The sequence below is a fragment of the Protopterus annectens genome, chromosome 9.part0 (genome assembly GCF_019279795.1).
Source record: "Protopterus annectens isolate FY-2018-M chromosome 9.part0, PAN1.0, whole genome shotgun sequence".
NCBI lineage: Eukaryota > Metazoa > Chordata > Ceratodontiformes > Protopteridae > Protopterus > Protopterus annectens.
Window position 1 is genome coordinate 1,281,470,981 of NC_056743.1, and position 72,089 is coordinate 1,281,543,069.

Below are 72,089 nucleotides of genomic sequence, written 5' to 3' on the forward strand. Positions count from 1 at the left end.
TAGCAGGGTAATAGTGATGTACAGGGTATATATCAATAAAAGTGTTAGTACCTGTCAATAAAACTCAAAACCCCGGACTGGTTGTGTTTACTTTGGTATGTGGTGGTATGAACTGAAATGTGTACAGTTTCTGCACAGCAACTATAGCTCTGAAAGCATTAAATAATCAAGGCTCATCTGACAAAGATTGTGGATTTGTAAAACAGGAGAATACCTATATAAAAAGTTCCATGCACCAAGATCTGATACCTGAATAATGTGTTAACCAGTGTTTTCCAGACTGTGCTATGTCAAAGCATTAATACACAGTATAGGAAATATCTGCCATGCACTAATGTCAGAATCACAAGGTCAGATTATACAACCAAGGGAGTATTAGGCAGAAAACAGTCAAATGAGCCACGGCAGTTTCACAATAGCTCATTCTGATGAAACACAAACTTTGTTCTATTTTATGCACAAACAGGCACGGTTTGAATCCCGAGAGTGGTAATAAGCTGTATGCAAATTTTCACTCAGGAATATGTGAATATGTGTAGAAACAGTCAGGTAGTGTTAACAGAAATTTCCTCCACAGGTCTGCCAGGTAAAAAAAGGTATAAATTAGGCAGAAGAAAGCTGTAATTATACACTGTGTACAACACCCACTGACCAACCCCAAGACTGCAAATGACAGCAAGACAAGTACACACACCAAGTAGTCTTCTCCAAAAAATGTCCCTTAAGTGTCACACTGTCACAGCTAGTGGTCACTGCTGCCCACACTCAGAGTGACCGATATAAATCATGGCAGAGTATGACAGTAGCACACACACACACACACACACACACACACACACACACACACACACACACACACACACACACACACACACAGTATGAGTGCACATGTGTAACCCTGACAATGTGAATATGGGTAGAAATAGTCAGGTAGTGTTAACAGAAATTTCTTTCACAGGTCTTCCAGGTAAGAAACGGCATAAAGTAGCTGTAAGAAGGCTGTAATTAAACACTGTGTACAACACTCACTGTCCAGCCCCAAGGCTGCAAATGACAGCAAAATAAGTACATACACCAAGTAGTCTTCTCCAAGAAATGTCCCTCAAGTGTCACGCTGTCACAGCTAGTGGTCACTGCTGCCCACACTCAGGGTGACCGATATAAATCATGGCAGAGTATGGCAGTAGCACACACACACACACACACACACACACACACACACACACACACACACACACACACACACACACACACACACACACACACACACACACACACACACACACACACACACACACACACACACACACACACACACACACACACACACACACTATGAGTGCACATGTGGAACCCTGACAATATGAATATGGGTAGAAACAGTCAGGTAGTGTTAACAGAAATTTCCTTCACAGGTCTGCCAGGTAAGAAAAGATATAAAGTAGCTGTAAGAAGGCTGTAATTATACACTGTGTATAAACATACCACACCCAACCCAAGGTCATAGAGTGATGTAAAGTGAGCTAATACCTGGAGAGTAACGATTAGAGCAGTGATCATTAAAATTATGAGCAATTGAAGCCTATACAGTTGTTAATTGACATCTCTCTCTCCCCCACCCTATCTGTATCAATAATCTAAACACATAAATCAATGGGTATGTTTTTCACCAAGCCTACTGTTGGGACATGTGTCCTATTGTTCCACAAGTATTGAAATGTTTGACTATTAATGTTCCCTGTGCAAATACTATCATTGTTGACCTGTTGCTATCACTGTAATCTGCATGCCATAATAATGCCCACTGTGGTTCCATATATGCATGTGTTCTGTTTGCTATGCAACTGTTGCAAATCTGGCATTTTGGGTTAATGGGAATACCTATGCATGCTGTTATAACTAACCCTGGAATGTGTTTATTATGACTAACCAACATACGTTATAAAACTGCAACACCATAGCACGTCTGGGAATGCCGATCCCAGTGGATCTGCCTGTCCTGCCTCAACTGGCCACGTCACTGGGCCCCAGCACATCTGGTACCCAACCCGGGACCTCCTTGTCCACTGGTCTTGCACCACCTTTGGGTGGAACTGCCTCAGGGGATTGAGCCCATTCCCCCCCTGGGAGTGGGCACGGAAGGGCCACTGTCACCCATTGTCACATCCAGGTATTGGTGCGTAGCAAGCTTTGAAAGGAGTTCAGAGAGCTGCTATGCCAACTTGAGGGCTACATGACGCATCTTGAGGGTCAGCCTGCCCCTCCTGCTCAGCCCCCAGCACAGCCATCTTTGGGGTCATGAAGATGCAGTGCTGACTGCCCATGGGTGGAGACCCCAGTCCCATTGTATCCATATGCGGGCTCATGGGCATCTGATTCCCAACCACCCTCCCCGTCCAAGGTGTTTACCCCCCACGTGTCATACCTCCCCTGTCTGCTGTCTTGTCTGTCGTCCTACCCAACCTACCTCCCCAAATATACCTACAATCCTTCCCCAACATCCCACTATCACCTTATTAAAAAAGTGCACTCTGTTCCCACAAAAAAATGTTGCCCCATACATAGCTGTACATTTCAAACACGTGTTCACTGGATACATGTAATCTGGGCTAATTGGTCTAACAATACATTACTGTCGCTCTCACCCATCTCTCAGGGGTTTGAGTGTCCAAATTCACCTCCAAATTCTGTACAAATGCACAGCTGTTGCTGTAGAAGAAATAGACAGCTATGGACCTTCCCTACACCTGTCCTGCACATCCTTAGCTATCTTTTATATTATTTTTCCCTCTGCAGGCCCTCTTTTTCACCACTTTCCTATCACCCATTTTTTTCTTTTCTTTTAAAGAAATTAGCACAGGGGTAAGTGAGAGTAAGCAGTAGTAAGAGGAGAAAGCGTGTTCATAGGTTCATAGGTAGGTACTAGGCTATTGGCCCTAGGGCCTATATAAGCCTAGCCAAAAAGGTAACCTGGCTTTCTCCACCCAAGAAAATTATTTTCCTGTGCACCTGTCGAGCAGAGCCACAGAGATGATCCCTGGGGTAAATTTCCTATTTCCCATCTAATCATCAAGATTTTTCTTGATGAGTGCTAATGAGAAGCTTTGTTTGATATAGATAAGTAGTTTGTTCCAGAGTATGGAAAGTCTCTGGGACAGGAATCTATCCCTCCAGCATGTTCTGTTTATTGTAGTGACAAGGTTTAGGTCCCTAGAGCGTGTAGCTCAGAGGGATTGGGATTTCTTTAAGTGGAGCATGTCCAACAGCTCTGGGTTTGACATAGCTTTGTATGTTAGGCAGAGATCGCCTCTGAGTAGGCGATATGTGACAGAGTAAAGCTGGAGTTTTGCCTCTGAGTAGGCGATATGTGGTGGAGTAAAGCTGAAGTTTTTTGAGAAGATCTGCATAGGGCATCTGTTTGAGGCCAGTAATCCTCTTTGTATTTCTGCAGCCTTTCCAGTTGCTGTAGATGTCTTGTGAGGTGCATACCAAAAGGGGTGTTGTACTCTATAATGGGTCTAATGAGTGATGAGTAGAGAGGAAAAATTACCTCTTTTTTCCTGGATGAGAAACCTTTTGTGATGAGGTGTGCCAAGTCGAAGGATTTCCTGACTACTGTGGTGATGTGATTATCAAAGGAGAGACTACTGTCCACCTGTGTCTCAAGGTCTCTTATCACACTTTCAGTGTTAAGTAGACTATCACCTATGTGGTAGCTCATGGGTACAGAGTTTTTACCAAAGGGGATGACAATGCACTTTTTGGCATTGAGCTTGAGGCCATGGCTTTCACACCAGGCATCTGCCTCCGTTAGGCCCTTTTGTATGATGTCCACATCATTAGGAGTTTCAATTATGGCTCCTAGTTTGCAGTCATCTGCGAACTTCATTAGCCAAAGATCTTCTGTGTTAGCCTATACTTCAGAAAAGTAGATACCAAACAGGAGAGGACCTAGGACTGAACCCTGTGGTACTCCACTTGTCACTGGTCTGAAGTCGGATTTGGAATCTGCTACTTTCACAGTGTGGGTTCTGTCAGTGAGCCGATTGGCAACCCATCTTGTGACATAGGGGTTTATACCTAGTTTAGTGAGTTTATCTATAATTCCAGAGTGCAGGATGGTGTCAAAAGCCTTGGCAAGATCCAGATAGGCTGTGTGAATCACCTTATCCTCATCTATGGCTTTCGTGACTGCTTCAAAGAAGTCTATCAGGTTTAGGAGACATGATCTGACTTTTACAAACCTGAACTGGGTGGGGTCCAGAGTTTGGTGATTACCAATGTCTTTGTGTATAAGATCCGTGATGATACGTTCCATGGTCTTGCAGACCAGGCTCATTAGGCTAATGGGGTGGTAGTTCCCGGGGTCCGTGGTGGCTCCCCCTTTGTGGAGTGGGATAACCATCACTGTGTGTCATTCAGTGGGCACAAAGCCTGAGGTGAGGCTATGATTGAACATGGTGCTTAGGTGGGGTGCCAATTCATTCTGCAGTTCATGTAGAACACAGCCTGGGATGTTGTCAGGTCCCATGGATGCTGTGTTCTTGGCTTTGGAGAGTATGGTTTTTACCTGTGCAGCCATGATTACAGGAACTTTTCATTCTTCCAGTATAGAGTTGGGCCCTTTGGTGGGTGAGGGGTAAAGTTAGCACTGACCTATCTGCCAGGATGTTGGCAATATCAGTTGGTTCTGTATATTTCGTGCCATTGTGCTGTAATGCAGAGCAGATCTGAGTATTGCCATTGAAATTCTTGACATAGCTATAGAAAGACAGATACCTGGTGTTAAAACCATGGCCTCAAGCTGAATGCCAAAAAGTGCATAGTCATCCCCTATGGAAAAAAAAAACTACCCACAAATTACCACATAGGTGGTAGCCCCCTAAATACGGAAGACAAAATAAGGGATCTGGGGACCCAAGTAGATAGTAATCTCTCCTTTGATAATCACATTACCAAAATGGTTAGAAAATCCTTCTATGTGGCCCACCTAATCACAAAAGATCAAAAGAGGTCATTGTGCCCCTCTATGCATCACTCATCAGACCCATCCTAGAGTACAATGCCCCATTTGGGATGTACCTTACAAGACACCTGCAACAGCTGGAAAGACCACAGAAGTACCTCACCAAGAGGATCACTGGCCTCAAACAGATGCCCTATGCAGCTTGACTGAAACTCCAGCTGTACTCGGTTGCATACCGCCTACTCAGAGGTGATCTCTGCCTGACATACAAGGCCATGTCCAACCCAGAATTGATGGACATGCTCCACATAAAGAAAACCATATCTCCTCGAGCCACATTCTCTAGGGAGCTAAACCTCACCACAACAATAAATAGGACATGCTGGAGGGATAGATTCCTGTCCCAGAGACTTCTCATGCTCTGGAACAAGATTCCAATCTACATTAGGCAGATCTCCTCACTAACACTCTTCAAGAGAAAACTTGATGATTGGATGGGAAACAGGAAGTTTACCCTTGGGATCACTTCAGTGGCTCTGCTGGACAGAGGCACAGGGAACTAATCTAAGGGGGAGGCAAAAGCCAACACATTCCGGCTAGGCTTATAAATGCCTCTGGGCAGATAGCCTAGTACCTACCTATGAACCTATGAACCTATGAATGCTTTGTAGTTGTCTTTATAATAAGTGTTGATTTTGTTTTCGTAACTAGCTTTGGAGGATTTTATGAGGGATCTCAGCTTCTTACTGAGGCTGACCAGGGAGTTCCTCCAATCATGGAATTTTACTCTTTTTTGCAACAGTTTCTTTCTTCTGTTGTAGAGTTTGTTTATGGCAGGGGACAAATAGATTGGCTTCCTTTTTTTGGAGGATAGCATCTTGGTTCTGTTAGGGATAGCACGATCCATGCACTTGTGTAAGTGCTTATAAAGTGCATTTCTGTAGGATTCGGCAGTCGTACCTCTATTGCCTGTCTGCATGGGTGTCGTGAAGTTTGCCACTTCTGTCTTAAGAAGCGTGAAGTTAGCTTTGGAGAAATTTTTTATGGTGGTTTCCCTAATGGGGGGTGGGGTGGGGTGTGTGGGTGTCTAAAGTGATTAGCTTGTGGTCGGATCTGACCAACGAGGAATTGACCTCTGGTGTGGAACATCAGTCACCCATGTTGGTAATGACCAGGTCTAGGATATTGCTGCCCCTGGTGGGGGTGTGGATAAGTTGATCCAAGGCATTGGAATTTATGAATTCCAGAAAACGTTGAGCAAAAGAGTTGGTACATGAGTAGTTTTCCAAGTTGATGGAGGGGTAGTTGCAATCACCCATTATTAGGGTGTTGGGTTGTACCCTAATATTTTCCAGTGTCTCAAGAAATGAGGAGTGGGAATCTTGGGGCATGGTGGGGGATCTGTAGCAAGTTACAGTTTGGATTGTGGTCTTGCCCAGAGTTAGTTGCACTTGGATAATCTCGGATGCATTATGTTGAGCAACTAGCCTGGAGGTGTGGATATCCTTAATGAAGATGGACACGCCTCCGCATTTAGTGTTTTGGTCCAGGTTAGGTGGCCGAAAGGTGTGATATGAATTATAGCTTGGTAATGCAGGCGTGCTCTCTGGAGCCTTGAACCAGGTCTCTGTCACTGCACAGATGTCGATGTTCTCCATTTTCAGGAGTGCCTCGAGTGAATGCATTTTGAGGTTTAGACTTCTAGCATTGAGTAGCATTACCCTCAGATTTTGCTAGCTTGTACCTGTTAAGGTGGTGAATTTGTCATTTGAACCTTGCCTAAAAAAGGCACTATAGGGGTTGCAAGAGCCTATGCCAGTATCCGGAATCCCAAGGGTGACAGGTTCAGGCCATCTGTAGCAAAGCATCGTGGTCTGTCGATCATGTCATCCCAGGCAGACAGATACTGGATCCCCTTAGAATGACACCAGAAGCTTAGTCAATTGTTGAAGTCAATAATTTTGTCCTTGTACTGTGGTATCATTCTGGGTGATGGCAGGATGCTACTCAGGGCTAGGGTCATACCTGCCTGGGCTACAAGATCGGAGAGCTACTCCATGTCTCTTTTCATGTAATCCAGGGAGGTACGTCTCAGGTCATTCACACCAACATCGACAATGACAGAGTCATATTTGTACTTGATGTGTAGTGACCTTAGTGCATGCATTATGTGGCAGATCCTGGCACCCGACAAGCAGCTGACAGTAACTTTCTCCTTGTTTAGCCTGGTGAGTGGAACTTTAGTGTGCCTGACTATAGAGTCACCTATGACTAGAGTGTTGGGTACGTTGTTATGCCTTATGGGCTGTGGTTGAGTGGCACACTGAGTTTGTGGGCTATGTGTTATTTGGGTTGCATTGGGGGGGTGGAGGTTGCTTGCATTTCTGCTTTGGAGGTCTCTGTTGCTTGAGAAGATTTTTATTGAGAGTCTCTGGGAATGTAGGTGTGTGTTTCATGTTTCTATGTGTGTGTTTTGGTGGTGTAGGTTTTGAGGGGCTATGTGATGAGTGTGGTGTGGTGCAAGTTTTTACCTTCTCTTGAATGTCTAGTCCAGTCTTGGGTGAAGAGAGCTTTGCTTCCAGTTTGGTTTTATAAGTGCATCTCTCACAGGTTGTAGTGTTGGGTGGTAGGAGGAGAGGGTTGTCTGTATACATGAGGCAATTGCTGCATTGCCCCAAGATGCCCAGATTCATCAGGTAAACAGGAGAAAACACTGGAAGCTGACCCTTTGACATGCCTGGATAGGTGCTTATTTATTAAGTACTAAAAACTGTTTTCCTCTAGACAAGTGAGGAAAGTTGAGTACTGTAGTAATTTGTAGCTTATTTAGTGCTTACAACAAGTTCTGAACAAGTGCTGGGCTCAAAGAAACAGATTTTAGTGTTAAAACTAAAAAACTGGCTAGTTCTAAGGGAAAATTTGAAGAGCAGACATTATGGCTCCGGGAATAGTTTAACCCTAGCTAAGCATTGATGCATAAAGTGTATTTTTTTTAATATAACAGTAGCAAATGAGCAAACTGATTTAAACAAATTAACCAATTAAGCAATAAAAAGCTAAAAACTGAGCCCCATTCCAGCAGTCTTCGATCAGACAAGTTCTAACTGCACACTCCTGCCACTAGGGTGCAGGGGAACCTTCTCCAAAAAAGATGGTCTGGATTAGTCCTCAAATTATACAAGCAAAGCAAGATTCAGCAGGTCTGAATTTAGTCTATGCTACAGCAAACAAGCCGTACCAATTTCAGAAAGAAACAGTTCAAATAAGCAGACACAATAAGCCTTTAACCAGAAACTCCCAGCTCAGAAGGGCAGAATCTACCCTCTCCTCCCACAAGAGTGCAGACCACACCTTCTTAATGTAAAATAACTGGCCCAAATCCCAAGTGCTTAAACAGAACTAATACACTTTTAGAATAACAGACACTAAGCCTTCAATCAACAACTCCCAACTTAGAAGGATGGTAAGCTACCTGTCCTGCCACAACAGTGCAGGCCACAAATCTTCTTAATGTAAAACAACTGGTCTGAAGCCCAAGTGCTTAAACCAAAGGCTTAGAATAACAGTTACAATTTAATCAAGCTACTAACAAGCAGTAATAAATGCAGCAGAATAAATGCAATTAAGTACTTTTAAGAACAAGCAGCAAAAGCAAAATAAAGTAATAAAGTAGGAAGAAACACAAATACAGTAGAAACAGATGAATAAAGTGTAATTTTTTAATATAACAGTAGAAAACAAGCAAACTGATTTAAACAAATTACCAAATTAACCAGTACAAAAGCTCAAAACTGAGCCCTTTTCCAGCAGTCTTCAATCAGACAAGTTCTAACTGCACACTCCTGCCACTAGGGTGCAGGGGAACCTTCTCCAAAAGAGATGGCCTGGATTATACTCAAGTTATACAAAAAAACTAGATTCAGGATGCCTGAATCATGTCTATGCTACAGCAACCAAGGCGCACCAATTTCAGAAAGAAACAGTTCAAATAAGCAGGCACAATAAGCCTTTAACCAGAAATTCCCAGCTCAGAAGGGCGGAATCTAGCCTCTCCTCCCACAAGAGTGCAGACTGCAAACCTTCTTAATGAAAAATAACTGGCCTGAAGCCCAAGTGCTTTAACCAGAACTAATACACTTTTAGAATAAGACACTGAGCCTTCAATCAGCAATTCCCAACTTAGAAGGATGTAAGCTTCCTGTCCTGCCACAACAGTGCAGACCACAAACCTTCTTAATATAAAACAACTGGTCTGAAGCTCAAGTGCTTAAACCAAAAGGTGTAGAGTAACAGTTACAGTTTAATCAGGCTACTACCAAGCAGTAATAAATGGAGCAGAATAAGTACAACTGAGTACTTTTAAGAAGAGGCAAAAGCAAAATAAAGTGCAATTTGTTTTAGTAAAGTGCAAGGAGAGAGGAAGAAGGAGCAGAAGTAAAATTCAAGGTTAAGAACCTAAGTGGGTTGGCCTTCTCAAATGTTCTCTCTGTATTAAGTAGAGTGAACACCAGACTGGAAGGGGTGTCCCAGATCAAATTTACAGTAGGGGCGGGCAACTGCAAAGCCACCAACTATAACACTACTGCAAAACAGTTTCAGGACAGATGAGAAACAGAAAACAATGCAGTTTTAGGACAGATGAGAAACAGAAAACAATGCCAGAAAACATATAAAATAATTCAGTTAGGCAATGCAGAACTCAGAAAGGTTAAATGCCAAGAAATATACTTATCAGTCACCAATATATTTCCAGATTGTTTGAGAATCACACTGCAGACAGAACACCATGAGTTTCCAACAGTGTATACAGGAATTTACAAAGAGAAACTATTTTTAAATCAGCAAGCCTTGAAGCAATCAGATAACACAAAAGCTGTTAGACGAGTTTTATAAACTTTACCACAGGAATAGGGGGAGCAGTTTCAGGACAGATGAGAAACAGAAAACAATGCAGTTTCAGGATAGATGAGAAATAGAAAAGAATGACAGAAAATATATAAAATAATTCAGTCAGGCAAAATTAAGACAATAGAGAACTATGAAAGGTTAAAATGCCAAGAAATATACTTATCAATCAGCGATATATTTCCAGATTATTTTAGAATCACACCGCAGACAAAACACCAGGAGTTTCCAACAATGTATGCAGGAATTTACAAACAGAAACTATTTTTAAATCAGCAAGCCTTGAAGCAATCAGATAACACAAAAGCTATTAGACCAGTTTTATAAACTTCACCTCATCACAAAAAGTTTCTCATCCAGGAAAAAAGAGGTCATTGTTCCCCTCTACTCGTCACTCATTAAACCCTATTATAGAGTACAATGCCCCTTTTGGTATGTACCTCACAAGACATCTACAACAACTGGAAAGGCCACAGCAAAACCTCACAAAAAGGATTACTGGCCTCAAACAGATGCCCTATGCAGACCGTCTCAAAAAACTCCAGCTTTACTCCGTTGCATATCGCCTACTCAGAGGCGATCTCTGCCTTACATACAAAGCTATGTCAAAACCAGAGCTGTTGGACATGTTCCACTTAAAGAAATCCCAATCCATCTGAGCTACATGCTCTAAGGACTTAAACCTTGTCACCACAATAAACAGAACATGCTGGAGGTATAGATTCCTGTCCCTGAGACTTCCCATACTCTGGAACAAACTACCTATCTATATCAAACAAAACTTCTCATTAGCAGTCTTCAAGAAAAATCTTGATGATTGGATAGGAAATAGGAAATTCACCCCAGGGATCACCTCTGGTGCTCTGCTCAACAGTGGCACAGGAAAATAATTTTCTTGGGTGGCGAAAACCAGGTTACCTTTTTGGCTAGGCTTATATACACCCTAGGGCCAATAGCCTAGTACCTACCTATGAACCTATGAACCTGTGAACAGGAATAGGGGGAAGCAGTTTCAGGACAGATGAGAAATAGAAAACAATGCAGTTTGAGGACAGATGAGAAACAGAAAACAATGCCAGAAAACATATAAAATAATTCAGTCGGGCAAAATTAAGACAATGCAGAACTCTATAGACTGATAAAGTGACAAACCAGGTCACAATAAGAGCAACGCCTCTTCAATGATCAAATTTGCAGTTTATTATAACTAAAATAAAAAAGTGAGCGTTGTTCTTTTGTGGATTATCCTGTGGTTGTTCTCTTGTGGATTATACAATGCAGAACTCTGAAAGGTTAAAATGCCAAGAAATATACTAATCAATCAGCAAAATATTTCCAGATTGTTTGAGAATCACACTGCAGACAGAAACCAGGAGTTTGCAACAGTGCATGCAGGAATTTACAAACAGAAACTATTTTTAAATCAGCAAGCCTTGAAGCAATCAGATAACACAAAAGCTGTTAGACCAGTTTTATAAACTTCACCACAGGAATAGAGGAGAAGCAGTTTCAGGACAGATGAGAAACAGAAAACAATGCAGTTTCAGGACAGATGAGAAACAGAAAAAAATGCCAGAAAATATATAAAATAATTCAGTCAGGTAAAATTAAGACAATGTAGAACTCTGAAAGGTTAAAATGCCAAGAAATATACTTATCAATCAGCGATATATTTCCAGATTGTTTGAGAATTACACTGCAGACAGAACACCAAGAGTTTCCAAAGTGTATGCAGGAATTTAGCGGTGCTAAGTGAAGCTAACTCAGATTAACCACTTCTATGGCTAACTGTGTGTCAGCATAATTCATCATAACTTACCATTGCTTATGGCCATGCAAACCCACTTACAACTGCTTAAAAGTGCCTTAATCACTCTGTATCCAACAGCCCTTGTTTTGCCCAGGAACAAAATAATCAGTTGTTGCAGTCTTGAACCCAGGACCCTGCACACTATAGTCACATCAATCTACCACTAAGCCATATAAGCTGTAAAAACATCTGATGCTTTTTCAAACATATCATTCAATAGAGTCATTCAAAAGTAGGGAAAGGATTCTGTAGAATTAGTCAAGTTTTGTGTTTGTGTATATATATATATATATATATATATATATATATATATATATATATATATATATATATATATATATATATATATACATTTATATCTGTATGGAGATGCATATATATATTCAAAAAAAAATACATAATATGTGTAGAGATATACATATAAAATATATACATATATACATATAAATATATATACCCAGCCAATGGGGATGCACAAGCCAGTGCATTTCTTTGTGCCGGTCCCAAGCCCGGATAAATGGGGATGGTTGTGTCAGGAAGGGCATCCAGCATAAAACTTCGCCAAATCATTTTATGCAGACACCAGTAAATATTTCCATACCTGATTGGTCGAGGCCCGGGTTAACAAAGACTGCCACCAGTACTGTTAGCCAACAGGGTGCTGGCAGAAATTGGGCTACTGTTGGCCGAAGGAGGAGAAGAGGTAGAAGGCATGGCCAAAGGCAGGAAGAGAGGAGAAAGGCTAGGACTGTGGTAGTGAGGGTTGGAACTTTGAATGTTGGCAGTATGACTGGCATAGGGAGAGAGCTAGCTGATATGATGGACAGAAGGAAGGTTGGTATATTGTGTGTACAAGAGACCAGATGGAAGGGGAGTATTGCTAGGTGTATCAGAGGTGGGTTCAAATTGTTTTATAATGGTGTGGATGGGAGGAGAAATGTCATAGGAGTTATTCTGAAGGAACAGTATGCTAAGAGTGTTTTGGAGGTGAAAAGAATGTCGGATAGAGTGATGTTTATGAAGCTGGAAATTGATGGTGTAATGATGAATGTTGTTAGTGTATATGCTCCACAAGTTGGGTGTGCAATGGATGAGAAAGAAACATTTTGGAGTGAATTGGATGAAGTGGTGATGACTGCACCCAAGGGTGAGAGTGTGGTGATTGGAGCAGATTTCAATGGGCATGTTGGTGAAGGGAACAGAGGGAATGAGGAAGTGATGAGTAGGTATGGTGTTAAACAAAGGAATGCAGAAGGTCAGATGGTAGTGGATTTTGTGAAAAGGATGGACATGTCTGTGGTGAATATGTACTTTAACAAGAGGGAGGAGCATAGGGTGACATACAAGAGTGGAGGAAGATGCACACAGGTGGATTATATCTTATGTAGGGGGGCCAGTTTGAAGGAGATTGGAGACCTTAAAGTGGTGACTGGAGAAAGTGTAGTTAGGCAGCATAGGATGGTGGTTTGTAGGATGTCGTTGGTGATCAAGAAGAGGAGGAGGAGTGTGAGGGCAGCATCAAGGATCAAATGGTGGAAATTGAAAAGGGGTAATTGTGAGGTGGAGTTCATGGATGAGTTAAGACAGGCACTGGGTGGCAGTGAAGAGTTACCAAATAGCTGGGTAACTACAGCAGAGCTAGTAAGGGAGATGGCTAGAAAGGTGCTTGGCATCACATCTGGACAGAGGAAGGATGACAAGGAGACATGGTGGTGGAATGAGGAAGTACAGGAGAGTATACAGACAAAGAGGTTGGCAAAGAAGAAGTGGGATTGTCAGAGAGCTGAAGAAAGTAGACAGAAGTATAAGGAGATGAGGTGCATGGCAAAGAGAGAGGTGGCAAATGCTAAGGATAAGGCATATGAAGAGTTGTATGAAAGATTGGACACTAAGGAGGGAGAAAAGGACCTGTACCAATTGGCTAGACAGGGGGACCGAGCTAGAAAAGATGTGCAGCAGATAAAGGTGATAAAGGATAATGAGGGAAACATGCTCACAAGCAAGGAGAGTGTGTTGAGGAGATAGAAAGAGTACTTTGAGGGGTTGATGAATGAAGAAAATGAGAGGGAGAGAAGGTTGGATGATGTAGGGATAGTGAATCATGAAGTACAATGGATTAGCAAGGAAGAAGTAAGGATAGCTATGAAGAGAATGAAAAATGGAAAGGCTATTGGTCCAGATGACATACCTGTGGAAGCATGGAGGTGTTTAGGTAAAATGGCAGTGGAGTTTTTAACCAGATTGTTTAATGAAATCTTGGAAAGTGAGAGGATGCCTGAGGAATGGAGAAAAAGTGTTTTGGTAGAAGGAGTTGCATTATGTTTTTGTAGACTTACAGAAAGCATATGAAAGGGTGCCTAGAGAGGAGTTGTGGCATTGTATGAGGAAGTCAGGAGTGTCAGAGAAGTACGTAAGTGTGGTACAGGATATGTATGAGGGTAGTGTGACAGCGGTGAGGTCTGCGGTGGGAGTGACAGATGTGTTTAAGGTGGAGGTAGGGTTACATGAAGGATCAGCTCTGAGCCCTTTCTTATTTGCAATGGTGATGGACAGGTTGACAGACGAGATCAGACAGGAGTTCCCGTGGACTATGATGTTTGCAGATGACATTGTGATCTGTAGTGAGAGTAGGGAACAGGTGGAGGAGACCCTGAAGAGATGGAAATATGCTCTAGAGAGAAGAGGAATGAAGGTCAGCAGGACTAAGACAGAATATATGTGTGTGAATGAGAGGGAGGATAGAGGAATGGTGAGGATGCAAGGAGTAGAGGTGGCGAAGGAGGATGAGTTTAAATACTTGGGGTCAATAGTTCAGAGTAACAGTGAGTGTGGAAGAGAGGTGAAGAAGAGAGTACAGGCAGGATGGAGTTGGTGGAGAAGAGTGTCAAGAGTGAATTGTGACAGACGAGTACCTGTAAAAGTGAAAGGAAGGGTCTACAAGAGGGAAGTGAGACCAGCTATGTTATATGGGTTGGAGACAGTGGCATTGACAAAAAGGCAGGAGTTTGAGCTGGATGTGGCAAAGTTAAAGATGTTAAGATTTGCACTGGATGTGAGGAGGGTGGACAGGATTAGGAATAAGTATATTAGAGGGTCAGCCCAGGTTGGAAGGTTTGGAGACAAAGCCAGAGAGGCAAGATTACATTGGTTTGGCCATGTGCTGAGGAGGGATGCTGAGTATATTGGGAAAATGATGCTAAGGATGAAGCTACCAGGTAACAGGAAAAGAGGAAGGCCTAAGATAAGGTTTATGGATGTGGTGAGAGAGGACATGCAGGTGGTTGGTGTGACAGAGCAAGATGCAGAGGACAGGAAGAAATGGAAACAGGTGATCCTCTGTGGCGACCCCTAATGGGAACAGCCGAAAGAAGATAATGATATATATATATATATATATATATATATATATATATATATATATATATATATATATATATATATATATATATATATATATATATATATATATATATGTAAATAAATACATACATGGGTCTATGTCTTATGATGGAAATTACAAAATATCGAACATAAGACATAGAAACAGGAACACACCAAATCCACTGGATAAAGTACATAACATCAATGGTGGAAAACTTTTAATGAGTTCTCTGAACTGCATTACAGTGGGGATAAGGAATTACATCCTTTTCAGGTGTAGTAAAATCTCAAAGTTAGCAGCCTTTTATATTTAAAACTGGCTAATCAGAACACTGTGGCTTGCCCCCTTGCAAAAGAGTATTTTGTGCAGTTTTTAATTTCAATTTTAAACATAGACAAAAAAGAGAATAAAGGGTAGAAACTCACTTACACAAAAGTACATAACATCAATGGTGGACTTATGTACTAGGAAGGTAGATCCACTTACACAAAAGTACATCTTCAATGTTATGTACTTTCGTGTAAGTGAGTTTCTATGTCTTATGTTCGATATTCTGTAATTTCGATCATAAGACATAGACCCATATATATATATATATATATATATATATATATATATATATATATATATACACACATACATAAAAAAAAATATATATATATATATATATATATATATATATATATATATATATATACATATATATAAATATATACATATATATATATATCTATGTATTGGAGTTGTAACTCAGATACATACTCCGAACATCATCTTACTGCAACAAATCTGTCCAAAGGCTGTCAAAATGGGGGTTAATGGGCCCAAACTAGGCACCTCTTTTAAATATTGCCCTCATCCCTCTCTCGCCGGCAGCAACTGCTCTGTCTTCCCACAAACTAATCAATCCTGCCAAGACTTGAACCCTGGGCCCTGCAAACTGCAGTGAAAGTAATGTACTGCTACACCATGTGAGCTCCAGGAAAAAGTGATGAGTTTTCAAACATATCAGTTAGTAGAATTATTCAACAGTAGGGAAAGAATTCTGTAAAACCAGTCAGGGTTTCTATATATACACGTATATATATATATATATATATATATATATATATGGAGATGCATATATGTGGACAAATCTATACATAATATATATATATATATATATATATATATATATATATATATATATATATATATATATATATATATATATATATATATATATATATAGAGAGAGAGAGAGAGGAAGAGAGAGAGAGAGAGGTCTAAATATACCTACATATAGGCATACACATATATATATATATATATAGAAAGGTAAATAAATATATATATATATATATATATATATATATATATATATATATATATATATATATATATATATATATATATATATATATATATATATATATATATATATATATATATATATATATGTATACATAAATATAAAACAGCTACAAACACATGCAATCTGAGGGTCATGCTGCTGAACACTAGAAGTCTAAATCTCAAAATGCACTCACTCAAAGCACTCCTTAAAATAGAGATCATTGACGTTTGTGCTGTAACAGAGACCTGGTTAAAGGCAGCAGAAAGCGCCTTTGCACTACCAGCCTATGACTCATTCCACACCTTTTATCCCCCGAACTTAGACTGAAGCTCCAAAGGTGGTGGTATTTCCATAGTCATAAAGGATGTGCACACCTCCAGACTAGTAGCCCAAAATAACACATCACAGATACTGCAGGTGTAGCTAACATTGGGTAAGACAGTGATTCAGGTCATAGCCTGCTATAGGTCCCCAACCATGTCCCAAGACTCACACTCCATGTTCCTAATCACTCTGGAGAATATTAGTGTCCACCTAGCAATGGTTGACTGCAACTTCCCCATCATTAACTAGGAAAGCTACTCATGTACCAATGCACTTGCCCAACGTTTCCTGGAATTCATTAATTCCAATGGCATGGACCATCTTGTTCATACACCCACTACAGGTAGCAACATCATTGACCTGGTCATTACTAACATGGGTGACTGTTGCTGTACACCAATAGTCAACTCCTCCATTGTTAGATCTGACCACAAAGTAATCACCTTGGAAATCCACATCCCTCCCATCCCCCCTGCAAAGGTAACCAGCATGAAAAGCCTTTCCAAAACTAACTTTGGCCTCTTAAAGACAGAGGTGGCTAACCTCATGCCAGCCATGCAAATGGAGACTAGTTTCATGACTGCTGATGTAAACACCAATGCACTATGAACACATACACAAATGCATGGTTTCTGCCATACCCAATAGAACCAAGACAGTCTCTTCCAAAAAAGGAAGCCAATCTGGTGGTCCTCTGCCATAAAGAAACTCTACAAAAGAAGGAGGAAACAGATATGGAATAAGGTGAAGTTCCAAGACTAGAAAAAAACCCTTATCAGTCGCAAGAAAAAGTTGAGATCCCTCATCAAATACTCTAAAGCTAGCTGTGAAAACAGAATTGCAGCACATAGTAAAGACAACCACAAGGCCTTCTATAGTTATGTAAAGAATCTTCATGGCAATACCAAGATTTGCTCTGAGCTACTGTACAATGTTACCTCCTATACTGAGCCAAAAGATATTGCCAATATACTGGCTGACAGATTCAGTGCCGACTTCCCCCTTCCCCCCAAAGGACCAATCACAATACCAGTACACTGCTAGGCACCCAGTATTACTGCTGCACAGGTTAAAAGACCACTGTCCAAGGCCAACAGTACAGTTTCTATGGGACCTGACAATATCCCTAGCTGTGTTCTACATGAACTACAGAGTGAACTGGCATCTCACCTGTGTGCCCTGTTAATCACAGCCTCACCTCAGGCTTTGTCCCTACCAAGTTGTGCACCACTACAGTCATCCCTCCCCACAAAGGAGGAGTGACTACAGACCCTGAGAACTATCACCCCATTAGCCTGACAAGTCTGTTATGTAAAGCTATGGATGGATCATCATGGACCTAACAAAATAGGATATGGGAATCTCCAGATTCGGGATCCCACATGGTTTGGTTTTGTGAAGGGTAGGTCATGCTTGCTCAATCAACCTGGTCAACTTCTTTGAGTCAGTCACCCGAGTTGTGGATGAGGGCAAGGTGGTTCATACAGCCTACCTTGATCTGGCCAAAGCCTTTAATAACATTCCCCAGTCAGGAATCATGCAAAAACTCACTAAGCTAGGCATCAACCCCTATATCACTAGGTGGGTTGCAAACTGCCTTACAGATAGAACTCACAGTGTGAAAGTAGCTAACTCCAAGTCAGACTGCTGACCAGTCACAAGTGGAGTCCCACAGGGTTCGGTCCTGAGTCCTCTCCTGTTTGGTATCTACTTTTCTGAACTCCATGCTGACACAAAGGGACTCTGGCTGACAAATTTCTCAGACAATTGCAAGTTGGGAGCTATTATTAACTACCCAAGTGATGTTGGCAACCTACAGAAAGGCCTCACTGAGATCAACGACTGGTGTCAGAGCCTTGGCCTCCAGAGACATGAGACTAATCAAAAAATGTGTTGTCATCCCCTTTGAGAAAAACCCTGTTCCCATAAATTACCACATTGATGGTAGTCCCCTGAACACAGAAGGCATTATAAGAGATCTGGGAACACTGGTTGACAGCAACCTCTCTTTGGAACACTACATTGCCACTGTGGTCAGAAAGCCCTTCGATGTGGCACACCTCATTACTCAAGCCTTTACATCCAGGAAAGAAGAGGTCATTGTCCCCCTGTACTCATCTTGACAGAGTGACACAGTTTGTTTCAGCATATATAATATGATGGATGTAGGTCTGAAAATGAAATTTATGTCATCATTTACTGGCAAAAATCATCATATCATCACAGTGATTTACCAGAGACATGAGACTAATCTGTAAAACAGACCAGAAATATGAGCAATAAACCTGGACATCCGGAAACAATCCAGCCAGTTGAAAGGTATGCTTAGAACCCCTTACTGCAATGAATCTGGACCAAGGCTGACAAAGTGGTGGGTGGGAGCCATGAAAATGGGGATGTATCTGAAATACTGGCATAGATAAGCTGACACAGTTGCTACAGTAACACCCTCCTGTCTGCTCTAACATATATTTAGTGAAATAGCAAAGTAATTAAAATAGAAAATCTGCTATGGGTAATTACACATGTATTTGCAAATGTACTACAGGGATGTAACATTACTGAAAAACAGACACCATTGTGAAAGTGCATACCCACAACAAATATCAACACAGTCACAGTCACATACCGGTGAGTCAAGAGTATACGGACTGTGAGAACAAATACATCATTGTTTGCCACTCACACACTAGCCCTACATATACTGGCCCAATTCTCAGTGTAGTCTGAAGCCTGACCATGGTACAGGACATATCTCAGTCTGCTCCTACAAATATATACAACCAACAGACTAGCAGAAACTGGAGCAGCATGCACAGTCAGATAAAAAAGGAGCCATAACACTTACATCTACCCCCCTCCATACACAGCCCAAATGACACATTCACATGACATGCGTACACAATCCTGACAGTCTGTTAATAATGGCCAGACATACACAGACCTCTCAAATGTGCAGTTTACCTCAGAATGTACAGGCTCAGGACTCATATATATGGCCTCCTCCCTGACATGTGTGTGGGTGTACTACATCACTGGGATGGTAGCAGCAATGAAGGCAAGAAATAATGATACTAAATACATCTGTGCCTCATTTGGACAAAGCCTGGCATCATTTGGAGACAGAGGCACAAACACAGGGGTATATTGGAAATAGTGCTCTCATAAATTGCGACAGTTGCTGATGTTACTGGGTTTGTTGTAACATATCCTTTATGAGGAATATGAAGTCAGTAATACCAATGGTTGTGAGTATTCACTGACTGCATTCCCCAGAGTCTCCAACTGGTTTTCCAAGGACAACAACTGTCTGGGGAACAGACAAAACATAGCAGGCAAACATGTGGTCAGTCTGTGGAAAGCATGTCAGTGGAGAGGTATGTCAGAGACATATCACTGTTTGACATGCAGTCATTCACTAAATGCATGTCCCCACAAACCCTGTCAATCTATCAACCCACCATGTGTATAACAGCACTGATGGCATAGAATCTGTTCACAATTCTGGGGATATGTCCCCCATGTTATTGGGCTGTCCCGAAATGTCCTGTCCTGCGAAGTATTCCCACCAACTGTCTGTGAATCTTTAGCCCACCACCTCTGTACTGTCCCTCACACAGGCAAGGAAAAGGGGCAAGGCCCACATGAAGGATGTCCCATATGTTGGACCTAGCTGCAGTGGACACCTACATAGTTGTATGGCCTTAGCAATACTTGACATCTGCACATCTGCACAAAGGACTGACAGAAAGTAGATAGCAAACAGGTCATGCATTAGGATGAATGTTTTGAAGGATAGAAGTCTGAAACTGAAATGTATGCCATTACTACATTACAGTAGTATTCAATGATATAGCCAAAAAACATAGTACTCTACAGTTAATATAATAATATCATATTAATATACAATAGGAAATACATAAAAATATACAGCTCAAACACCAAGAACAAGATAGTGTGGTACTCAAGAGTCCCAACTTTGCATGCAGGGGTGCACGGTTCAAGTACTACAATCTGCAATCTACTTTTACATGGAAACACACTGTTGAAAGTACTAATTTAATAACACTATATGTGTTAAATTATTTTTTTCAACCAGTGCACTGTAGCTGGTGTAACATGCAAGTGTGAGTGCATATAACATGTGATACTACCCATGTATAAAAAAAAAAAACAAAAAAAAAAAGTGATACTACCCATGTATACGCAAGTGTCCCATGCAGTATAGTCACTCCCTTTACTACTGTAATGACAGCACGTAGATGTTATATACAGGAAATGAAATACTCATTTAATTATATCATTACTCTATTTTATAAGACTACAATGTGAGCAATGGTTACAAGGGCTGGGCTATGCTTAGCAGGTTTAAGCATTGCTTAAATGTGAATGCTAAGCAGATTTGCGCACTGGTAAGTGAAGCCTATACATTGTAAACACGTATTCATTTAAATGTGTCTTAGCATCACTTACTGTCATACAGATCCATGAAAACCCACTTAAAGCCACTCAAAATTGCCTTAATCACTCTGTATCCAACAGCCCTTTTTCTGCCTAGCAGAAAAATAAACAGCCCTTGCAGGACTTGAACCCAAGATCCTGCACACCATAGTCACAGCAATTTACCACTAAGCCGTAGGCTTTTTGGATGTTTTTTCAAACATACCATGCATTACAGCCAATTTACAATAGGGAAGAGACACTGTTCAATCAGGAAGGATTGGTATCTACAAATATATATATATATATATATATATATATATATATATATATATATATATATATACATACATGTCTCAAAATGCCCATACAAACATATGCTGATAGACCACCCATAATTGGGGCAGCATGCACAGTTGGATACAAAAGGACCCATGACACTCATATCTGCCCCCCCCCTACAGTCCAAATAGTAAGTAAACAGTATGCTGCTGCAAAATCATGATAGGCCATACACAATGGCCAGACATACAATGACCTCTTAGCAAAACAACTAAAATGATTGAAGATAGTAAAAAGAAATACATCCAGCCAGTAAATCACACACATTTATTATACTCTGATGAATTAGCCAAAGCCTTCAAGGAATAAAATATTACAAGAAATACTTGCCTTAAATACAAGAAGCAATTAACACTTAATTATATTTAAATACACAGCCTCCAACTACACTCTTCATGTAACCCCCTAGGGTATAATGTATCACATTTAAAAATATAAATTATGTACATAACAATTGTTCTTTTATGACTATTTGATCAAACTGAGAAACAGACTTTTCCCAAAACAGTACCTTGTAACCCACTACTGTCCCCATGGTGAGATTTATTAAAATGTGCAGCTATAGAAATGTCTTTTTTCTCATCAGTAATATGTCTCACATGTTCTAACAGCCTATTTTTAAAAAACTTGTTACTCTCCCCAACATAAAATATGTTACAAGGGCATCGAAGATCGTTCTCTATACACTGACCTTTTGAATGTACAGAGTTCCACATGTTATCCAGCCTTTCCCCTCAGCAGGAAGGACAGCGTTAAATAATGATAGACCATACCTATCAACCTTTTACTGTATGACATCTGGACAATGCCTGACATAATTGGGGGACAGAGGCCCGAATACATAGCCATACTTGAAATATTGCTGTTATACACTGAGAAAGTTGCTGATGTTACAGGGTTTGTTGTAACATATCTTTTCTGAGGGATATAAAGTCAGAAACACAAATGGATGTTAGCATTTACTGATTGCAATCATCAGAGTATGCTACTGATTTGCCAAGGACAACACCTGTCTGGGTAACAGGCTAAACATAACAGGCAAACCTCTAGCCATTATGTGGATAGCCTTACAGTTGAGAGCTATGCACACCCAGAACTTTGTCAGACTGAAACCCATGCAGAAGTAGCATGTTCAGACAAACCCTGTTAAACTAGCAGTATTCAAAACATATAACAGCAATACTTACATTCTGCCCTAAGTCTTGAACTTTCTCAACCATTTAGTTGGCTTGTCTCCACAAGTCTTGTAAGAGGTATTAGCTCACACACCTCCAGGATGTCTTCCTCACAGGTAAGGGAAAGGGCCAATGCCCACATGCAGCACTCAATTATAGGTGTGTGTTGCCATGATATTGGCTATTGGAATAACTACACAGCTGCTTTGCATGCAATTAGCAACTGGGGAACACCAATTGGTGTACAGGCCATCACATGGTCATGAGCATTGCCTACAAAAGACAAACTGCCATCTATTCAAACCACCTCTGTCATAGACAGTGATCTCCATAACAACAGAAGAACTCAGAAGATATATCTAACAAAATCCACTTTAAAAAAAGGTATGTGAAACAAGTAAGCATGTAATTGAATGCAGTAGGTGGTCTGTAATAATGGAAAATAGGGGTTTGAAATAATATGTCTCAACAAGACTTGCTGTACTGATGTACTGCTAAACAGCACTGATGGCCATAGCATGTGGCTCTGTTTGCAGTGACATAGATCACATCTCAGGCCCCTGACTCACCCCAGGAAAGGACTGCTGGCATTTGGCAACTACTGGAGTGTCTGTCAAACATCACTGACTGTGCCACTGCTAGGCCAGCTACTAGGATGTTGTACATATCCATATGTTACCTATGCATATAACTATGATGCACAATTTGTCTTGTAAATATAAAAGAGCTATACAGAGCATGTGCAGAGTAAAGTACTGCTGCAGAAGTGTGTATTGAAATGCAAGTGATATAGTGAGTTTATACCATTCAACTGTATAGTCTTATAAACACGTGTGCCCCACTGCCCGATATTTGTAGTCACTTATACAGAGCTGTGTTATGTTAGGCATACAATTGTCAAGTCTGTTAACAATGACACCATCACAGAATAGCCTAGATATTAATGTGGGACATCCTCCAGGTTAGCACTGTGATAGCAAAGCCTACTGTGCAATCAACTTACTTATCTATATATGTAAAGAGGTTGTGCATGTTCTACTTGTGTGCAATATCAGTTTCATTGAATACAACATACATAAATACTTACAGGTACTGGTTGTTGCATTGCCATGACAATGATATAGGTAGTAGAATAGGCATGATTATCAGGCTGTAATCAGAGAAGTGTACAACTGTGTTATGACCCCTGTCCATGCCTACCACAAACAGCTATCTGAACACCTGCATACAGTAGATATCAAGAGTGTATACACCCCTGTTGAAATTCCAGGTTTGTGTACTATGCACAAATGAGACCACAGAAAATCTTTCCAAAATGTTACCCACCTTGAATGTGACCCATAACCTGTACAATTCTATTGACAAACAAACAAATCTGTTAAGGATGAAAATATAAAACATTAAAAACGTACTATAAGCTGGCTGCATACATGTGCACACACATAAACCACTACTTGGTTGACGCACCTCCTGCATTAATCACACCATTCTCTTTCTGGTTACACACATGCCATCAATTAACAAGACTCTGATTAACCCCAAATAATGTTCAACTGTCCTAGTAGGATATATATTGACATTCACCCAGTTGCCTGCTACAGCAATAGACATGTTTGGCAGAGAACTTAGAAAGCACTGAAGGGATCTCATTGTGGAAATGTATCAGTCAGGACAAGAGTAGAAAAAGTGTCCACAACGTTGGATATACCATGGAATACAGTGCAGGCAGTCATCAGACAGTGGAGAAGATATGGGACAACAGTGACACTGCAAACACCTGGATGTCCATCCAAAATTGATGACATGACAAGATGACAACTGTACATGGAAGCTGCCAGGGGACCTACAGCAACACTGAACAAGCTGCAGGAATGCCTGCCAAGTACTGGGTATGCACCACATGTGACAACAATCGTCTGTATTCCCCATATGTCTGCCCAATGGGGTAGGGTTGCTAGATGGAAGCCTTTTCCTACACAGAAAAATGTCCAGGGCTGGACAAACATTGCCAAAGAGTACATCAAGTCTCCAAAAAGCATGTTGGACAATGTGTCATGGTCTGATGACACCAAGGTTGAACCTGTGGTCCACAATTCCAAGAAGTATGTTTGGCCCAACACAACACTTTGCATTACCAGAAGAACACTATCCCCCTGGTGAAGCATGGTAGTGGCAGTATCATGCTGTGGGGTTGCTTTTCAAAAGCTGTAACTAGGTCTCTACTCAAGATGGAGGTAATTATGAACAGTTGAAAATACCAACCATTTTCATCCCCAAACCTTCAGTCATCTGCTAGAAAGCAAAAGATGAAGAGAGATTTTTATCTGTCAACATGACAATGACCCCAAGCATACATCCAAATCGACAAAGGAATGGCTTCACCAGATGGAAATTACAGTTTAGTAATGTGCCTGCCAGTGGCCATACCTACATCCAACAGAAAATCTGTGGGCTGCCCTAAATAGAACTGTGCACAAGTGATGCCCTCACAAATTGACATATTTGTAGCACTGTTGCAAGGAAGACTGGGCAACTATTACCAAGTAAAGATGTGTCATGATGATAGACTCTGACGTAAGATGACTGAATGCTGTCATTATCTCAACAGGTGCTTCCACAAAGTATCTGTTTAAGGGTGTGCACACTCATCCAACCAGCTTATTGTACTGATTTCAATTTGCATATGTTTTCCCATAACGGATTGTTATGTTTTCAATGGAACTGTACAGGCTATAAGTCACATTAAAGGTGGTAATTGGTTTGAAATTAGTTATTGTGGTGTCAAGTTACAATAGCACAAAGACTAGGCATTGTAACAGGGGTGTGTATACTTATATATATCCACTGTAACTGTATGGACTCAGCAATACCTGACCTGCAAAACCCACCTCCACCAGGGTAGAGTACTCTCCTTTGGTGGACAGCAGCAATACACAAACCACATAATAGGTTGAAATATTGTTGTACAGGGCCACATATTGCAGACAACAACTTGGAAGCATGTCCACCTCTATCTGAACAAGCATGTAAGGTCACAGGTGACTCCATGTAAGGCTGACTATGAGTACAAATCACACATATCCACACTGCCAAGCCCAGTCACAAGGGTGTCTCCACATATGTTGTCAGTCTCAGAGGCAGCAACACAATTCACCCTGTACTGTTGTGAAATCACACCTCATACACACATGCCATGGCTATAGGCAACCTGCATCAGACAGGTTAGGTGTGAACATCACCCCCCTGTCCCCCATTCCTATAGGGAGATATTTACATCAGCCACACCCCTCCCCTCATCAATGGTGAGCAGCTACATATTGCCTACTGAAAGGCAACAACATCAAGTCTCCATGGGGCCTAATAACATCCCTATCGGCATCTTACATGAACTCTGGCAAGTGTTCACAGTTCCATCACACACTGTAATCAAACACAGCCTCGGCAACATCCACACCACATGGAAGATGGCCACTGTCATCCCTCTACACAGAAATGAATGGGGAATAGAGGTGTATGCAATTAACTGTCCAGCATTGGGGGGAATATGACACATCAGGACCAGGAGTGCAATGCAAGCTAATATTGTGCTGATAGATTACAGGGGTATGGTGTAGGTGTGAGTGCTGGCAACAAATATCCACTGTTGATGTGCAATTTCAGTCCATACTGTTGACAACAGTATGAGGTGCTATGATGTGTTTCACTGTTTATGTCTTCCAGGCGGGATGCAGCACACCAGAAATCCACCCTACAATGCAGCAGAAACATCTCCAATAATTGATGTTATCGTCAACCATTATGATGTCATGTTTGGCCATGATCAGGAACATCTGCAGGAACGGGCCACCCTATGGAATGACCTAGTCCACAGGGTAAACGATGTTGGCCTGCACACAAGAACCTATGAGCAGGTCCGGCATTGTGCTACCGACCTCATACATAATGCCCGGCAAAGGGCTGCTGCCATAGGCAGAGAAGCGACAACCACAGGTGGGGGCCCAGTCATGCATGCCCCACTGACAGCCACCAAACAGTTCCTCGCCAACCTTGGTGCACCCACTCGAGGCACACAACATCTTGCTGAATCTAGCATTGTGGATGTGGGTGCCCCCCAGACAATGGATGAGGAGTGAGCAGGTAAGGCCGTAGAGCACATTAGTAGTGTACTTTAGCATACATACTTGTATCTGTAGAGTATCTACATGTATATGTCAGATAAAATAGTAGTTTTGGACGGGGTTTGGTAATGTGCATAAGTGCACATCTATGGTGATGGGCAGCATATTTCGTAGTATTGGGGTTTGTATCTGTAGATTATCTATACGCATATGTCAGATAAGATAGTAGTTGTGGAAGGGCTTTGTTAATGCACATAAGTGCACATTTATGGTGCTGGGCAGCATATTTCATAGTATTGGTGGCTGTACTGTTAATGTGCAGAAATACTGCTTCTCCCCTATACCAAGGCCACATGTGAGTCTGCTGACTGTACCTCTCTCCCACACCTATTAACTTCCTTTGGTCTATAAGTGGGACAGCAGCCTGTAGCTGGTGAGTATGTAATTGTTTTGTTGTGCTTTGCCAATACACACCTAGCCATATTGCTTGATGTCCACATTCACTTGTGGTGGTAACTATAGTGCATCATAGTGGTCACCAAGGGGGCCTATCTGAAGGGTTATGTAACATTCCTGCATCATACCTCACAACCTGCCAGTGCAAGACATCTGGGCAGAGACCAACAAACTGGGGGGAACAAATGGACTATGGTAGGGACATGTATGACACATTAATCCTGTACAGTGGATACCACAGTGTATACACCCCTGTCAAGATGTAAAGTGTTTCTGATATTTATTTTATTTTATTTTATTTTACATTTGTTGACCGGGATAGTCTGACTGGATGCATGTCCATTTTCAGCGGAGGCCCGGGGAGAAAAGCTCCAAGGGTAAGCAGATACAGCATTACATAATACCTGCATTGCATATTACAGACAGACTATTTACAGTGATTGCATAAGTAAGCAAGTTGAACAAGTTCCACAGGTTAGAGTTAATCCCGAGTGTAAATCAGGATTAAATTAAATTACACAGTAAACTGGTTAACAGATTTTTACACATTCTAGAGAGAGAGAGAGCCAGGCTTGATACATTGACATAGCCAGTTAAGTGCCAAATGTTGTTTGAGTCTAGTTTTAAATTGACCTAAGGTAGAAAGTAAGGTAATATCAGCTGGAAGAGAGTTCCAGGGTCTACTTACAGAGTTTGCAAAGAGAGAGTCACTGGCTGTGTTATTAATTTTGCTAGTCTGAATTAGTAGTTTGTTAGAGGATCTAAGCGGTCTAGGATTGTTATAGGGGGTGATAATATTTTTAAGTGCAGGAGTATTGTCCAGATTAAAGAGGATTTAATAGGCCATCATCAGCTGGTTATACTGGATTAGGCTGGGTAGTTCAAGCCACCCAAGCTGATTTAGATTGATGCAATGATGTGTCCTAAAAGGCAGCCCAGTGGCAAACCTGGCAATGCGGTTGTAGCAAATTGAGAGTTTGTTAAGGGCAGTCTTGTTTAAATTCGAGAGTAGAGGGGATGCATACAGAAGAGTTGAAAGAAGGTGAGAGCAAGCTATGGCAATTTTAGCTGGAGGCATTAAGAAGGCTTTTATTCTGTAAAATGACCCTAGTTTTTTATTGATGCTTTTGATAGTTTGGTTAACATGTAGGTCGAATTTTAGATTATTATCTATGATGACACCTAATAATTTTGTAGAGGGGTCAGGGAAGATTATTGTGCCATCATTTGAATTTATGGTAAAGGTGAAAGCAGTAGACCTACGTGTCGGTGAAAATAACAGCTTTTTAGTTTTTTGGGGATTTAGGATCAGACAACATTCAGAAAGTCAGTTTTCTATTGTATTAAAGGTGGTCTGGGTAGCTGACCATAACTCTATTGGAGATGTGATCGAGCAAATCAGAGTAGAGTAATCAGCATATTGGATACAGCTGACGTTTGGGATGACAGTATAAAGGTTGTTAATGAAGCTGGAGAACAGCAAGGGCCCTAGTACAGAGCCTTGTGGTACTCTAAGAGTGTTAGGTAGAAGATTAGAGAGTTTGTTCTACCAGAGGATAGCCTGCTGTCGACCATTCAGGTAGGATTGAAACCACTGAAGGGCTCTAGTATCTAGACAGAATGTTAGCAGGGTGTGGATTAAAAGTTGGTGATCAACCATATCGAATGCCTTGGAAAGATCCAAGAAGAGGGCTGAGGATATATAATTATTGTTGCAATTATGGTTTATGGTGTTGGTAAAGGCTAGGAGGGATAAAGTAGTGCTGTGATGAGGATGGAAGCCATGCTGAGTGTCTGCCATAAGGTGATTCTGGATTAGGTGGTGCATGAGTTGTCTACAAATACATTTTTCCATAATCTTTGCAAGTGGAGAGAGTATAGCTATTGGCCTATAATTGGAGAATTTAGTAGAGCTGCCTCCTTTGTGAAGTGGGATTACATAGGATATTTTCCAGATAGTGGGAATTTTAGCTTCTACTATGGTTTGATTGATTAGTATTGAGACGGCGTAAGCAATAGCATCAACTGATTTTTGTAGGTACTCAGCAGGGAGTTGATCAGCAGAAAGTTTAGTGGGTTTTAATTTTTTGATCAAGGTATGGATAAGTGAAGTGACGACTGGTTGGAAGCTGAATGCAAGTAGGTTTCTAGGGGTGGTACTTTCAGGACTGGGGGAGCTAGGAGGTAGTTGGATAGCTAGGGCTTGAATTGTCTCAGTAAAGAATCGGTTAAAACTGTCAGAAACATCTTCAGGGGTTTTATCAATAGTAGCAGCAGGGATTGGGGTTGAGGTTTGTCCAGGATGTAGTAGATTATTTAAACCTGCCCAAAACTTCTGAGGGTTACTTTGATTTACTGTCTGTAAATTACAGTAGTATTGTTTTTGTCTTGTAAAATGGATTTTTTACTTTTATTCCTGGATTGCCTGTATTTAATGTGATCTTGGGGGTCTTTAGAAGAATGCCATAGAGCCCATGCTTTGTTTCTAAGGGTAATTTTGAGTTTAGACTCTTTAGAAAGCCATGGCGCAGTTTTTGCCTTTGTTCTCTTTGAATGAACAGGTGCATGCAAATCAAGGATCTCAAGGAATTTGTTATTAAAGTATGCTACTGCTTCCTCTAAGGGGAGGTGTTTTAGAATAGACCAATTACATGAGTTTAGTTCTTGTTGGAATTTGGCAGGATCAAAGTTTTTATTGTTTCTAACCTTTCTGAGTAAGGGTTGTTGGGAATTAATGGCTTTGTGCTTAATTACATATGTGAGAAGGTGATTGCTTAGGCCATCAGGGAGGGTACCAGGGGTGTATAGTTGGGGGTGACTATTTATGAGTACCCAGTCAAGTATGCTTTCTTTTTGGTTGGGTTTACCTATCCTGGTAGGGGTGGATATGATTTGTGTAAATGCATGCAGGTTAATATGGGTGGTTGGGGATTCTGAGGAACAGGTGCCCCAGTCTATGTTAAAGTCTCCAAGTAGTAGGGTTTCTTGGGGTAGTGACATGATAGCCAGTGCAGGATATCTTCAAGTGTAGATATATTGTTACCTGGGGGAATGTACATACAGATGATATTAATGCATTTATTTTATTAAGTTGCAATTTGGTGGCAAGAATCTCTGAGTTATTAATCTGAGGTGGTTGTATTACATCTATGGTGACATTCAACTCAGATTTATAGAGTACAGCTACCCCACCCCCCTTCCTGGAAGCATGATCCATCCTGTGTATGTTGTACCCAGGTGGTAACACTTCATTGTCTGTAGTGTTAGGTTTTAACCAGGTTTCAGATAAACAGAGAATCTCAGGGGAGTGGACATCCAGAAGTGCATGCAATTCATGTACCTTGTTATTAATGCTTCTAATATTGAGATGATAGGCTAGGAGAGAGTTAGTTGGCCTATTAATTGTAGGGTTGTAGCTTAGATTGCAAGTAGAGGGGGGCATGTGTATCTGAAGTGGGTGGGCCAGGGTTGGGGTGAATATCGCCACCAAGTATTAGGTTAAGTCTATACTTGGTGATGAACTTCAGGAATTTGTTTATTAGTTTGTGGTAGTGTTTGGATCTAGAGCTAATGTGCCTGGGGTTGAGATGTTGATAGACTGAACAAGATGTTGGATAGGACCTGGTACTGTAAGCATGGTTGAAGGTGGGAGAATTTACAGCAAGGGTAATAGTATGGCCTTTTGGGACCTGAAATCCCGTGAGAAACTGGTTTTCATACAAGGTAAGGAGGTATGGTGCGAACAAGAGGGGTAGTAAAGAGGAGTATATCATTATTTGTGATTCAGCTAGTGAGTTAAGGAACTGTTTTACCTGGTGATGCAACACCAGAAGATAGAGTGGTGAGGTAAAGGTACTGGAAGGGGGATGGGAGAATACCAGATGAAAGCTAATAGATGCTATTAAAATGTAGGTAGAAGAATGGGGGTGGGAGGAATTATCCCAGATGAAAGCAGATAGGATCTAGAAAGTGGGGGAGTGGCTATAGTACTTTAAATTTAGAGGTACTGGGGGTGGGAGGAAATTGGGGACAAGGAGGGGAGCGAAGAGAGCCCGACCAAATCGAGGGCGAACGTAGCGGGGCTATTGAAGTTTACATGGTTTCCTAAGGTGTCCCAAAGCTATAAGGTAGGTATTATAGCTCTTAATGTAAGAGTCAATTTACTTAAGTTACAGGGAAAGGAGGCAAACACTCAAGTAGAAAAAAGAGCCCTATGGCTGACCAAAATGGTGACCTGCTTAATTACACAGCACTATAAGTGAAAGCTTAACAAATGCTTTTTGTGCGCAACCTACTCTGCTTTAATGCTGAGAGAAACTGATTTTGTTATGGTGACCAATTGCAGTCCTGTAGACTCCCTTTTGTAGGTAAATGTAGAGTTCAATTTGCTTAAATGCTGAGAGAAACTGATTTTGTTATGGTGACCAATTGCAGTCCTGTAGACTCCATTTTGTAGGTAAATGTAGAGTTCAATCTGCTTAAATGCTGAGAGAAACTGATTTTGTTATGGTGACCAATAGCAGTCCTGTAGACTCCGTTTTGTAGGTAAATGTAGAGTTCAATCTGATTAAATGCGGAGAGAAACTGATTTTGTTATGGTGACCAATTGCAGTCCTGTAGACTCCGTTTTGTAGGTAAATGTAGAGTTCAATCTGCTTAAATGCTGAGAGAAACTGATTTTGTTATGGTGACCAATTGCAGTCCTATAAACTCCGTCTTGTAGGTAAATGTAGAGTTCAATCTGCTTAAATGCTGAGAGAAACTGATTTTGTTATGGTGACCAATTGCAGTCCTGTAGACTCTATTTTGTAGGTAAATGTAGAGTTCAATCTGCTTAAATGCTGAGAGAAACTTATTTTGTTATGGTGACTAATTGCAGTCCTGTAGACTCCATTTTGTAGGTAAATGTAGAGCTCAATCTGCTTAAATGCTGAGAGAAACTGATTTTGTTATAGTGACCAATATACACTGAGACACCACAATATCACATTCCACACCTTTTCCAACCTGTAATGTGACCATAACATGAACAATTAACTTGTAAAACCCAACAATATGTTAGGCCACCAAATATGTGGTATACAAACCTTACAATACGCTGGATGCATATGCGTGCACACCCTACAAATAGCACATTGTAGGAGCAGCTTGTGATGTACTCACAGCATTCACTCTGCTTGGGTACACACTGCCATCAAGTACAGGGACTCAGTGTAACAATGAATAACGGTCCACTGTTGGAGCGGTGTATTCATGACATTTGCTCAGTTGCCTGTATCAGAAGCAGCCATGGCTTGCACACATCTTACAAAGAATCATAGCGATCTCACATTTGAAAGGTATCAGTCAGGGGTAGGGTACAACAACATTAGCACAGCATTGCATATACCATGGAACACAGTGAAGACAGTCATCAAAAGATAGATGAAATATGGGACAACAGTGCTGTTGAAAAGAACCAGATTTCCTTCCACAACAGATGGAATAACATGTTGATAACTGGTCAGGGAGGCTGCCAGGAGAGATGCAGCAACACTGAGAGACTTGCAGGACTCTCTGGCAACTACTGGTTGTGTAGTACATGTGGTAATACTCACCTGGATTCTGCATAAGTCTAACCTATGGGGTAAGGACAGTAGATAGAAGCATTTACACACATCAAAAACCATGCAGGGCTCTGTACAAGTACCAAACATAACACCAGGTCCCCCACAGGCATGTGTTGAAATCTGTAATGGTGTGATGAGACCAACGTTTAAACTTACAGCCACTATCCCTAAAGCTACACGTGGTGCACAAGCAACACCTCACTTCATATGAAGACCACCATCCACATGTTGAAGCTCACTGGTGGCAGTGCCCTACTTTGGGTTTGCTGTTCATTAGCTGGAACTAGGGCTGTAGGCATGGTGGAGGGAATTGTGAACAGTTCAAATAACACTGACATGTGGTCCAAAGCCATCAAGTGTCTGCAAGATGGCTGGAGATGGGGAGGAGTTCCAGCTTCCAACATGACAATAACCTGAAGCATACATCCAAAGCTAGCTAAGAATGGCTCCACCTGAATACAATCAAGGGTATGCATTGGGCCAGACAAAGACCAGACTTAACACCAATAGTAAACCCCCAGTGTGACCTCCAACGTCTGTGCACATGAGCTGCCCTTGCCAGCTGACAGAGTTGGGGGACCTTTGCAGGGAAGACTGTCCAAATAATGTCAAGTCAAGATGTGCAATGCTGATACTCCCCTTCCCAGGAAGAGTGACTGCTGTAGTTCACTTAACAAGTGTTTCAAAGCAGCATTGGTTTAAGGGTGTCCACACCTATGCAGCCACTGTTTCGTACACATCTAACGCAGTATATTTCACAACTAACACATTTGTGTGTTTCTCGATTGGATTGCACAGGTCACATGTCACATCTGAGGTGGGTAATGTTTTTGAATGCAGTATTGTGGTCTCATTTTATATGATACAAGACCCTGCCATGTTAACAGGGGTGTGGACACTTATCATATCCACGTTAAGATTAGAAGGTTGTTGGTGTAACATAATTTGTTTGAATACACATTCACTGCTGGTGATGAGGTCTGCAAATCAAATGTATGTCATTAATTAGTGACATCAATCCTCATATGATCCCAGTTATGTGTCAGACAAACACATAGGGGTTGTGAGGAACAGAGGAAACATATGTGCCAGACATCTACACATTCTTCAATGACTTGTACAGTTGTGAGACATGGTCTACAGTAGTTTCCACTGTGCAATACAGGTGAACAACAATAATGTGTACATGTGTGCAGTGTGTACTAGGGGAATGGACGTCAGCCACTGATAGTACTTATCCATCCCAGAGATGTATATTGTTAGTAACAAGGATTGAGAATGGCTGCAATGCATGAGGATGAGGGCTGTGTGTCATGCATGTCACCTTTTGGGTAATGTGAGGTTTGTGTAATAGCTTTGTGCCACATCACATGTAAGTGTCTGTGTGCGTATCTGTGTGCATGACAACCAACCATAATGTACAGGTATTAATTTAAATTGATTGTCTTCCCCTCATAGGTGGCAATGGGGGTCAGGGTCTCTCCCATTTGGGAACTGATGGCAGTGTCTCTGCAGACTCTGACAATTATGATAGCCATGGTGCAGCACAGGCAGGGTTGTCAGGGGCTGAGTCTGTGAGATTGGTTGGCATCCCACTGTTGTGCACCCCATCCCCGCACACAGTCACAATGCCCACACATACCCCATCACCAGTGGCCATAGATGATGGACAGTTGGTGGGTGGTGGCATGGGACAGGCAAGTGTGGTGACTATAGCAAGTGTGTCTGTAGACACAAGCCATAGCCAGATAACAGCTGTGGTCCCGCACAGACGGATGGGCAGGGGTGCTTGAAGGGGGACTGCTGCCCTTCATGCCCCTGTCACAAGTGCCACAGCAAATGTCACCAGACGTATGTTTCAGACCATCATGGAGGCACAGGCACACAGTGAACATAACACAAGACAGTTTCTCAGGATTGTGAATGCCACTCTTCCTTCTATAGGTTCATAGGTTGGTACTGGGCTATCTGCCCGAAGGCATATATTAGCCCAGCCATGTTGTGCAGTATTCACCGTCCCTTTAGTAGTTCCCTAGACCCTTGTACTAGCAGCTAGTACCCTTGGCCCCTTTCTAGTAGTGCTGTTGGTGTGATCCCTGGAGTAAACTTTCTGTTACCCATCCACTCATCAAGGTTCCTCTTGAAGAGTGATAGTGAGGGGCTCTGCCTTATGTAGATCGGGACCCTGTTCCATAGTAAGGGAAGTCTTTGCGAAGGGAATCTATCCCTCCAGCATGTTCTATTCATTGTTGTATTGAGGTTTATATCCCTAGAGTGTGTAGCTCGAGTAGATTCGGTCTTGCTAAGATGGAGCATGTTCAACAATTCTGGGTTGGACTTGGCTCTGTACGTTAGACAGAGATTGCCTCTGAGAAAGCGGTATGCAACAGAGAACAGTCTTAGCTTTTTCAATCGTGCTGCATAGGGCAACTGTTTGAGGCCAGTAATCCTCTTAGTTAGGTACCTCTGTGGTCTCTCCAGCTGCTGGAGATGTCTAGCCAGGTACATTCCAATTGGTGCATTGTACTCAATAATGGGTCTGATGAGAGAAGAGTAGAGGGGCACCATTACATCCTTAGATCTTGATGCGAACCCTTTCGTGATCAGATGAGTCACATAGAAGGATTTACTAACCACTTTGGCAACATGGTTATCAAAGGAAAGCTGACTATCTACTTGGGTCTCTAGATCCCTTATTTCTTCTTCAGATTTCAGGGGATTACCTCCTATGTTGTAGTTTGTGGGTACTCTGTTTTTTCCAAAGGGGATTATTACGCATTTTTTTGCATTTAGCTTGAGACCATGGCTTTGACACCATGCATCCGTCTCATTTAGGTCCTTCTGGAGGATCTCCATGTCGGCCAGAGATTCTATTATAGCACCCAGTTTGCAGTCGTCCACAAACTTAGTCAGCCACAGCCCTTCCGTGCTTGCCTGTACTTCTGAGAAGTATATGCCAAACAGGAGGGGCCCCAGGACAGAGCCCTGAGGCACACCACTCATTACTGGTCTGGATTCAGACATAGATCCCGCTACTCTTACTTTATGGGATCTGTCTGAGAGCCAATTTGTGATCCATCTTGTGACGTAAGGGTTTATGCCCAGGCTGGTGAGCTTATCAATAATACCTGAATAGGGAATGGTGTCAAATGCTTTAGCAAGGTCAAAGTAAGCCATGTGTACCTCCTTTCCCTTATCTATAGCCTAAGTAACTGTCTCAAAGACAGTTATGCGTGACAACCTCCACGATAATGCTGATGCCCACCATTATTATGCTGAGGTCATGGATAGATGGTTGGGTGGGACGGTGGGAATCCTCGACCATGGAATGTCAATCCTAGAACATGGAATATCTGTGATAGAGCATATGATGGGAGTTGTCTGTCGGCCACGTGGACATAGGGTAGCAGCACGAACAGCTGAGGTTCCACGTGGCCATGCAGCTTCTCACTTCTGTAGTGGCAGTACCAGCAGCATGACTGCAGGGGGGGTCACTGTCCATGCCACAGCACAGCAGGTCATGGACACGTGATCCTGGCCGGTCCCAACAGGGACATGGATCCAGCAGACAGCACTCACCATCAGGGAGTAGTACTGCATCTGTTCTTGTGCTTGATTGTGCCAATGGGTCCCCTGGCAGGCCAGTTTCCATGTCCGTGGCCAGAGACAGTGAACTGCACACCCTGCCATGTATGGTCCACAGCTGTCCAACATACCCTTGTGTAGGGCAGCCACATGACATGACTGTGTGCATCCATACACACACACATCACCATCGCAGCCAGGTAACCTCCAGACTTACACACACCACCTATGCACGGCCCATTTAATGAACAACCCCCAAACACACACACATGATGTCAACCAAATGGCCCAGCCTAGGCCTCTGGCAAACCCACAAAAACACCCTGTGCATATGATACCTGTGCCACATCCCTGTCAGCACACCATCGATGCAGAGACATGTTAATATGGGTCTGATGCACAGGGTGAATTTGGTACAGTTTAGCAATGTAATACTGTGTAAAGTGTTGTCAGCCAGCATGTTTAATGATTACATGTCAGAGTGTGTAGCTGTCCAGCCATGATGCATTATTGTTGTTATTAACACTGACAGACTGTGGTCTCCATAATGTATTCTGTTTGTCTTCTAGGTGTCTGTGTGTCAGCAGGATGTGGCCCTGCAGATATCATATACAAGGAATATGGCAGTGTGGTAACCCATTGAGTGTGTCATATGCAGAGTACAGCTGTACACAATTAACAGGTCTGTACAATAGTTTTTACATGTGCCATGCAGCTTATAGGTCTGAGGGGTGCATACAGGTAAGTGTATGGTGGCTGAGATTAGCAGGTCTTGTACAATGGTAAGTGAAGTGGGTGGAACACACCTCAGATTTGAAAATCCCACACACCCAGAAGGGCTTGTGTTGACCCAACACACAGAATACTGCTCTCTCTCACACACACACACACACACACACACACACACACACACACACACACACACACACACACACACACACACACACACACACACACAAAATCACAATTGCCAGTGTTGGGTTTGAAATCTCTACTCATCTAGTTAGTGGTAGTACAGTATTATGTAGTAATCACAGGTGGCACAGAGCTCATAGTGTGTTGAGTTTCCAAAGTACATGTATAGTGATTAATGTCATATGGCCTTGTAAGGTATGGCAATGGGTGGTATAATGGGTGTGACAGGTCTCATACTAATGTCATGCACACGTGTACACACTCCCAAACACTGCTATACAAACCAGTGCACATACACAAGTGTGCCATTACTGTGATTAAGAGCCCTGCCTCTCTAGCTACTCACTGTTACATAGCTGTTGCACACACCGCAGGGCTTATAGGTCTGCAGAGTGTGTACAGGTACCTCTATGGATGATGTAAAAGCAGCCCTCATACAGTGGAACATAGGACGTGTGCTGGGAGTATGATGGCCTACAATTGCAATACTTGGTCACCCAATGGATATATTCCTCACTCAAACACACACTCAGGATACTGGTCTTACACACACACACACACACACACACACACACACACACACACACACACACACACACACACACACACACACACACACACACACACACACACACACACACACACACACACACGCACACACATGCATACACTTGCCAGGACTGAGATTCATAGGATCAGGTGTTCATAGGTGTGTACCAGGCTAATGGGCATGGAGCCATGACAAGCCTAGCCCATGGGAGTAGCCTGGCATCATGCAACTTGACATTTTCTCCCAGTGTGTCTATCAACTAATGCCACTTCAGTGATGGCCACGGTGATAGTTACATTCCCCATCCACTCATCCAGATTTCTCTTGAAGAGGGCCAGTGAGGTGTTCTGACATGTATGCAACATATATTGCATTACATGTCCACTCACTGGGTTATGTACCTTTCTCCCAGCATGTTCCGTTGACTGTGGTAATGAGGTTGAGGTATCCATTGCATCTGGTGCATACAGATCAGAGTTTCACTAGATATGGCATTCCTAAAACAGCTAGCCACACATGGCATTGTCATTCAAGCATGGAGTGCCTGTAAGTAGCCAATATGTGGCCAAGATTACTTGGAGGTATTGCACTCTGTCCATATAGGACAGACATTTGCAGGCTAAAGCCCTATTTGTGAGATACACTTGCAGCCTCCACAGTTTTTGCAGGTGTCTAGTGAGGTACATGGCAAATGGGCATTAAACCTGCTGGTTGGCCTCATGAGGAGAGAGTAGAGAGAGACATTGACCTCTTCCCTACTGGATGACCCACCCTTACTTATGAGATATGCCACACAGAAGTTATTTCTGTCCACAGTTGCAATATGGTGACCATAAGAGAGGTCACTGTCAGCCTGTGTTCCCAGGCCTCTTATAAGGACTTCTTTGTCATTGGACTACCAGCAGTGTGTTAATTCATGGTAAATACATTGATTCCATATGGGATTGCAGCACATTTCTTTCCATTCAGCCTAAGGCCAGTGTTCTGACATCAGTTGGATATCTCAGTGGGGCCTTTATGCAGGATGTCAACATGATATGGGGATGTACACATGGCACCCACCTTGCAATAGTCTGCGAACATTGTCAGCCAGGGTCCCTTTGTGTTGTTCTGGATGTCAGAGGCTTACATGACAAACATGAGGGGACCCATGACCAGACCCTGTGGTACTCCACTCGTGACTGGTTGGCAGTCTGACATGGAGTCTGCTACCTTCATACTGTGGGTCCCATGCATGAGCCAGTTTGCAACCCACCAGGTGACATAGTGGTTGATGCCTAGATGGCTGTGTTTGTCTATGATTCCTGAGTGGGGGATGGTATCACAGGATTAGAAGACCCGCCTATCTTGTTTTTGTGTCCATACTGTTACATAGCTATTTCACATGGCGCACAGCTTATAAGGCTACAGAGTGTCCACAGCTACCACTACAGTGGTTGACAACAGTGGGCCCTGTACAGTGGACATTTTAATGTGTACTGGGTGCAGAACTTTTGCAAAACATGCACAACCACAGTGGGCCCTGTACAGTGGATATGTACTGGGTGTGGAACATTTGCAAAACACACGCAAACAGTTGCCAGTACTGAGATTAGAATTCCTGCCTAGCTAGCTGTTTCTACTATAGTGTTACACAGTTATCATACGCACCATGGAACTTACACAATTTCACTTAGTCCAAAGGTGAATGACATCAGCAGGACTACTAAATTAGGGTGAGGGGAGGAAGGATAAAGGGTAGCGCGCATTGCGCGCACACACACACACACACACACACACACAGACACACACACACACACACACACACACACACACAGCACACACACTTACTTTGATATTTCTTATGACCGAGATTAGAACTCCTACCTAACTAGTTATTTCTACTGTAGTGTTACACTGTTATCACACGCGCCACAGAGCTTATAGGGCTGAGGCCTGATGAAAGGTACTTCTATGGTGACAGACATCTTCAGGACTGCTAATGTAGGGCAATGGGAAGTGCACTGGTTGGGGAAGGCCTGTTCATTCCTAGATCCTACTGACATTTCTCTAAGTGTATGAGCATGCCCAGTGTATCCTTCTATAGTACATGTGGGACTCCATTTCAGGAATTGTTGTACTCCAGTCCAGTTTGTTTTATGCTACAGCCATACCTCTCGACCTGTTGGTGTAGGATATCTGGTGATAGCCTATCCAATGGGGGGACAATGGTCCATACGGTGACTGTGACTATTTCTCTCAGTAATGTATGGGTTGCTAGGGTTACAGGGCTTGTTTTAGCAGACATTTGACATATATGCTGTTTGACACTGTCATGTATTGTTTCAGTACCTCATGACATACCTCCTCAGATCATCACAGTGAACTACCAGAGGAACACAGGGTGGATGATGTGTACACCAATATTATAGGCCAAATGGTATGCATTCTTGCACAATCCAGCCTGTTGAGGGGTGTGCCTCCAATCAATTGACTGCTGGAGCTGTGGAAACAGTCCAGCACCTTGGTGATATATTACAATGGCGGAATCTCTGTGCATTTCTATTCTGGCCTGGTCTGATTTCCAGTCCACAGTTGGGTAATATAAGTCAGAATGGATCAGGGTGACAGGCAGACTCCATATGGATTTGTAGGGGATAAGATATGGTGGGTGTCCTAGGTCAGATATGTTTGCCTATAGCTACCAGTGCTTTGCATAGGGGTCTGCTCACAGGTTGATTGCACTTGGAAGGTTTTGTGTGTGTCAGACTGTTTGACCAAACTAGAGGTGTGTGTTTGTCTGACATGTATGTATGGCCCACCTCATTTTGGTTGGCTGGCCACATTTTGAGGTCAGGATGTTGCATATGATGAGTGATCAGGGAAGGGTATGTTACTACCCATGGCTGTGGGCCAGGGTTCTGTGGGTGCCAACTTGTCACTATCTTCCAGGGTTAGGACTGCCTGCAATGAGTGGATTTCCATGTTTAGACTCCTAGCCCTGCCTGTCGACTGTACAGAATATCACAGAATGTCCACATTCATGACTCATATATCTTGTTGGTTACACAAATGAGCTTGGTTTTCAAGGAAAGGTGTTTTGCAAGTCACTCAGGGTTGAAGTCAGATATTACTGACATTTGACATTGCAGTTTCTGACTTTAAACCCATCAGACATTCCATGCTACTACAATTATTCCTTCAACTTTATTACATTATTAGGGCAGTATTCCAAAGGTGTCCTTCTCTTTGGATCTTTTTCACCTAATTATTCATGGCTTTGGCCAGATTTCTGGCTGTCTGACACTGGCAAGTTTTCTCCTAGCAGTTAGCAACATGGCCTTTCTTTGCCTTTTTTAGAATGTGTTATGTTGCTGTTATGGACCCCATGACACTCCCTAACAGGGCACTGTGGGTGAGGGATGGGCATTTGCCACAGGCCTGTAGGCCAGGTGTGACAGATGCAGGCTATCTGTAGCAAAACAGTGCATTCTGATATGTTCCCAGGCTGTCAGCAGTGGACAACCCTGGGATGACACCAGTAAGTTGACTGTGGGTGTTACTGATAATTGCTTTCTGTTTGTGTTGAGCCATCACTCTAGTTGATGGCTGGATGCTGTTTAAGGCTAGGGACATGTTACTGCATTTCTATGGAACTATGGCGGGGGGGACGGACACATCTGTACACAATACACATTTGCAGAGACTGTGCTGATATTTGCTTAACATTTTTGTCCCATTTAGCATAGTGGTGTGCCCTATCTGTCAGACTACAGGCATAACAGTATCAACCACAGATCAGATTGTTCTAGCATAAACATTTGTAGCTTCAGACTTCTTACCTTTCAAAGCCATAATGCCATTGCCAGACCTGCTGTGATATCACTGTGTAAACGTCTGTAGGTGGGGACTTCATGGATGTCACCATATGGAGGCCTTTGCCAGACATTTCTGTATGGTTTTCTACAGATGATCTGCTGGGTGAGGCTGGTGATGGGTATGGCACCTCCACTTTGACATCCATGCATGTGACCTATGACCCCCCCCAGTTATTTGGCTCACCACATATACTGCAGTGGTATTTGTCAACTAGGGTGGTACTGTAAGGTGTGGGTAGTCCAGAACTGGGGATACACTTCCTGCTATTCCACAGAGCAGTCAATTGTCTGCTGCTATCACAGTTGACCACCCCATTCCCTTGCATGCTTGATCAATACCATAGATACTTCTACTCCATTCATTTATTTTGTTAAGGAGACTGGCTTACCTTGTACCTGAGGCTGTTGTGAGGATGGTGCTTGAGGGCTGACTATGTCAGATGCATGCAGTACACTGCCTATATATGGTAAGGTATAGGTGGTGTGATGTTTGGCATCCATTTTACTGTGTGTGTGAGTCAGAGAGAGAGAGAGATCAGTCCCTGGGGCCCTACAGTGTCAGTGTATGTGCTATGCGTTGCCTCTTTGCCAAGGCCAGGGCATACTGGGCACGCCTCCATCTGTCTACAGGGGCAGGCTCAGGATGTTCCTCCTCTGAGTCTCTCTGAGCCTGTGGAGACCTTGGCAATGGCGGAGGGGCTGTGTGGCCCTTCCCCATTTTTTTCTTGCTCCAGCTGTTTCTGCAGGATCATATTGTGTAACATGTACATACTATGAACATGTGTGCACGTGTGGCTGAGAGTACTGCAAAGCTCCACCAGATATGTCAAGGCAGCGAAACCATGACTTGAGCATCCCAAACACACGCTCTATTTTGATCCTGGTTTGTGCATGTGCCTCAATATGGCATTCTTGTGTAGGTGAGTCTGCATTTCTGATGGGTGTCAGCAGTCACAGCTCCAGTGCGTAGTCAGCATCCCCCACCAGCTGGACATATGGGATGTCCCCACTGGCAAATGCCTGGTACAGCTGTGATAAATGCCAGATGTGAGAGTTGTGATACTTGCCAGGGCAGCCAGCACACAATGCCCTGGGCATCGTACATGACCTGGCAGTTGATGGAGTGGAACCCGTTGCGGTTTAGGTAGACCCTACCCTGGTCACCGGGTGGTGCTTTGATGTGGATGTGCGTGCAGTCTATGGCACCCAGTACCTCCAGGTATTCTGCTACATGGTGGAAGAGACACATATTGCTGGTCCTCTCCTCACAGGTGCTGGGGAAGTGAATGTGGTTAGTGGCATGTTGTCGTATGGCATCCAGGAACTGGTGGAGTATCCTGGACACAGATGCCTGTGAGACCACCATGATATCCCCAGTTGGTCTTTGGAAAGTACCTCTAGCTAGTATGCTTAAGGCTACACATACCTTGGTATCCACTGGGATGGGTTCCCCTCTGTTGGTTCTGGCTATGAGTTGAGGCTGGCACAGCTCAACAAGTTGCTGAAGTTTGCCCCTGTCCACCCTGTATCACTCTACTATCTCCAGATAATGTAGCCCCTGATAGGTTACCCTGGGTCTGAACACTCTTCTCCTCCTCCTCGGTCTGATTTGGTTGTCAACATTTTCCTCCTCACCACCTTCAGTCTCTAGCACATACTGATAGATCAGAGCAACAGCATCCCCTAACATGTTTTGTTAGATTTGTCAGTTGAAAATTCCCCCGAATATGTACACCAGTGGTGTAGAGTTTGTGGGGAAAAAACAGACTGAAAGGTGTTTGCATAGTTTATAGTAGTGCGCTGGGCTGCTGCCTGCGTAATTGGCTGATTCTGATACATTCCAGCTGCCAGCTATGCTAGTTCTCCTTGATTGCCTTGCTTCTGCAGTTTCCCCTTCCATTTCCTCCCCATTTAAGCCCTGGTGTGGGCCACACATTCCCAGTGCTCAAATGTAATCAGTTCTGCTATTCCCTGTGGGTTTTTTTTGTTTTGTTTTAGGCCTGCTGCTCACCACACATACCCGTCTAGCTAAAATAAACACTTTTAAGCAGAACTGGCCCTCCCTGGATGCGAACACGCTCTGCATTTCATGGAATAAGACAAAACAGTCTCAGACATACCCCCCTTCCTTAGCTGTGCTTAGCTAAGGGCAAACACGGGCCACTGAGCTCCACTGTGGTTACAGCAAGCATGACACACCCCTTTTTTTCATGTTAGCTGCTCCTCCTGTCTACACTGTGGTGTTAGAGCACTTACACGGTTAGGTGCAGTCTGACACATAGAAGAAATTTGTGATCCAGTATAAATCCCCTCATTTGCATACACCACTGCCTTACTCCTGAGTTACTACACTTACTTTCCCCTTAGCAACCACTACCCCCTGGTATTGTTTTCATTCTGCATGCCATTGACTATATTGGCAAAATGCAGATTTCTCTCAAAATTGATTTCCCCCTTTTTTTTATTTTCGGCACGATCCTGTTTGCTTGTTGCTGCCCTATGGTTAAACGGCCGAGATCGGCCAAAAAAATGTTTTATTTTAAACAAAATAAACTAGTTTTCATGTGAATGGCCATATATTTAGCCATTGGCATGCCTAATAAATGGAATAAATGGTTTATTTGAGGCTGTTGTGCCTCCTTTTTCTTATTTGCAGAAATGTATTCAGCTAGTAACTGAATACATTTCTGCAGGTTACACTATTCCTGCATGAACACTTGCCTGCTTGCTAAATCACTAATAAACCTCATTTGCATGGTTTTCACCAGCAAATAAGGTAATTAGCATAAGGCAGTGGTGTCCATGCAGGAATAGTGTAGGAGCACTTGGGCACGTACCGGGAGCCCTTTGCTGAATTGCTCAGCGGACATACTTCGTGCAGCAGCTCCTGCACTACTCCTGCACATAGTGCGGGGCTTCATGAATCCCTGGGTTAGTTTTTAGTCTAGAATATTTTCCAGGTGTATTACATTTGGATTGAGCTTACCACTTAACATATCACTGGCTGTTCATACAACCAGGAAAGATCATGTAGTGCTAAAGAACAACATAATGAAGATATGCATAGAATGGTAAGCATTGGTATGATTATTTATTTATTTATTTGTATTTGTTTACTGGGAGGTCTACCTGACCAGGGTGAGCCTGTTTTCAGTACAGGCCCGAGGAGAAAAGCTCCAAAAACAAACATGATAAAGCTACAGAATCAAAATACAGAAATGAAGCAGTGATGGTACATAATACTACATTACATTATTAGATTTTAAGCATGCAAGCCAAACAAGAATACAATTGATGTCATGGGATAATAGTGAATGTGTGAACAGTGCAGTATTGCAGTTTTGTAGTAGAAGGGGAAAGATGGCGAGCAGCAGATTAAAGATCCTGAGAGTAAGATATAGCCTTAGAGCTATTGCTATATAGGCATCAAGATTGAATACAAGATATGGTAGGCAACTGATATAGTAGGTTATGTGTGGCTGGGTGGCACATGGACTTAGTAAGCTGGAAGCACTGAATGAGGAGTATATGAGGAGTCTGAGACATAAGTGATGAGATAGGGAGTAAAAGTAGGAAGGCTAGGAATATTGTTTTTTTATAGTCAGTGCTGGTACATGTACATAGCCAATGGGAGGACAGGTGTTGCTTCAGTGAAGTCTTAAAGCATTCAGAGTTGTTAGTAGACCTAACTGAAGGAGGGACAGCATTCCGTGGTTTTGCTATAGTATATGGGTAATGCATTTGACTGGCGGAAGGTTAGGTTTTACTACATTAAGGTGCATCTGATTAACTGATCGCAGAGGTCTATTTGGGTGATACATGATGAACAGAGTGGAGAGGGTAGAGCAACTAGAAGGCTTCTATATTAGCTTATCAGTTGCAGGTAAGTTAGATGTTGGGGAAGTTGTAGACAGTTTAGATGTTGAAGTGATACACAGCGGTGGGAGGAGTGTTTGGCGCTGGTTACAAATTTTTTAATTTTTTGTAGCATGAATCCAGTTTGGATTTAAGAGAGGATTGTATATTAGTAAGGAGAGGTGCACCATAGAGCAAGGATGGAAGCAGAAAGGAAGAGGCAAGGGATAGTCTTGCTGCATAGATGAGGAAGTGTTTGTGCCTGTACAGGATACTGAGTGGGTAAACAACATGGTTATTATGGTTAAACAAAAAAGTTCATGCAAATATCTGCAAGGCTTGAATAAATAGTAAAGATGGAACATTATCCACTCAATACTACAAAGAAGTTGTTATTGGCTTGCTAAATGCAATATTATTTTCTGTCTTAAATGCAGATCAGTTATGTGTTTTGACAAAATAAGCTAGGTGAGAAGAATTCCAAGGTGTGCATATCTAATACCTCTATTAGAAGATAAGATTTTTTTGATTGCCATTTAACATTTCATCAACACCACAAATGTTTCAGATAGCTGCCCTGTAGACAATTGAAGGCCTTTACAGATAATTATTAACATCGTTGGCGATGTTGTAATCCAGGGTACTGCTCTAGAAGAGCATGACAGGATGCATATTCAGGTTGTGACAATACAGACTCAAGCTGAATGAAAGTAAATGCAATAGAAGAGTTACAGAGATAAGATATATGAGACGTGTTTTAACTTCTGAGTGCTTGAAACCAGATAAGGGGAAGGTCAATGTTGTGTTGTGATTTCTGTCACCTGAAGATAAACAGACACATGACATTTTTGGACACATTGTAGTATCTTTCTGAAGTTCATTCCTAATTTATATGTGATTAATGCACTACTGAGACTTGTTGGAACAAGTTGCAGTAGGGCACTGTAATGCAGAACAAGAAAATATTTTGAATTGCTTAAGTCACTGGTGACTGAAATATTTGTATTAAATGTCTTTAATGTTAATAAACCTATCAACTTTCCGTTGATGTTAGTCAAAAAGGTCCTTTCATACATGGATCCATAACATTCACATACTGTCAGAAGAGATATACTCAAACTGAACAGAAACTGCTTACAACTGCTTAGCAGTGTAAGACGCTGCATAGGTGTGCCATGGGAAAGAAGTCTGATAAACAGTGATTACTATCCTTTACAGTATTTTCGAAAGTATTGTATAAGTTCCATCAAGGCTACAAAAGAACAATGTTGTAAAAAAAGAATGATGTTGTATTGGAAGAAATATAATCAGCAAGTTGTTTAAATGGCAGAAACCAAATGCATATAGCAGGTATTTTAAATTGATTGTGTTTGCAGGAGCAGAATGAGGATTTATTTAGAGATAAACTGGAAATTATCTATTGTTTCTATGCTATCCATGACAGAAAAGAAAGTCAGATAGCTTTGGAGATATAAAGGATGAGAAAGGCATATAAATAGTACAGAAAAGAAAGTTTACATGGAAGGTTGGTCAAAGCGAAAAAAAAAAAAATCTAAATAAATCTTCCTTCATTTTCATTGAAAAGGGAAGTAAGTTGTATCCCATGTATGTCAATCAATGCAGATTAAGTTAAATATGCACAATCTACTGAGACAATAAATGCTTAATGCAATTTCTGAGTTGTATCTTGGACTGGTGAAGAGCAAACAAAGAACATGTGATGCGCTATTTTGGTCAGGCATGACAACACAGAATGAGTAAGTAGGTTGTGGTGTGCTATGGGTAACTTGCATGAAATCAGTAATCTGAGAGACAGTCAGTGATGCTCTAGAAAGAACAAATTCCAAGGCGAGTGCATCTCTTTTCCACTATCACGATGGCATATGCCTGTTATGTACAGACTATCATTTGAAGTTTCTAGAAATTAAGCTGATAGATAATTAAAGCCAGATTGTCATTAATTCACTAAAATTTGTCTTTGCAAGGCATAGTGTTCCTAATGTTGTCATGTGAGATAGTTAATTCTCAATATGCAAGATCAGAATTCAAGAGTTTTTCAGAGAAATGTGAGTTCAGCATATTGTATGAGTCCAGAGTATGCACAATGAAATAGGCACGTTGAAAGCACTGTTCACAGAACAAATCATCAAAAAAAAGGAATCACACAAGAGCAACTGTCACAAAGCTCTATTGTCATTTAGAATATTCCACTGCCAGATATTGGCCTCCTGTTAGCAGTAATATGAATTTAGTTACTTTATATATTTTGTACCCAGGTTGTCTGATTGGGTTAAAGCTCATTTTCACTGAGTTATAGGTACACTATCTGGTTAAATGACTTACAAAATCAGCAACAAAGACTAAAGAAATGAAACCTAAGGCTACATGGTAAAGTTTATTAACAGATCAAAGCCTTTATCCTCTGTGCTAAATAAGGATGCTAGATAAGGGTCTTAGGGTATTTACTGGTAATAGGCTGAGATCTAAAATTCCTATGTATATGTCATTTTTATATCCAGGCAAGAAAAGGCTAAAAGAAAGACCGAAGATGAGACAGCCAAGATAGAATTAATATTATGACAGAAAAACCAGAACATGTTCAAAGTTGCAGGAAGGACAGAATGCTCAGAATCCACCAGGTTTAAATTATGTACCTACCCATGAATTAATTCAGTAATACCCATATTTATGGGGACATGATAAAATGAAGCATTTTGGTGTATGGATTAAAAATAATTCTATTATGGCAACTAAAGATATCTGGGAAGAGACTAAATAAAAAGATAATACAAAAAAATGAAGTAGCTGGAAGCTGGATTATGAGTATGGATAGTAAGATATAAGCAGTGAAAATATTTCTAGTACCTTTAGTTTTATATACAAGTCAGACATATTTTTATCAACCAGAGGAGACCCTGTGGATCATATTTAATAATGAGCTGAAAATTTTATTTGAGAAAAGAAAGAAAAAGACAATATTTAAAGGGATAAGTTGATTCTCTCCATGGAACAATGTGATTGAGGATTACCTGACTTGAAGCAATACTTTAGAGCTATACAGATAAGGCTCATATTGGTAACATAAGCAGAAGGTTATACATCAAAGGGGAAAGAAAAAAATTGTGAAACAGTCAAGAAATAAGGAGAGAGTAGGATTTGGGATGAAAGTCCTTAAGAAGAATAAGAGCAACCACCATATAGAAAACTATACTTTTAGAGTAGCATAAAGTATTCTAAGAACTAAGTCAACACAAGAATGGAGAAAATAAATGTTACCAATAGGAATGACTGGAAGTTGGGGTATAGAAAATAACAAGTGCAGGCTTGACTTACTGCAGAAAACTGGCAAAGGAACCAAGGTATTCGGAGCAAATAATCATAGAGGGAACGGTACTGGGGAAGAGGCTATGCAGATGTTTGGACTGCAGGGATTGATAAAAGAGTATAGGCAAAGAAAAAGGGGAGATGGAGTGCTACATGAAACACCAGATCTGGTAGAGTTTTTAAAGGAAATATCCACCTTAGAACTAAATAAATCTATTCTTTCACACTATCTCTGTTTTCTGAGTTATTTTAACATTTCAAAATCACTCTGATTGCTTTTTATAGAATTTTAATATATTTCCTGCAAAATAGCTGTCAATGGGGCTTGACTTATCAACTTGATCTTATTTTTCTTCAAGCCTTTCTCTTTTCCATTCATTTCAAGTCTGCTTTATAAGAGTCATGCTAGACATAAGGAAGTAGTGGTGTATTCCCATTCCATTGACATGTAATGGGATTAGTTCCAGTCACTCCCATCTTACATACTGTCTGTAACAGGACTGCTTCTTTTATTTCTTGAATGGCCCTCATTTGTGTGTGTCTCAGGACTTGTTTTATAGTATACTACGGAATTATACAGCTGCAACCAGAACAGTTGCTAAATTCCAGGTCTTTGTTGAAAGTATCTTTTTGTAGTCCAAGATGAATTGACAACCTCTCCCCCTACACTTTGGTAAATGCGATGATACTTAAGAATTGCAAGAAAAAATAATTTCTGACTTTTATCTAAATGTCACAGACATCTTCTTAAAATGCAAAGTAGTATAAATAACAAACATTTAAAGTTTAAAGCTTAATATTTCAATATTGTGATACTACTTATATAAATGTGTCAAAAGAGGCGACAATTTATTATTTATTTATTTTTATTTTACATTTGTTGATCGGGCTAGTCTAACTGGATACATGTCCTTTTTCAGTAGAGGCCCGGGGAGATAAGCTCCAAGATAGAACAATGAAATTAACAAGATAACAAATAAGGAAACATTAAACAAAAAAAATCATATTTACAATGCATATTACAGGTTATCACAGTAAATTCAGCAGTGCAGAATACAGGCATAACATAGCATGCTAGTACAATCAAGATGTTCTAGAGGGAGATAGTATTATGGTTAATAAGGAAGGAATTACAGTTAGAAGGGGTAGGAAGAGCAAAGTATTAAGAGATACATAACTAGTCAGGCTTAGTACAGGGGCATAACCACTGTGTTCTGAGGAACACTTTCAATTTGTTTTTGAAGCAGGATAGTGAGGGAAGTGAGGAGAGTTCACTGGGGAGGAGATTCCAGGCTTTTCCAACAATATTTGAAAAGAGGGAGTCGCCAGCCTTGTTGTTTGGTTTAGTGGTATGTACTAGAAGTCTCTGAGAAGACCTTAAGGATTTCAGGTTTTTATAAGGAGTGATGAGTGTGGATAGAATAGGAGTTTTGGAAGATTTGTAAAAAGTGATGTGGGCTATAGATAGTTGAAGGAATTTAATCAGATTTTGTAGTTCAAGCCATCCCAGCTGCTTTAAATTAATGCAATGGTGGGTTCTAAATGGGTTGCCTGTAGCAAATCTGGCAATGTTATTGTAAGGCATTTCCAATTTGCTAAGATTATTTTTGTTAGATTAGTAAAAATGGGCGCGGCATAAAGAAGTGAAGAGATTAGATGAATGTGTGCTATAGTGGTTTTAGCTGAAGGTAAGAGGAAGGATTTTACCCTATAGAGAGATCCAAGTTTTTTGTTGACAGTTTTTATAGTATTGTTAATATGGATATCAAAGTTCAGATTGTTGTCAATGGTGATACCCAATAGTTTGGTGGTTGGATCAGGGGATATAATAGTTTTATTGGTAGAGATAACTGGGAAATCAAGAGGAGAGGACTTATTGGTGGGAGAGAAGAGGAGGAGTTTAGTCTTTTGGGGGTTTAAGAGAAGGCATCTATGTGTGAACCATTGCTCAACTGTGTTAAATACTTGTTGGGTAAGAGTTTGAAGTTCAGAAGAGGAGGTGGCTGAGCATATCAGTGTGGAGTCATCTGCATATTATATGCATGTGGCTTGGGGGATAGCAAGGTGAAGGTCATTAATAAATATGGAAAAAAGTAGAGGTCCTAGGATGGACCCTTGAGGGACACCAAGTTTGACAGGCAGGTGAGTGGAGAGAGTCTTGTGCCATAGTACGGCCTGTTGTCTTTTATCAAGGCAGGACTGGAACCCTGGAACCACTTTATAGAAGATGTATCTAGTGACAGGGATTTCAGTATTTTGATGAGAATTTGATGATTTACCATGTCAAAAGCTTTAGACAGGTCAATAAATAGTGCTGAAGAAAGCTTGTTAACTGCCTTTGAAATGAGGAAATTAAAGTTTTATAAAGGTTTTTATAAAGTACAAGCAAGTTTGTGGAACCTACACAGTACTGGAATCATATTGTAAGGGGAAAAGCAACCTAAAAGTTGAGTTAAACTGTAGGATAAGGTGGAGTTTTCCTTTAACTGAGTCTACAACTAACTTTGTGATAAAAAGGGTAATTAACAGAGCATAAAATATTGCATCATGACTATATAAATGAATCAAAGGAGGTTAGAAGAGATTGGGAAGAAAGAATAGAAAAAACAAAATTCAAAAGAAAAATAGGGGGACATCTGCATGGCTCTCAAGTATGCAACAAATTCCAGAAGGTCGGAAATATTTGCATAGTTATTTTTATATCCCAAGCTGACTTCAGAGAATTTTCGATTAGGTAGATAGCAAATGCTGGAGGTTTGATTGGACAGCGAGAGTTAAATGTGAATATGTTTTTTGGGAATGTAATGAGTTGGCAAATTTAAAAATTCCCCACAGAGTACTTTGTCAGAAACATTTTTGAGAACAAGTGGATGTAACTAAGAAAATTATTCTTTTGAGCTGGGATATATGAATTGCCCAGACATGGTAAAGCTTTGCAAAGTTTAATACTGTTGTCTACCCAAAAAAGCAATTACTAGAAAATGGAAATCAAAATCTAAACCAACTGTAACTGAAGTACCGAATAATGTAAAAGAATTAAATGAACTGTTGATGAGATCTTTAGAAAAAGGAATGAGCAAACTATATGGAAATAAATGGAATTTTTGGGAAAGATACACATAGAATAATGTTTGGGAGGATGAATGAGGTTTTATGGAAGGGAGGAACTGATAATTTATGTTATATTGGAGTGAATGAAAATTGTTAAAAAGAAAATTTAATAAGGGTATTTAAAAAATCATCAGGTTTTCTGTTTGTCTTGGCAACCAGCTGTTTCAAAGTATGAATAGATGAGATCCTTTATAGTCTAGACTTCAGATGGTATGGCGCTCAGAAGGAGCAGAAGGCACTTGTTCAAATGTAATGAGAAGCCTTCTTAAGAAGATGTTAGAAAAGAATAAAATGTCGAAGGCACTGTAATGCTTGGTGATACTTTTGAGGTGCTATTACTAATGATGGTGCTCTAGAGCCATAGTCAGCTGCAAATACCACACTAATGTGACAATTTTCCTTGTTTTAAAAATACCAGATTTCCTTATGTGGAACACTAATTTATATAGGGTTACCTTCATAAGTGCATTATGCACTCATGCGACTCCACTTTGTGCAAAAGGAGGTTTGCAAAGTTGCAAAACCTCGACAAAAATTGTCCGAATGTGCAATGGGCGAATGCACATTGGCATTCACTCATTGCAGATTCAACATTGTGGGTGCGGATTGCACTATATCCCATTCCCCACTGTAGTGTGATTTCGGAGTTGGTAAATTAAAGCAGGGGGTGTGTGGGGGTAGAGCCCCCCACATGGGGGTGCAGGGGGGCTTGCCCCCTGCATTACGATGTGTCTTCAACATTTTAATTTGAAAGTCAGCGAATCAGCTGATCAATTTGCTGACTTTCGAACTTCTGAGAATGTCGAAGTTTGAATTTTGCGTATTTGGTTCACCCAAGTGCAAGATTGATATTGTCCATTACGACAATATGAAGGTAAACCTTAAAATACCAGTTAATTACAGTTATAGCTCATGAGTTTAGTAAACTAATACAGAATGTGTGTTGAATTGCACTTCTCTAAGTTATTTAAGTGTAGTGCTGTTGTTTTCTTGAATTATTTATTGCAGTAACTGATTTTTAAGTATGTAAAGTTGTTGCCCAGTGTCCTTGCTACTGGGTTAATTAATTGAAAATCATCCTAAAACTGTTGTCTTAGCTAGTTGTTGAATTGCTTTTGGTTAGCTTTTCACTTTTAGCTAACTTTTGTGTGTTTTTACAGTAAGAAGACCTGGGATTACTCATCTAGTGGCAGTAGAAGGTAGCCTGGTTTGTCCAAGTTGAAAAACACACAGAAAGGCTTAAAGCAAAGTTGTTTTATTGGCCAGAGGGCTATTTACTTAGTTTACACAGTTTTCATTACCTCTATAAATTTGTGTTTTGTGCGATGCTGCTCATCACACAGTGGCCTTTAGCAGTGCCTTGTACAGAGGCACACACTTATAAACAAATTTTTTTTCTGTAAAACTACCTCTGAAACTGTACCTAATAACTCAGTTGTGATTACAACAACTTGTTTCTGTGCTGAGGAGCATGGTCCCTCTAATTTAGCTTTACATAGTCTAATCTTATTTCTACTCTCTAAAGCATCTAAGCTGCTGATCCCTGTTGTACCACACCCTTGTAGTTCCCCTGAAAGGGACCCAACATCATGGATATGCACTTTGCCAATTTCTCTCCATCGCCAGTCTGGTAGACATAGACTGTAGCAATTGCCTTACATTCACTGACAACAAGCTGATCCTTAAAGAAACTGATATAGTATACGAGAGATACATGCACTTAGAATAACAACTAGGCAGTCACTTAGATGTGGTGTAAAGCTGCAGACAGTATACCCACCACATATAGTATGCACCAAACCCATAGGGCAAATGCAGAGATACTTAAATGCAATCTTCCTAAATGCCATAAACTCTTGGACATTCCACCTGCAACAACTGTCCTCAGCAAACTGAAAAAAATTCTACCATAGCAAAACCCACACTACACATACAGCCACATGCAATGAAGCCTCAACTATGAAGCCTATAAGACAATCAACACACTACCCAATATTCTAGTCTTGGGAGCTGCCATTGTAAATGGTTAAGTCTATAACATGAAATCACTAATCCAAATAAACCTTCTTTAAATGAATACTGACTCAAGGCAACTTGATTCAAAGATGTGAATTGATTTAATATGAAAACTTTGGAACTTGCACATAGAAGCTAAGGTTAACTGTCCTTCCTGAACCATGACCTGCTTTTGAGCCACTCCCTTTAGTATTTTTTTAGGAGACAGCATTGTAAACTATGCTGATGTACCAATCACCAAACTGAACAAGGAGAAAATCACAGTCAGTTGCCTATCACAATCTAGGGTTGGCCAAGTCATGCAAGCACTCAAGCTATTTGACTAAAAGTACCAGTATGATACAGTCATTGTCCATGTGGGTGTAAATGACCTGAGATGTACCTCCCTAGACAATATTAAAAGAGACATTATGGAGCTCTCAGACTATGTGTCCAAGGCTGGTATGAACTTAGCATTAAGCAGCATTTTACATTCTCTAAGGATGATGCCACAATATGAACAGAAAATGGCTGACTTTAATAACTGGCTTAGCTTCTGGTGCCATTCTATGGGGGTACAATATTTGTCAGTTTGGGAGGATATGGTCAACAAACCACATTACTTTGCCAAGGATGGTCTGCACCTATTCCCTCTAGGCTTTCAAATAATGGCTACAACATCATCCTCCACAGTGTACCTTTGTCAGATAATGTCATACTGACAAACCTTCCAATGTAGCAAAATCAGTCCAAGGGAATCTAAAGGTATCACTGCTCAATGCCAGGAGTTTAAACAGGAAGCTCCACTCTCTCCAAGCACTCCTCACCTTGGAGAATGCAAATATCTGTGCAGTCAACAAGGCATGGTTTAAAGCCTTGGAGCGAACCCCAGCAGTACAAGGCTACAATGCCTTCAACACATTTACTACAGCTACTGCAAGGCAGGGACTAAAGGTGAAGGTGTCTTGATCTACAGCAATAGCAAAATACCTCAAGGATAGTCAAAGGATGATGTGCTTGAGTTTCTCCATGTCCTAATTACTGTAAGCAAAATCCCATATCATATCCTAGCAAGATATAGGTCACCCTATATGATCCATAAAACCCATAGCTCATACATAGACATACTAGAGACACTCAGAATTCAATCCAATACCATATTCGTAGGTGACTTTACCTACCCCTTTATAAAGTGGAAATCCTACATGACCCCCAACTTACAAGCTTAGAGATTCTTGGACTTTGTAAACACTAACACACTGGATCAGCTAGTCCATACATGCACTACGAGTGCAAGCATACCGGAGCTGGTAGCCCACCCCCCAGTGTAGTATCCTCTCTGCTAAGGTCAGATCATAAAGCTACCTCTTTCTATGTAAAAACCAATTCTCTGCCACCAGCAAACCCTTTAACACTCAGGAACTATTTCAAGGCTAATGTTCTATTATTAAGTGACAACCTGACAAAATTTGAAGCCCCTCCAAACCTGGAAAACACAGCAGCCCATGTGGAATTGTTTACAGAAACCCTGTACAATCATGTTACAATTTTCATAGAAACAGCTGTGCCCACCAGTAATAAACCCAGAACAAACTCTAAAAACAAAGCACCATGGTGAAATCCAATCATATACAGACTCTACAACAAAAGGAAAAGAGTCATAGCTAAAATTAGGAAGTGCAAAGCCCATCAAGATACAAACTCTCTTATCAAGCTAACCAAGCAACTAAGAGGCAAATTAAGTCTACCAAAGCTAATTCTGAGGTGAAAATAGCCTCCCAAACCAAGGAAGACTGCAAGGCTTTCTTTGGCTATGTCTGAAACTTCAAAGGCTATACACAACAGTGAGCAGAATTGGTAGTAAATGCATCCACATTCATGGAACCGGAAGATATACAAATCTATTGGCCAAAAAATTAATCTCCAGTTTTACCGACCCTGTCTGGCTTTGTTAAGGGCTGATTTTGCCTACTCAGCCTTATGGACTTCTTTGAAAAGGCCATCAAGACAATAGATGAGAGCAAAACACTGCATACTGCCTACTCTGACATGGATAAGACATTTAATACAATATCCCAGTCATTGTAAACAAACTCATGTAATTAGGCCTCTGTATGAGACATGCTGGATAGCCAGCTGGATATCAGATAGGAACCAGCAAGTTAGGATAGGGGAGACCACCTTCACAAAGAGGCCGGTCACTTGCAGAGTTCCTCAGGGCTTTATGCTGCATCCGCTCCTTTTTGGCAGTAACTTCTCAAAAGTCAAGGTCAATAGATTGCAAACTGGGAGCATTCATAGAATCCTTCCAAGAAACAAACATCCTGAAAGCTCCTCAAGGAAGAGAAAACCTGCCTGTTGGACAATTGCCATTAACAGGCTTTACAATAAGAGGAAGAAATTGCTCTCTGAGTAAGAGGGAGTGAGCCCTAAACTAGAAACACTCTTTCCTCAGCTTAAACAAGCAAATAAGACTTCTTGTGAAGCCCTCCAAAGAAAACTATGAATCCAACTTAGCTTCCTCAACTAAGGATAACCATAAGGCGTTCTTTAGTTACATCTGTAACCTAAAAGGAAAGGCCCTGATTTGTGCTGAACTGGTAGTTAATGATACTACATATACTGAGCCTGTGGACATAGCTAACCTGTTGGCCGATAGGTTCTGGGAAAACTTCACTCCCCTGTCCCTGTCACATGTATCCCATGACATCCCTACCACCTGTCCCCTACCTTGTATCTCTAAAGAGCAGGTTATAAACTCCCTCTCTAAGGCCAAAAACATAGCATCTATGGGACCTGATAACATCCCAGGCTGTGTCCTACATGGACTCCAACAAGAATTAGCAGCACCATTGGGTACTCTTTTCAATCATAGTCTAAGCACTGGCTTCATCCCAGCTGAATGGAAAATGGCCACCGTTGTTCCCTTGCACAAAGGTGGTGCTTCCACTGACCCTGAGAAATATAGACCTATAGGCCTGACTAGCCTTATCTGCAAGGCCATGGAGCGAATCATCATGGACCTTATCAACAAAGATACAGGTAATCTCCAAGCACTTGACCCTACTCATTTTGGATTTGTCAAAGGGAGATCATGCCTGTTAAATCTGGTGGACTTCTTCGAGACTGTCACCAAGGCCCTGGATGTGGGGAAATCTGTGCATACAGTCTACCGAGACTTACCCAAGGCTTTTGACACTATCACCCAGTCAGGCATAATTGGCAAACTCACCCAGCTAGGTGAGTCCAAATGGAGAGGTGAGGTCCGAATAGAAAGATGATGAAATCAGCAAAAGGAGAGAAATCTCGACAAGATGACACTGACATATACACTGTATTTTATATAGCATACATCATATACAGAAGTAGGTTAAAAGATAAAGAAGACAGCTGGGTGCACAAGTCCCAGGATAAAAAATCCCCAACCCTGGTAGGAGCACTTGTACCAAGACTGGAAAAAATGACAATGTAGAATCCTCAAGACACAGAAATATTCTTACAATGGGGCTAAGCTAGGCCTATGGGGAGGATGAACCCCTGTTGTCAAAGGAAGTAGCAGTCCACAAAAATCACAAAAACTGATAGGCATAAAAAGAGCCATCCAGATGATATAGTGGACTATTGAGGATAAGAAAGAAATTATATATTGTTAATATTATGTAAGAAGCTCAGAATTTCCAGACAAAAGATATGCAAAAAGATTAAGAGAGAAATTAGAGGAAAAAATAGTTCCAGAAGAAAAGCTGTCAGAAGCTTCAAATAAAAAATTGTGTTCATTAATACAACAGATCCATGAAAAACACAATATAGACCAAGAAACCTTGTGCTGTTTGGAACAAGAAGCGACTGAGGAAGAGCAAAAATTTAAAGAACAAAATTTAGAGATGTTTGAAGGGTATAAAAAAGAAATATGAACATGGGAAAGAAAGAGAGATCTGATATGGCGCAATATTTATGTAAAGGAGAAAAACAAATTAATCAACACAAAAAAGACAGCCCCAAAGATACTTGAAGAGAAATAAAGGCAAAGGCATCCAGATATGGAAAATTTCACAATAAAAAATACGATCACAAAGAGGAAATGTGGAACAGAAGATTAGTTAAGTAGAAGTTAAAAAAATAGAAGCTGAAGTTATGCAATATTTACGAAGTGAATGATTCAGTGTAGATAAGTCTAACACAAGTCACATCACAGCATGATGGAACAACTAGTCCCCAAAGTAAGGAAAAACAAGAGGAGCAGGAGACATCTGAAGAAGAAATATGGACATGGGAAAGAAAAAGAGATTTGCTATGATACAACAGTTATGCAAGGGAGAAAGCAAAGCTAATCAATGCAAAAAGAGCAGCACCAAAAATATTTGAAGAGAAACACAGGCAAAGACATCCAGATATGGAAAATTTTACAATACAAAAAATAAGAAAACAAAGAGGAAAAGTAGAAAAGAGGATTAGTAATGGAGAAGTTAAAGAAATAGAGACTGAGGTTATGGATTACCTGCGAAGTAAAGGATTTAGTGTAGAAAACTTAACTCAGATAGCAACACAACAGGATAGAGTAATGGACACCCAAATTAAGAAGAAACCAATGGAGCAGGAAGCATCTAATCAGTTGACATATGAAGATATTTTGGAGCCTCCCATAGGAAACCAATGCAAAGGTTTAGTTGGAGCCACATAGCAAGGGAAAGAACAGGAAACTGTGGCAATTCTGACACAGTCAATGCTGTGGAGTGATATGCTAGTGAGTTTCCATATGAAAGTGCGATGGATGACACAGGGTGAAACTGAAGAGAATGTAGCACAGGAAGAAGCTCTGGAACTGTGTGTCCTCAGTTTAGAAGAAAATGATCTAAGAGAAGAGTTGCTTGATTTAATGGAGATGGATAGATATATTAAGATCAATGAAAGAAATAGACTGCAGAAAGTCAATAAAACCCCAAAAGTTAGAAGTCTGATAAAACAAATGAGCACAGTAAATAGGACTGTCCATAGAGATTCATGCAATATAATAGAAGTAAATAATGTACATTACTGTGCACCTAAATTAATAAAAGATAAAGTCCTATCAGAAGAACACATGGTTTTAATGGAAAGGATGGGGAGAAATCGAATGCTATCATGGAAGTATTGAAGAGAGAAAACTATAAAGCAATGAAGACAAGAAGTGTCACTGTTAGAAGAGTGCAGAAGAGGGAACAGATCAACAAAAATACTCAGAAAGATAGACATGATAAAAGCAATGCACAATATTATAACAGATCGGGATTTATCATGCACTGTTGCAAATAATAAATTAAAATATTAGTACAAGCAGAAAAATGTAGAAGATGCACAGATAAATACAAAGGAAAAGTACAAAATAAGTAATTTATTGATGACCCAAAAAAGTTTTATAGAGAATTTGGAAACAAGGTAAAAGGAATAGAAAGACCACTAAAAAAAGAAGAAATAGATACATTTTGGAGAAATATTTATGAAGATCCTGTGGAACATAACAAAGATGCTAAATGGATAGAAGATGTAAAAGAAAGAATAAGAAGTTCAAATGTACAGGATAAGAAATGGGATGAAGTAACGCCCAGAGAGATTGAAACAAAGTTAAGAAAAGCCTCTAATTGGAAAACCCCAGGCCCAGATGCAGTACCCAACTTCTGGCTAAAAGTATTAACATCTTTGTATGAAGATTTAGCCACGAGTAAGAACTATTTATATGTGCACCCCAAAAAGACACTCACCTGGCTAACAACAGAAAAAACAATGCTCCTACTTGAGTGAATCTGCAAGCTACCCTAAAAACTATAGACCAATAACTTGCCTTCTGATGACATATAAACTATACACTGGAATTGATGCCAACAGAGTTTATTGTCATGTTGAAGAAAACTCAATTATGGAAATGGAACAAAAGGGTAATAAAAGAAAGTCATATGGAACAAAGGATCATTTGTTGTTAAATAAAGTCATAGTGGAGAACTGTAAAAATGGGAAGAATCTAAGAATGGCATGGCTAGATTACAAAAAAGCATTTGACAGTATCCCACATTAATGGATAAAAGAGTGCTTAGAAATGTATAAGATACATTTCTAAGCACTCTTTTATCCATTAATGTGGGATAAAAGAGTGCTTAGAAATGTATAAGATACACCCTACATTGACAAACTACATCATAGCAACAATGAAACAGTGGCAAACTACTTTGCAGTTAAGCCACGATAAAGGACAAGTTATTATTCCAGGGATAAAAGTCCAAAGGTGGATATTTCAGGGTAACTCTCTGTACTGCAGCTCTTTTGCCTTGCCCTGTACTCTTCCCTCATCAGGCCAAATATTGAGTGCAAAGTCCCTTTTGGTATGTACCTTTCCAAGCACCTTCAACAATTGGAGAGACCACAAAGGTTCCTCACAAAGAAAATTCAAGGTCTTCAGCATCTGTCCTATGTGGATCATCTGAAATCACTGTCACTTTATTTTGTTTCATACAGACTACTCAGAGACGATCTCTGCCTTGCATATAAGGCAATCTCTGACCCTGCATTATTGGAAATGCTGCATATCTGGAAGTCAAATGGTACACGGGTTACTCGCTCTAAAGAGCTTAACCTGGTATGTAACATTAATAAAACCTGCTGGAGGGACAGAGTTGTCTCCCAGAGGTTATCACACCTTTGGAACAGACTCCCACTTCATGTCAAACAGAGCACCTCATTGGCCCTCTTCAAATGAATCTGAACTATTGGATGGGTAACCATAAATTTACCCCAGGGGTTTCACCTGTATCCCTCTTGGACAGGGGCAATAGGTTCTGATTGTAGAAATAAGGGTAGAACTTGACTAGGCTTGTTAAGGACCCTAGGAATATTAGCCTAGTAATTTCCTGTTCCAAAGTCACAGCTTAAAACTCAATGCCAAAAAATGTATAATAGTACCCTTTGGGAAGTCAGAACCCTAAGGTACTACCTCACTGATAACACACCCCTAAGAATAGACCCAGGTGTCAGGGATTTGCGGAGGTATGTAGACAGCAACCTGGCTTTTGGCCAACATGTATCTAAAATAATAAATAAATCATTCTATATTTTTCAACTTATAAGCAAGGGCATGGTATCTAGATCTAAAGAGGTTATCATACCTCTATATTTGGCCATTTCATCAGACCCATCATTGAGCACAACACCCCCTTTGTATGTACTTGACCAGGCACATGTTGAAACTGGAACATCTGCAGAGGTTTCTCACAAAAAAAGAAAACAGGAATTTAACATTTCCTATGCACATCACCTCAAAGAACTATCTCTATACTCTGTTTCCTACAGACTGTTGAGAGGCAATCTATGCCTGACATACAAGGCAACATTGGATCCCAACTTGATGGACCATTTGCATATCCACAAATCCAATAGCATAAACACTACTCAATGTAAGGACTTAAACCTTTCTTGCAACATAAATAAGACATGTTGGAGGGACAGGTATGTGAATAAGAGAATTCCCCTTCTCTGGAACAGGCTTCCCATCCATGTGAAACAGAGCTCTTTTCTTACCCTATCTAAGTGTAACTTGGACCAGTGGATGGGAAATCAGAAATTTTCCCTGGTCTAGCACCTTTGTCTCTAATAGACAGACGCAGTCTGTATTTCATGCCCTAGCTCACATACATCATTTTAATAAACTCTAAGGCACAAAAATTGTGGGATACATGGCTAGGCTTATATAGGCCCCGGTGGTCATCAGCATACTACACACCTATGAACCGACATGCAATGTTATGCTGATTTTATTATTGGGTAAATTCATAAAGACGCTAAATGTTATTAAATGAAAACCGATCAAGTATTTAGTACTATGTCATATTATACAATGTCTGATATATCGTTCTGAAAATATATTTGATACCATTGACTGAAAAAGAGGATGTCATGTGTGATAGATTTTTTTATTGTTTGTGTTTTCCATATGTAAAATACTAGTAGGTAAAATAGTTAGGCAGCAAGAATTTCTGTATTACGTCACAACTGCAAAAATAAAGTCTATGAGCTGAGAGCTCATCACCTCATATACATCTCCATTATTTATTTCATAGGTTCATAGGTTGTTTTTAGGCTAATGAACACTAAGGTCCTTACAAGCCTAGCCATATACCCCAAACCATTTGGGACCCCAAGTATCATGGACCTTTATATGAGGGGAGCATGTTAGTAGGTAGGTAGCTAAAGGATTTGTGTGAAGTTAGGGGGTGTTAGTTAAGATAATACTTGTATTGACAGCCTCTGATCATAAGAGACATGGAGGCCTGAATATGGGTAAATTTACAATTTCCCATCCAACTACACCTTTTGAATAGGGTCAAAGATGATCTTTGTTTTAAAAAGATGGGGAGCCTATTAGATAGATTGGGAACCTTTGAGACACATATCTGTCTCTCCAGCATGTTCTGTTTATTTCACAAGTGAAGTTCAGATCCCTGGGTCTAGTGTTTTTGGTGCTGTTTATTTTGCACATGTGCAACAAATTAGTTAGGGCTTTATCTGAGGAAGCCCTGTAGGTCAGGCAAAGATCCCCTCTCAGCAGCCTGTGGGAGATGGGATACAGAGACAGAACTTTTAGGCAATCAGTGTAGGACAGGGTATTCATGCCTTGAATTCTCCTGGTGGGAAACCTTTGTGGACATTCCAACTGTTGCAAGTGTCTAGTTAGGTACATGCCAAAGGGGGCATTGTACTCAATGATAGGTCTGATAAGGGCTGAGTAGAGTGGGACTATAATGTCTTTGGATCCGGATGCCATAACCTTACTTATAGGTTGGGCAATACAAAATGATTTTCTTACTATCTTAGCTAAATGTTGGTCAAATGCCAGATTGCTGGTCACATAGGTTCATAGGTTCATATGTGTATACTAGACTAATGGCCCTGGATACTTTACAAGTCTAGCCCATAGGATTACCCTGGCATTGTGCCACCCGACCTTAGTTCCCAATGCCTCTGCCGAGTAGAGCCACTGGAGTGATCCCCAGGGTGAATTTTCTATTTCCCATCCACTCATCAAGATTTCTCTTGAAGAGGGCCAGTGAGGTGCACTGTTTGACATATATGGGAAGTCTATTCCATAGCATGGGCAGTCTCTGGGTTATGAACCTGTCCCTCCAGCTTGTTCTGTTGATTGTGGTAATGAGGTTGAGGTCTCTGGAGTGTGTGGTGTGGAGGGATTGGGATTTCTTTAGATGTAGCATTTCTAACAGAGTTGGGTCAGACATGGCTTTGTAAGTCAAGTAGTGATCGCCTCTAATTAGGTGATATGAGACAGAGAATAGCTGGAGTTTTTTTACTCTGTCCATGTAGGACAAGTGTTTAAGGCCTAGGATCCTCTTTGTGAGGTACTTTTGTGGCCTCTCCAGTCGTTGCAGGTGTCTAGTGAGGTACATGCCAAATGGGGCATTGTACTTGATGATTGGCCTAATGAGGGAAGAGTAGAGGGAGACAATGACCCCTTTCTTCCTGGATGCAAAAGCCTTAGTAATGAGACATTCCACATAGAAGGACTTTCTGACCACAGTGGCAATGTAGTGGTCAAAAGAGAGGTTGCTGTCAACCTGTGTTCCCAGATCTCTTATAACGCCTTCTGTGGTCAGTGGACTACCATCGATGTGGTAATTCATGGGAACTGGGTTTTTCCCAAAGGGGATGACGACATATTTTTTGGCATTGGTTCAAAAAACAGTCATTGGTTTGGGTGAGGCCTTTCTGTAGGATGTCAACATCACTTGGGGAGTTAATAATAGCTCCCAACTTGCAATCATCTGCAAACGTTGTCAGCCAGAGTCCCTTTGTGTTGGCCTGGACTTCAGAGAAGTAGATACCAAAAAGGAGAGGACCCAGGACCGAACCCTGTGGGACTCCAGTTGTGACTGGTCGGCAGTCTGACTTGGAGTCAGCTACTTTCACACTGTAAGCCAGTTTGCAACCCACCTAGTGATATAGGGGTTGATGCCTAGCTTAGTAAGTTTTTCTATGATTCCTGAGTGGGGAATGGTATCAAAGGCTTTGGCCAGATCAAGATAGGCTGTATGAACCACCTTGCCTTCATCCACAGCTCTGGTGACTGACTTAAATATGTCTACCAGGTTGAGCAGGCATGATCTACCCTTCACAAAACCAAACTGTGTGGGATCCAGAGTTTGGAGATTCCCTATATCCTTGTTTATTAGGTCCATGATGATGCATTACATCGCTTTGCATATCACACTTGCCAGGCTAATGGGGTGATAATTCCCAGGGTCTGTAGTCGCGCCTCCTTTGTGGAGAGGGATGGCTGTAGCAGTGCACCATTCAGTAGGGACAAAGCCTGAGGTGAGGCTGTGATTGAACAGGACACACAGGTGAGGTGCCAGTTCACTCTGTAGTTCATGTAGCACACAGCTGGGGATATTGTCAGGTCCCATAGAAGCTGTATTTTTGGCCTTGGACAGTGCTGTTTTAATTTGTGTAGCAGTAATACTGGGTGCCTTGCAATCTACAGGTATTGTGATTGCTCCTTTGGTGGGGGAGAGAGTGGTAAAGTTGGCACTGAATCTGTCGGCCAATATATTGGCAATATCTGTTGGCTCGGTAAAGGAGGTACCATTGTGCAGTAGCTCAGAGCAAATCAGGGTATTGCCGTTTTATTATATACCCTGTTTAGGTGAGGATTCTACCAGTGGGCTTTGTTTTCACTGTTTGTTTTGGGTTTACTTCTGGTAGATACAGCAGCCTTCATGCAGCCATTCACATGTTTGCATAGGGACTCTGGGAATAATTTTGCATAGGTAGTTGTGCTCTTGGGGTTAGGGGGAACCTTGAATTTTGACAAAATGTCACTTAATAGGATGTAATTTCACTTAGAATAGGTCCTAACTGTTACTAGTTTAGCTGGGTTTTCCAAGTTGATTTTTACATCACAGTTGTGATCTGATTTGTGATCTGACATGACTAGTGAGGACATGACATGGGGGGGGGGGGGTTGCAGTGGTCTCCTATGTTGGTGAGTACCAGATCCAGTATGGCTAATCCTCTGGTTGGCACGTGCACTATCTGTTCCAGTGTGTTTGTCTTTATAAAGTCCAGAAAGCATTGTACCTGTGAGACTGAGGCAGTGTAAGTTTCCCAGTCTATGGAGGGTTAGTTAAAGTGACTCATGAAGAGGATGGTTAGGGGTGGTGGTGAGTGCCTCTGGTAGGTTTAGGTAAGAGTCATGAGACTTTAGCAGCATAGATAGTAACCTGTAACTATCCATGATATGGTGAGGGACCTTATCTATGGTGACTTGTATGTGGATGAGGTTTATGGTATCATTCTATTTAACCAAACTGTAGATATGTTTGTTGCTGTCTAATTTCTACAGTCCTATCAATTTCTACACTACAGTAGATCATGACAACTCCAGCTTTGGTCCCAGTCTGTGCTTTTGTTTGTTGCAAATGTGTGGAAGGCACTGTAGCCTTGTACTGCTAGAGTACTTTCTATGGCTTTAAACCAAGCCTCTGTCAAAGCACAGATGTCTACATTCTCCAGAGTGAGGAGGGCTTGAAGGGTGTGGAGTTTTTTTGTTTAGCATTGAGTAGTAACACCTTACGGTTACTTGGAGATGTTTTCACTGTGTTGATAGTTTTGTCTTTTTGGCATTGCCTAAACAAGGCTTTAGGGGGTAGATAACATTTAAAACAATATTCAAAAGCCTATTAGGGACAGGTGCAGCCCATCCTTGGCAAAGCAATGTGTTCTGTTGACCATGTCCTCCCATGCTGACAGATATTGGATCTCCTTGGAGTGCCACAAGAAACTAACCCAATTATTAAAATCAATAATTTTATGTTCATATTGGGCATCATCTTTGGTGATGGTAGAATGCTGCTCAATGCAAGGTTCATATCTGTCTGTGACACATATTCTGAAAGAGCCATTATATCTCTTTTCATATAGTCCAGTAAGGCATATCTCAAATCATTTACATCCACATGGAACTATGATAGAATCATATTGGTACCTGGGGTACAGTGACCCGAGTGTGTGCAGGATACTGTGGATCCTGACTCCCGATAGGCAACTAACAGTTATCTTCTCCTTATCTAACCTGATGAGAGGAGCATCTGTGCACCACACAATGGAATCCCCAAAGACAACAGCATTCGGTAATGTATATGATTGCCTAATGGGCTTTGCTCTTGGGAAGGTGTAGGCTTATGTAAGATGTTTGGCATTGCTTTTGGAGTGTGTGTTAGTGGTTGCTGAAGAGCAGTGTTGCTGTTAGGTGGCTTTGGAGGTCTTTGAGATTTGGGAAAGTTTCTTTTAAGTGCCTCAGCATAAGACAAGTTGAATGTGGAGAGCAGTGTATGTGAGGGATATAGCGTAGATATTCTTGACAACCTAGTTTGTATGTGAGATATATTATCTCCAGGGAAATTGTCTATTTACATTTCTTGCATATCATGTTATTTTCTTTAATGATTAACTGGTTGCCTCAGAACATGAGACAATTGCTACATTCTCTTAGGATAACCAAATCTATCAAGCTGACCACACAGACATTTGGAAACTGTATACCCATGTTGTCCGGTCCTGTAGTAGGGTGGGCTCTTTAGGATTAAGTATTGGGTTTTAACAGGGGTCTTCTAGGGTAGTTTTTGGGTTAAGGTCAAGATGTTTTATAGTGCTAGGATATGCTATTGCTATTCAATAGGCAAACTAGCTTTTGGGATTAAGGGCAAGATATTACATTTATACTTAGGATATTCTAATGTTATTTGATGCACAAGCTAGCTGCTCTAAGCTTAATTTCATGCAATGCCACACTGTTTAACAGGTTTCAGACATAATCCTAAGTTTATAGAGAAGTTTTACTGTCTATGTATTTGCTACTATACAGGACACTGCTAACTGCCGATTATAACAGAGGAAAAAAGTTAGAAAATTGACTCCTATACCCTCTAGCCAATAAACAACCACTCTTTGAGTTCTCTGGAGTGCTTCCAAACTCAAAGAAATCAGGTAAACACCTTCTGCCACAAGACAGATGATCCTGGAATTACGTAGTGTAAAAGCTCAACAAAAGTAGCTCTCAAGTGCAGATTAAACAACAAACAACTACCAAACAACTAAGTCCCTGGCTAATTTCCCTTCTGCAATGTGATTTGGAGGCATACAGAACTAGAAAATCCAACAAACAGAGAAATGGTTATTTTTGCCACAAATTTAAATAAATGTTTTAAAAAAATATCAGTAATATTAATGTTCACAGTATAAAGCAAGTACAAGTACAGAAAATCAAGTAAATGTATCTTAGCTTAGATGTCTCTGAATGCAGCTGAAACAATTAATATGTGTAGCTGAGCTCTATGTGGTGAGCACAGAACCTTGTAAACATGCCTGATTTATAGCAGAGAAAAAAGCTAGAAAACTGCCTCATATGCCCTTTAGCAAATAACAACACTGTGCTTTCTGGAGTGCTTTCCAACACAGAGAAACCATGTAAGCACCTTCTGCCACAAGGTGGATGATCCTGGAATTTTTTAATGCAAAATTACAGCAAAAGCATAAGAAAACAAACATTATAATTTCTCATTTAGTAATATGTTTGATATGATTTTCTTTTTGTCATTGGTCACATTTGCTGTCTTGTGATATTATATTTTTGACAATATTTGCATTTGTTGCTTTCTGTGGCACACTTTTGCCATTTCACAACTACTTTTTGCTGCTTTTCACATTTAGTCTTCTTATGATACACTTAAATGTTGTGTTACAGTTGGAATTCTACCTGTTTTAGACTTAAAATAGTCTGCCTAATGCTATACTGCATTCACTTTAGTGATTTGCTTCCCGTAACACAAGCCCCTTCTCATTATATAAATGACCTTTCACTACAGCTCACCCTAGCTGCCTTTTTGTCAAATTCACTTCTGTAACACTATATACATTAGTGATGTTGCATGATGATTTATCTATTTAAGTTTTGTTAACTGGTTAAGTGAACAACTACTCCAAGGACACTTTTCAAGCACAACTCACACCAGGAGGAAATACAACAGCATATACAAGTATAAGAAACAGAATACATAACATACATCCAATAGAGTTGTATAAAAAACCATAATAACAATACATTAATTAAATAAAATTCACACATTACAGTCATCATAAATGAGTATGATATGTGTTTTTTTTTCCTGATTTTTCCCATTTGCAACAGCTGTTTCCCTACAACTAGGGGAAGTAAATAGTGTGGGAAGAAATAGTCAGGGAATTGTTATGGCTAGGCTTGTATAGGCCCTAGGGCTGATAGCCTAGTACCAACCTATGAACCTATGAACCTATGAACTATTTACATGTCTTTACTTTTCGGATTCTGTGATATGGTTCACCATTCCATTGCTGCCCTTACTTGTTCTTTTTCTTCCTGATCATACGTGTGTCCATCTGTTTCAGCAAGATGTTTAGTACTGTCCCACTCTGAAGTCTAATGAACTAAAGTGAGCATTAGAAAGTAGGTAGGATTGGTTAGAAATGAGACATAGGAGTATTATCCTGGTTGCAGTAATCATAGCTAATATGAAAAGATAAGAGGAAAAAAGTGAGAGAATAGACAAGACAATAACAAGCTAGTCACTTCTTAGATTTTCTTAGGGCCACGGCTGCTTTGTATGTTCACCAGTGGTACAATAGAGGAAGTGGAACTGGTGGTGGTACTCTGCAGGTTTCACAAAGATATTTAGCAGAATAGTTAGTTTGGTAGGAATGGGGTAATTACAGAATGGTCTGTATAAAATGAAGAAATAGTGTCCACAGTTACAACTAAGATTTGACAAGATTTTGCAAATCTTAACTGCTGAAGAAGAAAAATCCCAGAAGTATTATATAATGGGACCACACCAACTGTGATCTGAGAAGAAACTGAGATAGAATTAAACATTCCTAATTATCTAAGAAGAGCCAAATGACCAAACAAAGGACCATAGGTGGAGAAAAAGGAAGATATTGTGATACATAACAAGCAATATTGCTAGTATATATATATATATATATATATATATATATATATATATATATATATATATATATATATATCTTCAAGGCAGAAAGACATCAGAGATACTGCAGTCTTTAGGTATTCTTATTTTATTTCTCAACAAAATATTGATGGTGTCATTTGAGTGTAAAGACCCTATCATCCATTTTTAATTACATATTTACTGTTGCTGCATTACTGTTCTTCTTGGAACTTATTTCTGTTAGGACTGTATATAGAACTGCAGCTGTTTTACTAGGAGGAATGAAACAAAGGTGTCAAATGTATAAAAACACTGAATAAAACTTGCAATTGGTTTTGTCTATAGAAATACAGCAGATATATAAAACATAAAATGTTATGGGAAAAGCTATGTGAATAAATCTATGAGACAGGTAACTAGTTATTGGCACATTGCAGTTAAAAGCTGAAAGTAAAACAAAGTATGAAGCTGCAACTTTTTTCTGGGAGGAGACCAGAGTGTGGCTAGACACTCATAGATACTATCTCAAATTATCAGGCTAAATTAGCTGCTTCATTTTACTTTTTGTTACTTAAGGCATTGAGTCATGTAACTAAACCATTTCTCTTGTGTTGCCTAAAATGTTACATTACTTAATTGGGGTTGTGACGCCTGTGCCCTGGCCCAGCAATCAAGGATCCTCAATCCTCACCAATAACACCAGAGAGGGTGTCTCATATATGAGGAAAGGATAACAAATACACCCAGTAAAGTGCAGTTTCCCTTAAGAGCACACTGAGATCACAGTCAGTCCGGGGCTGGTCGCTCCCTTGCTCCCCAGATCCCCAATAAGACTCCCCAATGACACAGTTATAAGGTCCAGATCTCAGCCTAGCTGGGCAAGCTAAAATCTCCAGCACCCCCTCTGTCCAACCAGTGCTTTGTGTCCTTGCCCAAGTAGCTGACAGACACACACTTTGAAATAAGAGTTTATATAACCACACAGACACTTCTGGGGAAGGCTGGCACAGGTTCTCCAGCTGTGCCCCTTTTTCCCAGACTATATGGTAGTACCACTTGCCACCACCCAGCTAATATTTATCAGCTACTCAAAGGCCCTTAAAAGGGTGTCCAATTATTACTGTGCAATATTATTATCCAATTGGTAGATGTGACTAAACAGTCAAGGCTTATTAGAGTGACTTGGTACAGTAATCACTATAAATATGCAATGTACTCTACAGCTTAAATTATCTCTACATAAACTAGCCACAGTTAAACGTTTTTAAAATATTTAATAATAAATAATTAAAACCACAAGACAATACTTTCTACTACACAGTGAGTGCTAGTCAAGAGTTCAAAGATCACACAGAAATACTTAAAATAATTTAGTAGTACAATTCTGACATAACAGAAAAACACTTAGTCTAAACTTTCTAGTTCTAGCTATCTCTAAAAGAAAACACAAGTCTAAGATAACTTACATAATACAACAGGCAGTGCTGTGAGTTGGATGATCAAGACAAAAATGCTTAATGCCTTCTGATTATCTCTGTTTAAATTGCTATTGCAGTTCTGATAAACAATACATCATTCTTTTTCACTTTCCTGGAGTTCCCAGGCTACACATTAACTGCATTTACATTCTTAACATCTCCCTTTTGTTATCTTGCAGCTGGTCAGGAACAGAGCAATAAAAATACATTTGCATGTTTAAATCTAGCAATTTAACTCTTGGTTAAAACAATAGAAATAATTTCTCCATCTAGACTTTTCGGCACCTCTGTCTACTTCAAAGGGTTACCACATGCTTTACTTTGGTCATTAGAGTGCACTGTTGTCACATTTATTTCCAGTTCCACATGTAACAGCATTTCTTTACATTTAAGACAACAAGCCTGTAGTTTACATTCATATTTACAAATGTCAGAATTATCTGCACAATTCTATCACGCTAGGCTGGCAGCCTATACAGGGGTCTATTGCCTGCAGTTTGAATTTTGAGAGACAGGACCAAGAAAGTACCATAAATTTTTACAAGGGAATTTTGTCAGGTTGTTGCTGTGTTTTTTCTATATGTTCCAGTTATGACTCATCCAGAGACACCCTACCAGAGGTAGAGAGGAATGACTCTCATGCTAGGATGTCCTGAATTCACAGGAACCATTTTGAACATTCTTGTAGTTGCTTGGATATACGTGCTTGTTTCATAGACTTTAGGTCCTTCTGCAAGAGTAAGTTTAACTGTTTTGCTTTGTTTGCTACCTTTTATATTCCTTAGATAGTGTCACACTTGATCTCATAGTTTTTTTACTCAGATCTTAATTAAGACATTTTTAACTTATTAGATGGTGTTTTCCTGTAATCTACCTATCAGTTGAAACATTTTATTTTACATTCTTTTGTGCAATATTGTGCACTGTATATTTAAAATGTGCGGTTCATTTTTCTGAAACATCTTTGTTTTACAATTAATTTCCATTCCAGGTATACTCCTCATGTTCCAATTGCAAGTGATTTTGGGGAAAAAAGATTATACAGTGTTGTTTTCTGTGTAACCACACACAGACACAAAATTATGTCATGATAGATACTGGGCAATAATATACACGCAATTGCAAAGCAATATGGGTAAGCAAAATGACTTATTTCTTTAGAAGAGAAGCATCTTACTTTTTTTTTTAAACAATTTGACTTGTTGAAGTTCAAAAGCTTGTGGCTGGTTATTTATTTATTTAGTAAGTAACTGATGCATGTGAAAATACCAAGTGGAGGTAATTAGCTGCTGTGTCCAGTTCTAACTAACACATATTGCACAACTATAAAATATCATCAGTTTTTATATTTCAGTTTACTTAATTTTAAGAGCATTACAGTAACTGATACCTGGGGTTTGCCAGGCCTGGTCTGGCTGTTGGCAGTAGTATAATAAAGTAGGATGGTTGTAGCATCAAGCAGCATTATTAGCCTTGTCTGGAAATTATATTCTTTGTGTGTATGCATGAGTGTGTGTGTGTGTGTGTGTGTGT